Raw genomic sequence first — 72,089 nt, forward strand, 5'->3', positions numbered from 1 at the left:
TCACTAATACTCTGACTGTCTACATGCTGACACTGATCACTAATACTCTGACTGTCCCAAACTGGGGGTTGGGGTCCCCAAATTATTTTGGGGGGTCCCCAGATGATTAGCTTAATGTGCAACATTGTTTTCTCACTCAACAGTAAAAAACAGCAACAACAACAACATACAGTTTAAGTGTATACAGGGTATCTGCACATTTCTTAAGTTACAATTAAATGACATTTAAGACCTTTTTAATACCAAATTGGGCAAATATTACATAAGAAAGAAGCAAACATTGTGAAAATAGCCGATCTACAAGCTCACAATGCTCGTTTGGCTATTTTCACAACATTTATCTGTGGAACCGAGTCAAACTAAATGTAATGCCTACAATTCCAAGTGCTTATCAGGTTGGGGGGTCCCCAGTTCAAATATATTATTTTGAAGGGCCGCGGCCTGAAAAGTTAGGGAACCCTTATTGGTCTACATGAAGGTAAACCGATTATAGAAACACTTTTAAATGACAAAGCTCCTATGTCAGGGGACTTGATAAATATAACAAATCTTTTTTTAGGATGGCATTAGGATGACATCATTCTGAGACAAGCACTTTTTGTCTCGCCCGTCGCATGGCGAGACTAACTGACCATACTAGGTGTCTGTGTTGGTGGCACGTCAAATGCCAGGTTAATGTTTTTTTAAACCAATCACGTCGCTTATAAAAGGTCACATGCAGTGGGTTGGTCTTCGCTTTCTAAGTTGCAGTGATCCGTTGGGCCCATAGCGATTGCGATTGGATGCGTCACCAAATTACGTGGCTAGTACGTGGTTACGTGGATTAGTGAGTGACGTCACTGTCATGCGATACCATACACTCGACGGCATACGCTCAAAGCTGCTTAAGATACCAAGAATGTGTCAGTGTCACTGTCATGTGACAATTGTTGACGTTACGTTGGCTGCGCAGCGATGTTTCAAAGACCATCAGTGCACACTGCTTTGGTTGTGTATTGTTTCTTTGTTATTATTATAACTCAAGAAAATGTCTGGAACACAGTCAAACTTTATTATTCGCTCTGAGCTCTGAGAAGTGACTCGTCTTCTGTCACATGACATTCTCTATCTCCCAAAGCCCCATGGCCCACAGCGCTCCCTTGAGGCACCTAAGTACGATTACAGTTGAATTGAAGTGTACTGGGTTACGAAACAACTTTACTAACGTGAATGCTGGCCGGCGGGGGGAGGGCGTTTTTGGAATGTGACATTAGGTGCACACAGCATACAGTGCGATGTGTGCACACTGCATGACATATGCACAAACAAAATAACTCATACATCATACCCCCTCTCATTGAAACACATGGACTATATACATACAGACACGCATGCATATGTGCATGAAACCACCTGGATTTGAACCCCAGACTCCCCCTCGTTGGCCAAGGCAGATATTTGTCTTCTGGCCATCAGGCAGGGCTACTCTCCTACATACACACCCAGACATATTTACATATAATTACACACACACACACACACACACACACACACACACACACACACACACACACACACACACACACACACACACACACACACACACACACACGTAGTGGAACAGATAACGGATACAGCTCATCATTCTCCCATCTTTAACGGTAGCAGAAACAAGAAAGAGGCCATGATTCACCATGTTCATTCATGTAATCCTCCACGCCTCCTTGTGTGTGCCAATGCATCGCCAATGTCTCAGTACTACACGTACACCATCGCCCGTCCTTTTGACTCTTAATTGAACCGCAGTGGTCCCCAGATCTCTCCAATAAGCCTTGAGGCAGGAACTGTGAGTGAGCTGGATACACTGCGTGCATTTTGAGTGCTCTTCTCTCTCTGCCTCCATAGACTCAAAAGCACGAAATGGGATATTGCACATGTAGATAGTGTCCCTTTTTGCCACACTTGACAGCTTCACTATTTACAGATATTCACAGTGCATATGTTTGATTACAGTATGTCCACCCCCTGATAACGGCTGTCAAAAGAAAAGAAAAGAAAAAAAACCCTGGCGCTAGATCTGAATGTAGAAATAAGTACCATACATATTCATACCTTCTATCTATTCATGTGGCAGTTGCACAAACCAGTTTGGACGTTCCAAGCCAGACATCGCTACTGGAGGTCACTTGGCTTCATGTAGCAGGTTCATACTGACATAGGCCTACTGTATGAATGCATCTACAGCGCAAGAGCTTCTAACAGAGGTATTTTTTCTATTTCTCTATGTAACTTCCTCCATATACAGTATGAGGGAGATTTAACATTCACAGTTGAAGGCTATTATGATGGCCGATCTACTTTTTTTCTCGCCTGTATAGTTGATCGAACTTGTAAAGAGTAAAAACCTTATTCCCCGTAGTTGCAAGGACCAAGGCTCAGCTCAGCTGCATCTAAAGCCTTACATACGTAGCACCAGTGTCTCACACTGAAAATAGCCGATCTACAAGCTCACACGTGTCGAGGTCATCCTCGGATGAACCATTCAGCAGTGTCTCCAGTCCAGTCATCTCTATCGTCCATACATCTTTATTTAGTACGTCAGCGTAGGTAGGTGTGGGATGCCCATGTGATCGATGCTCGTGTGTTGGCTCCGATAGCACAAGTTTGCTGGCTGGGCGCTCACGTTGTGAGCTCGTAGATGCAATTTCCGGCACGAGAAATGGTGCACAACTTAGTATAAATCAGGCTTAACCCTAACCCCCCTGTCTGTCTCTCTCCAATTGGTTTTCAGACAATGGGCCTCATTCACTAAGCTGTTCGTAAATAGTGTGGGAATAAAGTGAGTAAAGGGGTTTGTATCACAGGTGTATCTAATTTTTGTCTGAAAGTCACAAGCACGCTCCCGTGTTGATCATCCATGCCCCATTTAACTCCATAAAAGGGAACCGGAAATAATAATTCGATCAGCTCTAAATGCGTCGACTGAAAATAAAAAAAAATCAGTTGAATTAACATCATATCTATAATATCCAGACATGCCCACCTCCGTAATTTGTGTAAGTGTTCTCTCTGCACTCATAGCTGATGGAGACATTAAATATGAGCTTGGACTGGTTACGCAGAATAAACACTTACTGTCCAGAGCCAGGCAGAGAGGACATAATGAGGTTTATATAGGTTTATAACTTCATGTTCAAAATATCTAGACATAAACACTGATGGCAGCGCATAATAATTTGTATTGTACAGTATAAACAATGAATGTGACTGGTCGTATAAAAGATAACAGTATTTACAGGCTTTAACAAATGTTAAATAGTCCTTCTTTCTTTCTTAATTCGTTCTTTCTCTCTCTCTCTCTCTCTCTCTCTCTCCCCACCACCTTCCCTCCTTCCTTCCTTAGTCACACATTCTTAATCTGGAGCAAACTCAAGTAATGCTAGATGGACGTTAACACTGTTCCTCTGAAATAAAATGTTTGCTCAGAGATAACGCTGCCAGCGGTTTCCATAACAACCTAGAGTGACCAGAGTGGAGTCGACATCCGAAAGATGGACGTTTTTTTCCCCCAATCGCCCGACTCGACCAATACAGTCCTCATCAGCATCAACTGATGAGGACTGTATGTGTGTGGAAGTGGAAGTGAAGTTTACAGTATGATAACCGATGACAAGAATCAGTAGGCGGTCTCCTTGATGATGTTGGTGGAGAGGGTGTGGTTGCTGGAGATGCTGAGGGAGTGGCGGGTCAGGGTGCGGCGCGGCCCCAGCGGGCGGCGGTGGCGGCAGGGCAGGCAGAAGTAGCGGAGCGTGTTGAAGAAGACCTGGCGGTACGTGGCAGAGACCAGGTTGTAGAGGACCGGGTTTATGGCCGAGCTGACGTAGAACAGGACGTTGGTCAGCATGTAGAAGTAGTGGTAGAAGTCATACATGCCACTGTTGGAGGGGGACAAAGAAGAGAGGGGCAGTTAGGAGGGCGGCCAGAATGTGTCCGTCATGTGACCTAAAAAGTAAGTACCGTAAGTAAGTAGCCTTAGGAGCTAATGGTTCCCGAGCCATGTGGCAGGAGCCCATCAACTGTTTCTGTAGCGTGAGGATACACAAGTACATCCCACAGCCATGAACGAGTACTGTACATGCCCTGGACATGATGCTAGTATAATTCATCCCTTTTGATGCCGAGTGCAATATTTTTATAGTCTTCGGTATGACCCGGCCAGGTAATTGAATCCCGATCTCCCAATCTCAAGGCGGACACTCTAACCACTGAGCTGGTGACCTAAAAGGTGCCTGATTTCAATTCCTGCCACACTGTACAATTCTGTGTTCATTTAACTGTGACCAAATTGTTAAGGTGAGTGAGGAATTGGACCCAAACACAGTATGACTCGAGGCAGCCAATTGGTTCAACTTAAATGGTTTATTCAAATAACAAAGGTTGTTCCGAAAACTGGCAAAACTTAAGCATGGACAAATATCCGGTTTCCAAAGGCTTAGAGCCCAACCACAAACTCTCATGACAAACAAGCCGGTAACAGGCTAAACAAAAGGCACCAAAATACATGCTCACACTAACAGAGAACAACTCTTTACGCACACAGGGGAGTATAAATAGACAAGGACTAACTAGACAATCAACACAGGATAGCCGCTAGGGTATTATCAGGATGCAGGTAGCTAGGTTTAACAATAATCAGGGTGGTGAAACAAGACAGGAGGACACCAGAGCAATACTACAAAATAGGAGGCACAAACACCTGGGGAATCAACAAACAACCAGAATTACAAGACTAATACAGAACATACAGAGCTAAACATGACTAAACACATAAACCAAACAGGGAACAAGAACAGGACAGGACAGAGACAAATATTTTTTCCCCGAGGCTGAAGATATAAATGTCCAGGGCTTGAAGTGCATACTTCAGGGCCAGCTCTATGATTCTGGTGGCCCTAAGCAAAATAAAATGTGTGGCCCCCCCACAAAACAATCCCAACGCAACCACCAAATTAAACGCACGCACTCTCACGCACGCACGCACGCACGCACGCACGCACGCACGCACGCACACACACACACACACACACACACACACACACACACACACACACACACACACACACACACACACACACACACACACACACACACACACACACACACACACACACACACACACACACATTGATGGACAAGGAAATTAACCACAGACTCAAGCTATATGATACTGTAATATGGATGATCCATGTGCAGCGGCTGCTCCAAAATATTTCAGTAATGCCCCTGAAAAGATTAAAGGTCAAATGTATTTTACAGGCCTATTCATTAACCACACATGTCATTGTATCCAAATATGTCCAAATAATATTATATTAGAATCTACAAAAATACAATTTATTATAGCTAGAAAGCAAAGGGTTAGCCAAAAAGTATTTGGGCAATTTGGAAATTGTTGTGTATTAAAATAGCAAATCATAACACAAATAAAGTTAAAATCAATATTACATTCATTACTTTATAACCAGCTTGTCAGTTTAAAAAAATATTGTGGCTATGTTCAGATTAACTACTGTAGTTGCAAATCAAAACTTTAATATTGTACGAAACATTGGTAGGTAGGTTAGCTGACAAACAAGCAAAGCTAGCTTTACAATGAAGGAGGTAAACATTATGCTTATAATCTGACTCTGGTTAGCTAACAAGCAATTAACTAACTACAGGCCTAATGTACTGGAGATTGGGATAGACTAGACTAGAGGGAGGGGGAGGGGTGCATTCAACTGCATGTGGCTTATTATAAAAGCATTCTGTTATGAAATCGTTTTGTTTTTATTACATATTAAAATAATGACGCCAGTTTTGGAACGGGGGATACATAACATAATTACAATTATGTAAAGAAAGAAAGAAAGCTTATATTGCCTGTAGCAGCGGCATACTGTGACACAAATGGAATATGGTTTCATTTGTAAATGACCATATTGGATGAATGAACACTGAAGGATAAATGAACGCTGATTCTATTGTGCACAGATGATGTTGCACACTGTATGCTGTTCAGGAGGCCTTGAGCGAGACACCTAATGACCTGCTCGCTCATTATAAAGCATTCTGGGTAAGAGAGTTGGCTAAATACTGTATGAGAGTGAGATGTTATTATGACTAGGCCTATTACTGTGTGTGTGTGTGTGTGTGTGTGTGTGTGTGTGTGTGTGTGTGTGTGTGTGTGTGTGTGTGTGTGTGTGTGTGTGTGTGTGTGTGTGTGTGTGTGTGTGTGTGTGTGTGTGTGTGTGTGTGTGTGTGTGTCTGGGGGGGGGGGAGAGCATAAGACAGGTCACATTGATGTCATGCAGTTGGCGGAGGTAGCTGACCGCATTCTCAAAGGACAATTCATCACACAGCCTCATGTACGAAGCAACTCTGTTTGCACGTAAATCTGCCTTGTTGACAGAGACAAAATATGGACACAAAATTTACGTTATGGGGCACTGAAGCCAAGTAGGGGTGAAAAGTTGACAGCTGACAGGGGCCCGTAAAAGATGTCCCAGTTTATTATTTTATTGTTTAATAAATATTGAGGGTCCGTTATGATGTGTTCTCACGGGGGCCCAGAATTCCAAGTGGCTGCCCTGCTTCTTGGGCTCCTTCTTTCGTTTATCACAAAGCAAACAAATAAAAGGAAAAGTCCAGGCATCTATAACCACAGAAAATATATACAGCTGACATTGCTGACATGTTGGTGTCAGTCCCCAAGGCCGAAAACTGGTAATGTTTGAAGATTGAGTTTTATATGTAAGGCCCAGTGACATGAGAGTTGAGAAGCCAACCGACTCCAGAGTTTAATTGCACATTCTCAGCTCATATAAATATAAATAAGTACAAACAGTGAGAAACTGTTTGAAAAAAGTATGAAAGGATGCTTCGTTTATCAGCAATAACCACAGATAGTACATTATGTGCAGACTAAATCTGCTTAATGTGATTACACGTTGCTCACTTGAGCCTTTCTCTGGGAACATATCATTCAACGACATTAATAAACTGATCTTCGGGGAAATGTTGCCAAGTTCATAAGCTTCTTGTTGGCTTCTCGTGCATGTTTTCAGTGCCTTCATGGCTATGAGCGAGAGAAGAAGATAAAAAATCATAGACTGGAATTACATCGAATAATCGTTATTAATAGCAGTAGAATAATCAACTTAGATTTTGGGCAGTCATGCACATCCCTAGTACCTATATCCCGACTTCCAAGAGGATAGAGAAAGGACAAAACTCTGCACCCTCGCTCCTCATCCTTGTTTTTACCTTACAACATTACATTACATTACATTACATTACAGTCATTTAGCAGACGCTTTTATCCAAAGCGACTTACAATAAGTGTATTCAACATAGGTAGGGAACGAAAACTACTAATCACCAGAAGTTTTAAGTACATTTCCTGCAAAAACAAGCAACCAAGAGTATACCTAGCGCTAAGGTAAAAGTGCAATATATCAGCTACCTACTTTCTTAAAAAGATGAGACAAAAATGGCAAAATCAAATGAGCACGAGCTAAAACAGTGTATCGACTAAACAAGATCCAATAAAACAATACAAAAATAAAACAAGAGTTCGTACAACTAGTTAACAACAAGTAGGCCAGGCAAAGAGGAAGGATAGTGTTTCCTGAAGAGGTGGGTTTTCAGCCTGCGGCGAAAGATGGGCAGTGACTCTGCTGTCCTGACATCAGTGGGAAGTTCATTCCACCACTGTGGGGCCAGAACAGAAAAAAGTTGTGACCGTGTCGATTGACCAGAAGGACCGTTGAGTGGCGAGGGAGTCAGTCGCCCCGAGGTGGCAGACCGGAGTGGTCGGGCAGGGGTGTGGGCATTGACCAAAACCCGGAGGTAAGAAGGAGCTGTTCCTTTCACTGCTCTATAGGCTAGCACCAGGGTTTTAAACTGAATGCGAGCTGCTACGGGGAGCCAGTGCAGAGAACGGAGAAGGATAGTTGTGTGGGAGAACTTGGGGCGGTTGAACACCAGACGAGCCGCAGCTTTCTGAACAAGCTCCAGAGGTCTGATGGCTGATGCCGGAGCACCAGCAAGGAGGGAGTTGCAGTAGTCCAGGCGGGAGATGACAAGAGCCTGGATGAGCACCTGGGCTGTTTTCTCCGTGAGGAAGGGGCGAATCCTCCTGATGTTGTAGAGGAGGAATCTGCAGGACCGCGTCACTGATGCGATGTTAGCCGAGAACGACAGTTGATCGTCCAGGGTCACACCCAGATTCTTCGCAGTCCGAGTTGACGTCACCACAGCAATCTCAATGGTGATGGCCATGTCTCGGTGAGGACAGCCCTTTCCCGGGATGAACATCAGCTCGGTCTTGTCCAGGTTGAGCTTCAGGTGGTTCGTCGACATCCACTCCGAGATGTCAGCCAGACAAGCAGCAATGCGTGCCTCCACTTGTGTGTCAGAGGGGGGGAATGAGAGGATCAGCTGGGTGTCATCGGCATAGCAGTGGTAGGAAAAGCCATGGGAGTGGATGACAGCACCAAGAGATGTAGTGTAGAGAGAGAAAAGAAGAGGACCCAGAACCGAGCCTTGGGGAACCCCAGTAGTGAGCCTGTGTGGTTCTGACACAGACCCTCTCAGCATCACCTGGTAGGAGCGACCCGTCAGGTAGGATGCAAACAGGGAGAGTGCAGAGCCTGAGACACCCATCCCCTCGAGGGTGGAGAGGAGGATCTGGTGGTTCACTGTGTCGAACGCTGCAGACAGGTCCAGGAGTATCAGGACGGAGGAGAGAGAATTCGCTCTAGCGGCATGGAGCGACTCCGTCACTGCCAGGAGGGCAGTCTCTGTCGAGTGACCCACTTTGAACCCCGACAACACTCCACTCACAATTTTATCATTCATGCACAAACGACTACAGCAAATAAGACTGTAAATGTACTGTTTCACTGGGAGGAAAGTTGGGTTAGTTTGTGAAATGTTACCTTTAGTCAATTTGGTGATTGGAAACAAGTCATTATTCATGATGAAGTGCTACAGTATGTGTAAAGTATAGTGCTATGTGTCCATTACATTGTCCATCAACACAGCAGAAAAATTTAAAGATTTTGAAATCCTTGGTCCCTGTTTAATTTCAATTGTTTAATCAACCTGGAAGATTTCCCAGCCAAGCAAGCAATTCTCCTTCACAACAGATGTCGCAGAGATCACATGTCGCAGTGATTAGTCCCAGTCAGGCGGGGCATTTTACAGGTTTTTGGAAGGACAACCTAGTCGGTGAAACAAATAAATGGAGGCCTGAAGGACACAGGTGTCTGGGATTATTTCTGCTCCATGCCAGATGCTGTGGCAGTAGGCTACTATTACCAAGGGTCTATGATGCAAAGATCACACCGTTATCAAGCTATTACATCAATTTATACAGCTTTTGAAGTTTGCAATTATATATTTCCCCCTGCAGTGCAAAATCCTCAGTGCTAAAGGGATATTTCACTTTCAAACATGTTTGGAGTCATTTTTATGTCTACTCAGGCTTTTGTGAGCACCCCTGACAGTTTTTAAGTTGCTTGATTCAGTATTTAGATATTTGATATTCATTTTATCAGACACGCCCCCTTCGTATACAAACCCATTGTAACTTCAAACTCCATTTTAACCATTCATTGAAAACACCCGTCCTTGGTTCTGGTGACTGATATCGTTTAAGAAAGTAGGTAGCTGATATATAGCTACCTACTTGCGACGTGTTTTTGTTGACTGTTTTTGGCGAGTTTATGTACCGTCACCTATTACAAATAGCGGGCCACTTCCGTCAAACGATACGCTTGCTTTCACATTGCAGTGTACCGTAACCGAGGACGCAAGAATCGCACCCGAGACTACCTCCCGAGGTGGTTTCGGGAACGGAACGGCGATCCGTTTCGGGGAACGATGCGCAACATTCACACTAGCGCGAAACCTGCCAAGCGGTCTCGAGTGCGCACCCGGGACCATAGTGTGAAACCGCTATAATAGAGGTGTTGGGCCAGATCTCCACTTAGAGGAAGACAAGAAGGACACAGAGGGGGGAAGCTACAGGTTTCAAGTATATATATATATATAATACACTGTATAATAATGAAACTATAGTGGAAAATACAGTATAAATAAAAAATCTGTATGTGGGTGTGAGAGGGACGGGAGAGTGGGGGACCGTGTGTGTGCGTGCGTGCGTGCGTGCGTGCGTGCGTGCGTGCGTGCGTGCGTGCGTGCGTGCGTGCGTGCGTGCGTGGGATGTGGGAGAAAGGGTTTATGAGTTCAAAATCTTTCCTGTGGACAGATGCTATCCTTGAAGCTGTTGGTTCAGTGATTGAGGTCAAACAGGTTATTGTATAGACAGCAGAGCAGACAGACTGGGTGGAATAAAGTAGATCAGCTCCAGTAATGTCCAGGTGCGAAGGACACGGTGAACAAACATTGATTTTTATGCCTGTGTGTGCATGAGCATCTCAATGTTTACGTGTGTATGTTCAAGTGTGAGCGGCAAGAATGAGAGTGCCCTGCGCATGAGGTTTAGACTTTTCATTCTGTTCAAACAGGCTCTACTGCTCCCTCTCTGTTTCACTCTCTCACACAACCAAGCACAGAAAGCATGTTATACATGCACATTTCTTTTCTGCTATCTATATAGATACAACACAACGCATGAGCGAGTGATTCAGTGTATGTCAATGTCACGGCACTGCAGTTAACAGGATGTTGCTTTGAGGGCACCTGTCTCCATCTGGAAGACGGCAAGACAGGAAGACACTAATCACTGTCTGTCTCTCCATTGCTTTATTTTAGTTTCTTTCCTGTTTACTCTCTCTCTCTCTCTCTCTGTTTGTGTACAGTTTGAGATTAGACTAGATTATTTTAAGAGGGACGGCACAGTGGAGAGAGGCAGGACTTTTCCTGGGTCACAGAGTGAAGGGATCATTATATACTCACTAGCCCCACTTGAACCTATGACGTCTAACTGTCAATTGTCACAGCGTGGCCTCTGTAGGGGCTAATCTAGCAAAAAGCTGGATGGATCGGCACGAAATGTCTTGTGCTGCCAGTAGTCCAAGGAAGTACCTCCATAAATTTCACATACTGTATATTGTATATTTGTCTTGTTTGTGTAATAACTGGCTGCATGATTTCAGGGATGTCAACAGTATTAGCTGAGAAATAATATATAAAAGATGTCAGCTGGTGGCTCTTCCAAAACAATGCAGTAAAAGGCATTTGTAAGTCACTCCAATCAATCCTTCTCGAGCCAATTCCAGTCCTTGGCTGAAGCTCATGGGAAAACATGCTGCACTCTCTTCTTTTGACCGATGTTCGTCCAATTTGAGTGATTGAGTACAAATTGAGTTTACAATTGCCCTGTTTGGCTCCTGGTTTCTGCATTTATATTGCTTCGACATCTGTCTCTTCTTTTATAGAGAACGGAAGAGAGAGGGTTTCCCGGTACTGGCATTATGTTGACTGAAATGGTCTGTCTGATCTAATCAAGGAACTGATATACAGTATAGTTACATTTAGAGGGCTTAATCGGTACAGGCGAGAGAGACTCCGAGGCACAGAGAGTAATTATACTTAGTTGCGTGCAGGTGTTATAAAAAATAGGCAGTACAAGTTTGTATCGAGCTTGTAAATTGGCTATTTTTGGTGAAGAGACATGCTGTAGATAGAAAAAAGGAGGGGGTCTAGCATAGACTCCTGGGGGAGTCCGGTCAATGAAGTATATAGGGTGCAAGTGGTTAAGAAATAGATCGAGAGTGGAGGAAAAGCGAATTAGGATGATAAATGAGGTCTATCTAATGTGTGGAGCAGCCTCTGTGTCAGGCCTGCGTAACTTATCCTTTCTGTGATGACTATATCGGCAATATTGTATGTGTGTATGTGTCTGTGTGTTGCATGTGTCTATGGTCAGGAACTAAAAGGTAGATTAAGCAAGAGACCAGAAATATCCTCCGCAACGAGAGATTGCTTTGTAAAAGGGATGGTTATACTCACTCTGACCAGTTGGAGACGTAGCAGAACATGAGGCGTCGAGCGTGATAGGGCAGCCAGCAGACCACAAAGGCTATGACCACCGCTCCTAGAACAGGTGGATGAGGAGAGAGAGACAGAGAGAGAGAGAGAGAGCGAGAGAGAGAGAGAGAGAGAGAGAGAGAGAGAGAGAGAGAGAGAGAGAGAGAAGAGAGAGAGAGAGAGAGAGAGAGAGAGAGAGAGAGAGAGAGAGAGAGAGAGGGAGAGGGGGAGAGGGGAGAGGGGTAGAGAGAGAGGAATTAGAAGAGAAAGAACAACTCTCTGGACCCATAAGGCTCCATTTTTACACTCTAGCACTTGTAGGAATTGCGAAAGAGAATATAACTGCAACTTTTTGCTTTGAGCACACAAGACAGGGGCATACAGCATACTGCAGGCAGCAGGCATAGTTATTAGATTTCTTTTTGTTCTGCCTCTAAGCCAAACGAATCGTACCTGTGACGTGTGAGTGGGATTGAAATGTTGTGTAAGCAAGCTAATCGATATTTAAAAGGGTATCCGTGCTGCGTGGAGGAGAAGGTGTTAGAACATATGGAGCCCACGAGGGAAGACAGCGGCCAATTAAATCGCAGGAAAAAAAGGTCAATATTAAGTCCGCTTGAGTGGTATGTCGACTTAATGGCGTCACACAAGTGTTCAAAGCGAGCGTACAACATTTGATTTATTAAAACCTAAGAACATCATTACAGCGATTCCCGGATGGGCCGGTTGGTATGTGGGCCGACCAAGTCAAAAAAAGGTTATATTTTCTGCCAGAATTGATGCCCTATCGAAGTCTGTGGCTGCAGTGGTCGTTTTGTGATTCCATCAGGAGCAATCAACATTTGTCATTTAATTTAACTTTGACAGGCTGGTTTTGATATTATTAGAACTGGATCAGATTAATAAAAATAATGCTAACAGGAATGAAATTGAAGATGAAAGATGTTGTGGTGCTTTATTGTCACAACTTTTGGGACAAGTTAGTCCTTGCATTGTGCACTTTAACGACATAGATTTTCCCAGTACACTACAGCTCAAATCAATGGTTCATTCTCAGCATGGTATTGTGGCTCTTTTACAACAACAATACCTGAGAAGATGAGGGCTTTGATTGCTGCATGCTGCTCTTGTCCTTCATGCCTTTCTACTTGCAATACACACACAGTCTCTCTCACACACACACACACACACACACACACACACACACACACACACACACACACACACACACACACACACACACACACACACACACACACACACACACACACACACACACACACACACACACACACACACACACACTCCTTTCTCCTCTCCTCTCCTCTCCTCTCGGGTGCTGAAATTGATCCCATCTTTGGGGTACTGATTAGGTTGACCATCTCTAAGCAACCAAAAGTCTTGAAAGGTGGGTTAAACGCCCTGGCATTTGCACTTCAATTCACATAAGACATTGGGAACCTTTTAGCTGTGCTATTGATCTAGTTTTTGTTATTTCATTTCAACATTTTATTGGGAAATTTACTTCGGTGCAGTAATTTCCCACCCATTTTTCTCCTAATAGCCTTTAAAATCTTTCCCACTGGGGAACATTTTAGAATATAGAACACTCCCTCCGCCCTTCGCCTTCCTGCAATTATCTGATTGCGAGAATTGAACCAAATGGACCGAAACTGTACAGTCGAAGATATATTGTATATACATTGTATTGTTTATCTTGTGAGAACCCGTGTAGCTATTGATCATCCTATACATGGGCGCTATTATGTAGCGCCCATGATAAGAAGATGATGTCAAGTTTCAAAGATACTAAGCAGGCTGGTCTGAAACAAAAAAAGCTAAAGCAAAACATACACCTGTATTGTACAATTTGCAAATATCCACATATTGTATTCTGTCTAACATTTTCTTTTTCACTGAATACACCTTCAATTTGTTTTTAAGAGAGCTGAACAAAACAGTCAGAAGTGAAATAAGCAATAGCTATAGCGCAGAGGGGTTGTAGTATGCACAGTTAGCAGCCACAACAAGGTCATACAGTATGTTATCTAATAACTCTAGGAATCCTTACTGCCACAGGCTAAATATAATGAATAAAATATCTTGTCTATTATCATATTATACCAAGGGATGCACAATGTTTAAATTAAGAATTGAAACTAAATCTGACTTTGGATGGGAAAGGACATAGAGGCCGCATGGGACGGCAGAGGAAGGAAGGAAATGTGGGGGTTAAGTCAAATAGAGTGCAAACTAAGGTCAATCCTCTCCGTGAATTGAAAGAGACCTCCGTAGGCTATTTTAGACAACACAATTAAAAGTTCACTTGAAGCCATTTCTACTACAGTATTCTAGACAATATCAGTGGAAAGAGACAGCGACAGAGAGCTGAGAGAGAAGTATGTACAGTACAAGTATGTGACCAGAATGGCTTGAGCCACCATGGGCACAAAATCCACTATGATTCACAAGTCGTTTATATGGATTCACACTCATACAGTAAAGTATATCTACCATGGTCAAAGGAAGCACTGGAGAGTGATGGGCAGTTCAGCTGCTGGACACTCTGTAGCTACTGGATAATACATGGCACACGCCCCTGTAAACTTATAAGGAAGTTGTATTGGCTTCATAGCCATTGCAAATTTCAGCATTTTCAAAGATCACCTTCAGACAAAGGCATAACCACTTTAAGCCTAATATCCATATACTGGTCATGTCATAATAGGCGAACATTTAGCGAAACTAGGCGAAAATAGCAAATCTACAAGCTCACAGCGGGTCATGTTTCGACTTGTTGTGAGCTTGTAGACCGGCTAGTGTTGTGAAGACATTTGGTGTAGAGGGCAAAAAGTATGGGACCAAGTATGGACCCCTGGGGGATGCCGGCCAAAGAAGTACATAGGGTTTAAGTGGTTAATTTGAACTTTGCCGCAGGGTTTTTTCTCTCAAAGAAACTGAGAAAATGTCAGTTCACTTACTTTTCCGGCTCCCCTGGGGGTGATAAAGTCAAAAGGCCGAAATTACAGGAAGTCTACAACATCGTCAGTGATCATGGCACATTAAACCTGTTGCGAAACTGTTATCTTACAATACAAGACGCTGGTATGCCAACTGGTATGTCTGTCAGGATAGATTACATCAGCCTCTAACTTCCTATATAACATCCATGTCCCCTTTATGTTGGCAGGGTTCCTTGAATTTCTGGGGTTGAAACAACTTTAGGTTGGTAATTACAGCTTAGACATTCGTCACACAACACAGCGGCTCCTTGTCAAGTACCACACTCTTGGTTCATCTTTTTGCCAGAGTCCACAGCAGTGATGATTACTATGTACCTGTCAGAACTACAGTTAACCCATTAACCCATTAAGACCCGAGGCCGATTCTACAAATGCCATCTAAATCAGTAGTTCTCAAACATTTAGTGCCAAGCACCCCCAAATTGATATGTATATGGCCTCGGACCCCCATCTGAAAAGGTTTTGTGCCAGGGACCCCCAGAAAAGAAGATTTACAAGCTCATCACTTCGTGCTGTGCTGGGAGCTTGTATGCTACGTAGTAGAAAAGTACTTTCTATGTAGTAGAAAGCTGCTATTTTTGAATATCCAACGCTAAAATCTAAAAGCTAGAATTTAGCGTTCGACAGCATACGCTGTCAAAAGGACAATGTCCTGTCTGTTTGTTGTCTCAAGTTCGGGTTGGGGATGTGAATGTCGTTTTCCTTTTTTCTGACATGAACTTAAGAACTTAAGCGGATACGCTCCGAATGCAGACAAATGTGGTGGCGGTGGTGGGGTTGTGCAGGGTGAGAAAGATACATCAGTAGCAAAGAGACAGCAGCACCATGTTAAAGGGACAAAACTGGTACCGACTCATTTGTCTCGAGGGCGGACAAAGTGAAACAGTTAACATTTCCGCTAGATACCATCAGGGGGGCCACTTACATCATGTAATGCTAAAAACAGCTCAGTGAAAAGCATGGCCCGAAGCGCCACTGAAGGACACCCCTGGGAACATATAGATTTCAAATCCCTACGTTCCTTTACATACTCAGGACAGTGCTCTAATCCAACCCAAACAAAGCATTAGGGCCCACATAAATAATGTATACCGTTGTGAAAAATCTCTCGGGGAATCTATTTCACTGACGGCTACATGGGACGGAAATACAGTTGAGCTGCATTATGGGTGAAACTGTCCTTTGGTGTTTGTGTTGAGGCAGACTGTTTGCACTGCTCTTGGGAAGTCCATCAGCAGGCCGGTGGCAGAGCGGGAGCTCATTTGTCTGGGGTCTATTCCAGCACGGCAGCCGCCGTCCCCGTCGCAATCAGTCCTTGTCAGGGGCTCCCACAATGCACTCCCACACTGACCACCCTGGTCCCCTCGCAGACATAAAGACACATACCCATAAACACAGACGGGCACATAGGCATTACACACATAAACAGACACAGACGTACACATGGGCATTCAGAAACATTCACAGCCAACACACACACACACACACACACACACACACACACACACACACACACACACACACACACACACACACACACACACACACACACACACACACACACACACACACACACACACACTACTTGACATTCCAACACCATAACGCTCTGCTCTGAGCCGTATATCACAAATGCCAAAGCACCGCAGCCCTCCGCAAGACATTCAGATTTTACACCGCCTCAGTTCAACTTTAGCTCCGAACTTCTCAGTTTCCCTATTCGGCCTGAATAGAAAACTTACGCCAGATTCATACTGTACGTGGTTGTGTGCTGGTGTCGCACATGATAGCAGATCTATAAGCTCACTCTGCATCGTGCTGCGATGATGCACAACCAATATGAATCAGGCGACAGTGTGCAGCGAGAATGCGTGGATACGGTCATTTCGGTGAGGAGCTCTCTTGCCCTTTGAAGCTACTGGGGTGATGGGATCAAAGCCTCAGCCAGACCCTTTGCTTCATGTGCTTGTCCTGCTATACGTGACTCAGAGCTCTCCATCACTCTTCATAAAGGAGAGACCATCGAGGAGAGTGGGCTGTTCACTGTCATTTTAGGAAGCTTCAAAGCTATAGCTCTGGGCAAAGTCTTATCTCTGTAAAAATAGTTAAAATTGCACTTTGAGGCTTTTCCGTCTTTTATCTGTGGGAAACGTATATTTCTCAAGGACCAATGTACGTGAAGCCAGGCGGCTTAGCTGAGACTGGAAACGGCCCTCTGGTGTTGGATTCGCCATGATGAAACTGCACACATAATTGCATAATTGATATGCTATATATGGTATTGATGGCTAAATTATTACCCTTTAAAATCAACCTTTTGCTCTTTCGCTCTCTCTCTCCCTCTCTCTTCTCTCTCTCTTTCACACACGCACGCACGCACGCACGCACGCACGCACGCACACACACTCCATAATTGAGACCTAGAGTAGAGGAAGAGCAATTGAGTGAGGGAAAGGGTAAGAGCGAGACAGAGAGAGAGAAAGAGAGAGAGAGAGAGCGAGAGAGAGCGAGAGAGAGAGAGAGAGAGAGAGAGAGAGAGAGAGAGAGAGGAGGGGAAGGGAGGGAGGGAGGGAGAGAGAGAGAGAGAGGGGAGAGAGAGAGAGAAAGAGAGAGAGAGGGAGGGAGGGAGGGAGTGGGCATAAGTCTGTGTCAATGTCGTGCGCTGCCCTGCCAGGGGAACATAATTGATGAATGGGAACCCCAAAGCACATTATGGTCAAGCCATTACGCTGATTATGCATATACTTCTGCGTAATAAGGGACCAACGTCCGAGAGTATTATTAGAAATCATTCCAAAGGCCGGCTTTGCTCGTGATTGACTGAAATTGCCTGGAATTATCGAAAGCAAACTGCCTCGTCGCCAAATGTGCAAATGCTGCTTGTCTTGCATGGGGACAGGCCTGAGCAAACGATTGCAGCAATTTGGGAGAATTGGGAGGGCTTATTCCACCAATCCGGGAGCGTCTGCTCTGCATTCATCACAATTGAAATAAACTTTCCATTCAGCACGCGATAGACATTGGTCATTATACAGGAGTTTGGGAGCTTTGGGTGAAAGCCCTGAGAACATACCAAGCATATCAGAGAGAGGGACAAGAACGATTCTATCCCAGGAGGAATGATTTGGGTCCCTGGAGATCTTATAACAATGGAAAAAAGTCTCTGGGCAGCGGCTCCCCAACGTCCAGTGACGCATATATAATTCATAGAATGTTCCAAGCAGCGACCAGTTGATATAGATGGCTGTGATGTCATGGGAAAAGAATAAGCGTCCTATGCTCTGTTACTACTGTGATTCTTCAACTTAATGGAGGATTAATTGGCGCGAACTTGTGGCGGAAACTGACGGCATCTGAAACTGTCCGACCAGTCACAGGAGGCGCCTGGAGAGAGAAGTAAAAAAAAAATGGCACAGACATGTAAGCGCACGTGTGTGTGTGTGTGTGTGTGTGTGTGTGTGTGTGTGTGTGTGTGTAGCAACTCATGTACTGTATGTACGAATTCTCACAGAAAACACACCTTCACACGGACACAGCTTTGAACACATGCACTCACATACTGTATACTCATAGGTACAACACGTACAGAATAGTCCCCAGTCCCCACTCCTTGGGGTGTTTTTTTTAGATGTTATTGATCCCACAGGTGAAATTCTGTTTTCAGCTTGACCCAGTTGATTGCTGCTGAAGTGGTCAGACTAAGACGGGGGACGGGGTCTTGTCTGTCTGTCTGTCTGTGTGCGTATGTGTTTTATATGTCATTTAGGCTCTTAAAACGAGCATTTCCCCTTGACTTGACTCCAAGCCATCAAAGACGTGCTGGCAGCATGATAGATGACGCTGCTACTGATGGAGCTAATGAACTGTAGATCTGGAAGGAGACAGAGGAGAGCCTTTCAGAAGGGTCAGCGGAACACCACTGTGAGTATGTATGGGCGTGCTGTGTGTGTGTGTGTGTGTGTGTGTGTGTGTGTGTGTGTGTGTGTGTGTGTGTGTGTGTGTGTGTGTGTGTGTGTGTGTGTGTGTGTGTGTTCGTTTGTTTGCACATTGTTTGTAAATGTATGTATGTGTGTGTTTGTGTTCATACAGTAAGTGTAGACAAACACATACACAAATGTTTACATATGTGTAAACAAAACTCCTGAACTCGTTGCCCTTCGTATGAGAATGGGCATCTTTGTGTGCATACGTGTGAATGTGTGTACGCGTAAGTAAGTCTCACATGAGCTAGCTGATTACGTAGATATCTAACATCTGGGGCAAAATGACTGAAAAGTGATTAAAGAAGACTGCCCCCCCCAAATTCAACCACCGAAGTTTTTAAACTTAAGTAAAATGATCAATACTGCAACAGAGAAATACTCTGTTACAAGTAAAAGTCTGGTATTCAGAATTTACTTGAGTAAAAGTTATAATTATGTCTAAAATGCATTAAAATCTTTTAAAAATAGCAGATCTACAAGCTCACAAGCTGTGAGTTTGTTGATCTGCAATTTTTAAATGGCCAATGTTGAAATAGGGCTGAAGTGGTTAATGTATGTTTTGTAAAAAAAAAAGACTCAAAAGTAACTACTAGTAACTAAAGTTTTCAAATAATTGTAGTGGAGTAAAAGTACACTATTTGCCTCTGAGATGTAGTCGAGTGGAAAATTGTATAGAAAATTGGAAATAAATTGGAAAATTGAACTTAAGTACAGTACTTGAGTACATGTACTTAGTTACGTTCCACCACTGCCAACTACCGACTCCCATTACATTCCAGCCAATCAGAGTCTTCCCTGGACTTCTTCTCTGGCAAAACCCAGACATGCCAACTTGTGATTCAGACCCTCAAAGGAGTTACATGAGTATTGTTTGTGTGTTTACGTAGAAAATGTTTACGTTTATGTAGGCAACAGCTTAAAACCGATATCGACAAAGACTAAAACTGAGACATTTTCTCTATGATTTTGGTTAGTTTTGTAAACACACAATAGTTTCAGTTAGTTGACGTTTTTATTTTAATTTCAGTTAACTAAAATGTTTTTTTTTTGGTTAGTTTATAATACCCCTGGTGTGTGTGTGTGCATGCATGTGCTGTATGCACTTACTGAGAACCAGCACTCCGTGGCGAAGCGACTGTGCGCGGTTGGGCTCCACGGCAACGTTTAGTGTTGTGGGGTTGCCCCCGACGATGCAGACGCGGTTGTCTTGCTCTGCCTCTCGGAACATACGCAGCAGCTGATTGGCTATGACCCCATTCAGCACCGATATGGCTGTCATGGGAACCACGAAGGACAGAAATGCGTTCACCTGTTGAAGGAGAAGAGAGAGCTGGTAGTAATAGTAATAATAATAATAATAATGATAACTGTCAGATATGTAAATACGTAATTTAAATACAATACAAATATGTAAAATCTTTCTAAGTTATAGAAATGTTCATGCTATGAACAAAGGAAAAGAAACGATTAAGATGACTGTTTGTGTTGAAATAATGTTTAAATCCAAGATGCAATTAAATACAATACACACACGCATGCAAGCACGCACGCACGCACGCACGCACGCACGCACGCACGCACACACACACACACACACACACACACACACACACACACACACACACACACACACACACACACACACACACACACACACACACACACACACACACACACACACACACACACACACACACACATGGACCCCAGATACAAGAATGAAAAGCTATAGAGAATAGCATGCAATACTACACAGCAGCCGTTTGAGAATTTTATTATGCATTGCAATTTTTTTTCTTTTATCCTCCACTTATTTCTCTTTCTCTCTGCCATTTCCCTGCCTCTCACTGTGCACATGGATAATTGCAATCAGATGCAGATTTGCAGCTGTGAAACTTTAAGGGCATGTTTGCATTGGCATCATTAGAGGCAGATAATGGGTGCAAGTGATGTGCAATGGGGCTATCAGCGACCAAATGTGAATTTGCCACTGTGTGTGTGTTCCTCTCCCTGCCGCTTGGATCCTGCACACCTGCCTTCAATCAGCTCCTCAACTCCCTCAGCCAACACGCCTACCATACATCAAGCTGGGAACCCATCGTCAAAAAAAGGAAAAATAGCGCCCTTTGCTGTGTTTTGACTCTGGGGGGGGGGGGGGGGGGGGGGGACCGGGGTTTTGGTCTGCCCTCAGCCCTTCACTTCCGGTGGTGCGCCTATGTTTTCATTCCCACTAACAATATTTCTCCACGGAACACTAACGCCATTTCTCCCAAAGAACATGGATCGTTTTTGTTATAAGGCCACTTGTTTCTATGATGAAAGAGCAAGTTAAAATGTTAATAACTTTCCGTGTTTTTGTCAGCTTCGAGGACGCTATTGTTAAATGAGTTTCGGTTTGTTTCCAGTGGGAAGCGAGCGCACTGATGTAAATCCCGCCCACTACATTTGATTGGGTAAAGCGCGCCTGCTTCCTGATCTGAAGGCCCGCCCACTTGTAGCCAATGTGCATAGGTTCTCAAAGGGGCTCCCGACAGATTCAAGCGCAGCTCTGAATCTGTTCTTCAGAGATTAACCATCCATCAGCTCATCACCTGTCCTCTCAGACAGCACTTACCATATTTCTCTTAATTATGCTAAAAGTTACTTTTAAGCTAAGCAAAAACTGTGGCTGCCTTTTAGTCTCTGAACAAAGCTGATTTTTAGGAGCAGACTGCTGATTTCCGCTCTCATGAACTTACTTCCTCTAAGAACCGGAACACCTCACTCAAAGAACACTAGCTCCAGCCTAATGGTGCCTCACTGTGGCCAGATGTGGGAGCTGAAAAATGCATCTCTGTCTCTGTCTCTCTCTCTCTCTCTCTCTCTCTCTCTCTCTCTCTCTCTCTCTCTGGGTTTCCCAGAGTCAAAGGGGGGTGAATGCAGCAGAGCGGCCATGCTTAACCCATTAAGACCTGACACCGATTCTACAAATGCCCTATAAAAAGTTTTCTGAAAATCGTATGCTGCTATACATCGTTGCTGTCGGGCAGAAACCTCTTATCTCCATTTTCTAACTCTTTGTGTTTTTTCGTAAATTAACGGCCTACTTGATCATACAGTGTTACACAAAAGCATCAAAAGTGGCAGATCCTAGAAGGTAGCTGGCCTCCCTAGGTTGGCAGAGGGAAGGAAGTGCTCAGGATTACATAGACAATTGGCACTGGGTGTAAAAAATGGGGTTACAAAATCGTGGGATAAAAATGTATAGTAAAAAAAAAAAAGTAGCAGATCCACAAGCTCGAAACGCGGTGGGAAGCAACTCGTGTGGGAAGCAAGCTTGTACATTTGCTACTTTTGCTACTTTGAATTTTAATTTCAATGGGTTAACATTGAATCCAGATGGTTACACTATTGCACCCTGGCTCAAGATGGCAGGCATGTGTCAGTCTATGGAGAGTGCTAGAGGAAAACACAAATGAAGCCGGGTTGTTTTTGTGCACTCCTCAGCACATTTTTGTAAACAAGCACAAAGCACAGTGCAATTGCTCTTCCAAAATTGTAGACTGTATTGATTGTCAAGACGTTTTCAGTCATTTTGAAAATGTCATGGAATGGAATTAAGTTTCATGAGCGTCAGCTGTGATCAAATTCGAAATGGAAAATATTGCAGTAAACGTTCCCTCCGCCCACACGCTGATACAACACCAAAGAGGGGAGAGTGAGGACTGATGATTGACGACACAGCCACGGGAGCTAAGGAGTTGGCGAGAGATGGAGAGAGAGGACGAGAACGAGAGGGGGGGGGGGGGGGGGGGCGAGTTACATTTATATGCATCTGACTACTGAATGGAACTGTCTATAGAAACAGTCCGCACTCCCAAGGTGAAGACAGTGCGGACTGTTTCTATAAACTGTGTTCACTGAGAGTCTGCACCTGTCTAACCTTCTCTGAAACTATTGACAGTAGAGAACGCTCAGCTCTGGACTCCTCTAGTGTTTGGATACTGGATGGAACTAACATATTAGTCTGTCCTTGTGTGATTAAGAAACTCATATACAGAATGTGTGTGTGTGTGTGTGTGTGTGTGTGTGTGTGTGTGTGTGTGTGTGTGTGTGTGTGTGTGTGTGTGTGTGTGTGTGTGTGTGTGTGTGTGTGTGTGTGTGTGTGTGTGTGAACGTGCATGTGTGTGTCTTTATAGGCATGTGTGCATGCATATTTACCCCCAAAAACCCCAGACCTTTCATGTTTTTCAACTTTTCCATCATCCATTTTCCCCAGCATTCTCTCTCTGCCCCTGACACACACACACACACACACACACACACACACACACACACACACACACACACACACACACACACACACACACACACACACACACACACACACACACACACACACACACAAAGAGAGAGAGAGAACCATAATTAGTGAAATCACAATAATCACACACACACACACACACACACACACACACACACACACACACACACACCGTAGGCGTATTTTACAAAAATGTGTTGGATTTGAGTCAAATTGCAACTGTTTATAAAACGTGTGAAGTAAGCAGTGCCTTTGATGAGTTAATTTCATTTCACAAAGCTAAGCTGTCCATTCATTTCAAGGCTGTTCAACAGCGCCACTTGAAGGTAGGTCACGCAGCAGTATTCAGGCGGTACTACTGTTTTTGATGTGTGGGCGCTGGTATTCAGACGGTACTACTGTATTTTATGTGTGGGTGCTGACATTCAGGCGGAACTACTCTATTCACGCTGATTAGAGCAAAGTCACCGAGTTATGGCCATTTGAAATGTTAGAAACTGCTCTAAAACTGCTGTACCCCCAGTGCCCCATGCAAATGTGTGCAATTTAGGTTAATTTAGTTACTTTTATTTATTTTTGAATGATTCATGAACTTTTAAACAGTTATACTTAAATGAATTACTTTTTACATACTTTAATTAATTTCAAGTATTTTTAATCCAAATAGTACATTTTAAATATATTCACTCAAGTTTGTTACTTTTAAAGTATTTGTCCTCAGTTTATTGACTTTTAAGTACTTTTACTTAAAGTAGTTACTTTTTTGACTTTTCTATCTAAGTATTTTTACTCATTTTAAGTACTTCTAAGTCATTTAAAAAAATGTAACAACTTATAAGTATTTGTACTAACTTTAAGTACTTTTAAGTACTTTTAAGTATTTTTACTAATTTAAACACATCAAGTGCCAGAGTTTTTTTTTTTCTTTTTTTTTTTTTTTTTGCCTTTATTGATAGGATAGTAAAATGGGGAGAGAGATGGGGGGGTGACATACAACAAAGGTCGTCGGGCTCGGGAGTCGAACACGTGACACGCTGTCAAGCTGGATTACCAGCATATATGGTATGCGCCTGGACTGTGCCCCTTGTGGAAAAAAAACGTATGTATTTGAAAACACTCAATGTGTCTAATTTGAACAACTTTTAAGTATTTTGACTAATTACTAAGTACTTTGAAATATTTTTACTCACTTTATTACTTTTAACCCACTGTAGTTACTTTTAAGTCACTTTAGTTACTTTTAAGTACTTAAAGTACTTAGAATCAGTCATTCTGAGCCAGCCTTTGTGTGTGTGTGTGTGTGTGTGTGTGTGTGTGTGTGTGTGTGTGTGTGTGTGTGTGTGTGTGTGTGTGTGTGTGTGTGTGTTCATGTCTTTAAGTGGCACATGTGTTGCACTGTCTCCTGTTTGTGTTTAATTAGTGCAACTAGTTGCAGCTTTGTGTTGCAATCAGCTGCAGCTGTTGATGCCGTGCTCATACGGACATAGAAACACACTCGGTCACTTGTTGGAGCGGCTGGCACCGCTCAAAAAGGAATCTAATTTAGGGAGCTTTGCTACCTTATCCTCCTGTTCTTTTCCCTCTTGTCTTTTCTTATAACACTTTTATATTTGAAAGGCATGAGTGATTGCTCAGCTTGCAAATGTTCACAGCTTGTTAATCGCATATTGTGTGAGTACCTCCACACTGCCTGCACTGCGCCTCTGTGACTTACAACATCTAAAGTAACTCCATTCTTCAATTCATATGGCAGGAAATTGACCTGGGCATGTGGTTTACTGAACTGCAAAATCCATATTGATCAATGCTATAATTATAAGCCCCTGAGGAGTAGCGGAGTGAAAATTAGACACCATTCAATGAATAACACTTATCTCTTGAGCAGAACCTTTGAATTAGCACACAGTTTATTGAATCCCTTGCTTGTCAGCAGAGATTAATGGCTTTACAGCTAGGTTTGTCCAGTTGTGAGAGGGTACTGAAAATAGCCAAGAGAGCTTCTGTGGAAGTCTTCCAAAACTATATGAGCAGCCCTGCATTTTAATGAGCCTATAATGAGGTTACATCTTTCATTTTCGCCCCTGGCTAAAACAACATTTATGAATGGCTGCCCTATTGTATATGGACACCACATTGTTGTTTACCCATATCTTGATAAATAACGTATTATGGTGCTATCGCCCATCACAAGGATAATGTCTCTAATACCCCCAAGCGTGAATAAATAGGCTTCAGGAAAACAGATACTGTCCTTAAAACACCACAGATATAGTGTTTGTTATTCAAGCTGACGATAACGTTGAAAATTATAAGGTGATATTATCCCTTTGAAAGCAAAAGGAGCTGTCACTGTTCCTTATTACCAATGCCATATCACTCAAATGGTTAAATTAGTACGATTTTTGATGCTGCAGTTCAACGATTAGTCCGTTGCGTCTTATAAAGTAAAGTCCCAGTCTGAAACACTTGTCACAAGTGAAGCGTCGTGTTCAATACGGCAGAACACAGAAGTGTGCATCAGCTCATTGGCTAGCAGCATTTCATTCACACCGCAACAGCGGATCAGCATCATCAGCAACACAACCAATCACTTGAGAGCTCACACTCATACTCTGCCGATCTTTCATTGTCATCATCTCTGCAAAATGTTTGTACAGTAGCTATGTTTACCATACAGGGGTTATAATGCTCCCAACCAAATCCCTTGCATGCTGCTCAGATTCATTGGGGAGCATTCCCAAGAGCCTTTCTGCCAAATTTAACTGTATAACCATTTGTTGTTTTTACGTGCATTTTAGTGTCTCTGACTGAACTTTCTGTGTTGAACAGATACGTCAATATCTGAATGGGACTAATTGTTTGTAAAACATATCAGAAGACAGGGTTATACGATTAGAAATGTCATGAAGCACCTTTCTTCTTAGTGAAATATTGGCATGGCACAAATGAACACTCTGTGTTCATTTATCCATTTGTAACTTTGATGCATTTTGGTTCCATTTGTACACTCTCTGAGTTAAATGAACACTCAGTGTTTTACAGTGTATCCACAAATCACATCAGCATCACCAAGCCTTGCAGCAGTGAGAAGTAGAAAATTACATTTCCGGGGATTGGATTCCAACACTGGCAATGTAAAACAGACCAGCTATACACCAAACAACATTGGAAGCAATTTTACTATGACAGACACATTTACAATACAGTCCCCTATAAGCTGTCACCAATGTGAGAGAGTCACAGACTTAATCCGAATGGTCATAATGCATTCTTTTCCTTTTTGGGCGTTGTTTGATATTATCATAAGTCGTTTAGCCCGGGTTCCCAGTCTTTATGAAATCTTAATGGGTGCAGCAAGGAGTAAAAAAACAGTGATTTATCAAAGACTGTTGTTGAATGTGAGAGTGTGTCAGACCTTAGGTCAATGTCTTGTTATCTATGACAGCATAAGAAAACATTTGTGTTTACACCAGTGATTGGTGGAATAGTTGCAGACACATGACAGGGTGCTCCGACAGTCTTGAAGCGCCGGTTACAGAGTGATTCCACTTTAACAGCTGAGGTAGTTGACTTGCTCAAGGGCTCCCAAACGGTAATTACTCATGGGAGAGGGAGATAAAAGCATTACTTGCTTGCACCAAGAATATTCTCTGTAAGTCTATAAAAGTAAGAAAAATCAAGCAAGCTGATAGTGTAGTTGGCATTTCACCAGCTGTTTTTGCTGCTTTTCCAAAAGCCCATAAAATTCACTTGATTAAGCCCAGCCTTAACCCCCTCTGACTAGAATCAAAGTGCGAAGTTAATTCATAATGCATTTTGTGTTTCATTGCAGTCATTGTGCGTGCGTGCGTGCGTGCGAGCGAGCGAGCGAGAGAGCGAGAGAGCGAGAGAGAGAGAGAGAGAGAGAGAGAGAGAGAGAGAGAGAGAGAGGCTTAATACTAAACCCACCCTGGCAGAACTCTATGAGGCCTAATCATTGTCACCTCCAACAGCATTATAATCTCCACCCCATAATCATCATTATCACACCATGTTCACTGCAGCCACTTACTCACCTAACATTCATTGAACTAGCCATTGAACATGCACTTTCTATTTTCGTATCCTTTGACTTACTGTATATATTTGTCAACTTACTGCATTTATATCTTTCACTTATTGGCCATTTTTCTTATATTGTCCTTTTGACTTATTTTATGCTTCATCCTCACGGTATTTTTTTGCATTCCTGAGGAGTCTGCAACTGGCTACTTGTTGTGCATCTTATGAATAAAGACTTGAACTTGAAAATGTATTAGTCATCTGAAAGCCTGTGGATTTTATGTTTGTCTGTGTGTGAATATAGGCTGTAAAATGTAAATGAGTGTGCTATGCATGTGCTCATTTCTGCATATGAATTTGCAGTTTGTTTTTAAAGTTGTGTATCAATGCGCGTGTGTGTGTGTGTGTGTGTGTGTGTGTGTGTGTGTGTGTGTGTGTGTGTGTGTGTGTGTGTGTGTGTGTGTGTGTGTGTGTGTGTGTGTGTGTGTGTGGTTGGAAGCACATTTTTCATTCTTGTCCGGTTTCTGTTTGGTTAAGGCAAAACAACTAAAGCTACTTGAATATGACCCTAGGGACAGGATGTCTAGCAGTTCATTTCTGACCATTCACTTAATTTCTGTCATGACTTTATGTCCCCGCATAACCTACTCATTGTAGTAAGCAAAAATAAGAAAATAAGAAAATGACCTGATACCCGCACTAGCATTTTTGCACAGAAACTGAATTAATTAGTGTTTGGATTGCGAACAACTTCCGAAGCGAGGAACAAGAGAGAGAAATGTGAAGTATGTCAAGATTATGAAAACTTACAGTGCTCGTTTTGGTTCACTCAACATCCTGTGTATGCACAAGGTTTCACAACAAATGCATAGATTTATTATAATTCACTTGACAACAGGGCAGGCACCCCGACAAACGAGTGCTGTTTTTCTGTCTGAGTTTAATGGGAGTGTACCTATGTTCCCTCAGCCCCTGGTCTCTCAAAACAAATACTAACCCCAACCCCAAACCATACCACAACCCACAACCCCAAGCCAAACCCTGAACTGAGAGAACAACGGGCTGAAGGAACATAGGCCTCATACATGTTATGATGACCTCCTTTCTCCAGTAACTAAGTACATTTACTTAAGTACTGTACTTAAGTCCAATTTTGAGTGATTCGTAATTTATTTGAGTATTTCCAATTTCCAATACTTTTACCTCTACCCCACTACATCTCAGAGGCAAATATTGTACTTTTACTCCACTACAATTATTTGAAAACTTTAGTTACTAGTTACTTTTCAGATATAAAGTATGATATTAGGAAACATACATTAACCACTTTAGCCCTATTTTATACATATGGCTATTTGAAAATTGCTCCCAACGCGTCGCATCGCGACGTGTTGTGAGCTTGTACTGTAGATCTGCTATTTTCAAATATTCTACTTTTGGTACAATAAGTACATTTTGATGCCAATACTTTTGTACTTTTACTCAAGTACATTTTGAATTCTGGACTTTTACTTGTAACAGAGCATTTCTATATTGCAGTATTGGTACTTTTACTTAAGTAAGAATTTGAGTACTTTTCCCACCACTGCCTTTCTCCTACTTCCCATAATGTACATTCTGTTCTCACCCACTTTTCTTTGAATTTCATAAAGACTTCCTTCTCCTCCTCCATCTCAACATTATTGCCATTCTTCTATCACTATCACATTACGCTGTCGAGTTGACCAATCAGGGAAGCCGATGCATATAATCTCCCGAACACACAGAAAAGTTGTGCGTTCTTCTCCTCAGACCCGCTGCCAGACCGACACACACACACACACACACACGCACGCACGCACGCACGCACGCACGCACAAACAAATCCCTTGGAGCTTAGAACATATAATCTCTGTGTACCTGTTTTAAAATTATTAGCGAATGAGATTTTAAATGTTGGGGCATTAGGCCCCATGACCCCATGGACTGGAAGGGTCAACAAGGCAAAGCTGGGAACAAATAATTACCAGAGACCAGGGCTAACGAGTTTTAGATGTACCGTACACCATCGTTTCCACCTCATAGCATCCACACGCCGCTGCTTTTTAAATTATTCTCTCGCCCTTTTTTTCCCCTCATTTTTGATTGGGAAAGTTTCGTCGCAAAAGGAAATTGAGAGTAAAAAGATTTCCACAGGCTTTATGTTGGCATTTAAATTTAAGTTGGCATTTCCACAACTGCATTGTCAGGTAATATGTGGCTGAGGGAGGATCATCTCATCTGCTACTTTGGACCTCTGGACACTGCTGATTATTCTGCATGCTTTTATGTGTTTGGGCTGCCATGATGAACAGCTCTCCAACTTGTACTATGGGTACGTAGTAGAGTGCAGTATAATGTGATGCTCTAGTCTAAACTGTCCCATAGCCATCTGTTTCTCTGCTGGTCAGATGTGCTTGACTTTGAATGCCTACTGAGGTACTGTGTACATAGTATTCATTCTCATATTCACTGTTGACAATGTGTACATACCGACATGGCCGATAATACTGATCCTATAAGTTTCCCCTAAAAAAAAAAGAAACCCTAAATGTTCTCTAAATTAAATGATGTATCCTTCATTCTTTATTTCACCTTGAATGGACAGAAACTTGAAAATAGTGTGGACAAAAATATTGGTACCTACCCTTAGCCTTTGGACACGATAACTAACTAATGCATGCCATCTCGTAACTTCAAGTTTCAGCTCTTTCCACAGACGTTCAAAGGGATTCAGATAAGTCCACTTCAGAATGGTCGAATGTTTTCTTCTCACCCATTCTTGGGTGCTTTTTGACGTACGTGTCAGGTCAGGTTATTTTCCTGCTGGAAGACCCATGACCTGCAGTTCAGACATAACTTGCTGACACTGGGCTGTACGTTTCGCTACAAAATGCCTTGATAGTGGCACAATACATACAAATCAGGCCTATAGTACCTAAGGCAGCAAAGCAACCCCAAAACATCACTGCTATTTCATGGTAGGCATGGTCTTTGTTTTGTGTTCTGTCATCCTAGTTGTTGGAATTGACCAAAAAGCTTTAATTTAGTTTCATCTGTCCAAAGTACTTTATCCCAGAAGGACTGTGTGTTGTGTTGTTGAATGATCGGGCCATGACACAGTTTGCCAGAGAACTTCACTTTACTTTTAGCTTTCAGGAAAACAGCAAAACGACAAACAACAACGTAAGACTGACTAATCGATCCCCGAAATCCCCACACTCACAACACAAAGCAAGGCTAAACGAGCGCAGCGCAATCGAACAGAGCAGCAGTCAGTGAGACATAACACTGTGACTTTGTCAACATGCATTTTGACAAAGTCCAGTCTGGCTTATCGCTCTTTTAAGCTTTGTTCAGATTGCAGGCAAATCTATTTGTTTCTCAAATCAGGACTTACTTGTCCACACCGTTATTTGCAAGTGATCAGATTTGTGTGTATCAGACATTCACAACATACCAGTAGTAATGCTTAATTTATACAGAATATACTTATTGTATACTGCTACTGAAAATAGCAGATTTACAAGTGTAGTCACACCGCCACAACAACCACTACAACCGTGTGAGGTTGTAGATCAGCTATTTTCGGCTAGTGACACCATCGTACAACAAAGTATAAATCAGGCTTAAAGGATCTACACCATGAAAATAAAAAATAATAATAATATTTTATATCATATTGTTTATGTCCCTCAAACGTTTTTCAAAAGGTTTGAGCCTAAATCAAGCCTCAGATATACTCATTCCAACTAACTTCTCTCTGACTTATAAAGCACTTTCACCTGCAATACCACATTGTCCTGTTTGGCACGGGGCACTATTGTGCCAGTTTGTATGCATGTTATCTCCTGGTTGGAACTGAAAAACGAGAGGTATTGTACCCTGACGTGACGTCACGTCAGGGTGCAAATCAGTTTGGCCTGTTTTGAGACCAATTTACAGAAAACCCCAGATTTGCTGTGAAAGCCTGAGTGTTCAAACTGGCGTATTTTTGGGGATAAAAGAGAGGTAGGGGAGACCAAAAACACACAAAAAAGAAGAAAAAGTTGAAATTCATGGTGTAATCCCTTTAATGTTTTGAGTGTCCAAACTCAGACACATCTTTAGAAATCAGATTTTAAACAATAGCAAAACAATCAGTTTCTGTGTTTTTTTTTTTTTTTTTTTTTTGCCGTTCATACTTGATAAAAGCTGGATAGGTAAAAAGCAGTATTGGCAAAGTAGAGAGGTCAGAGAGAACACTATCAGAATTCAGCACCATGGATAGCCCCGAGTCTCCTTGATTCTTTCTCGGCCATTCAAACAATGTTTCTGTTCAATCTTGGGCCACTGTTCCTTTTGCAACCGCGTCCAAATATGTTGGATATTGTGCCACAGGGCCTTGAACCTCTTAATAGTATTGGTAACAGCTGTCACAGGAACATCAATCTCTTTCTGGAGATAGTCTCGTAACCTTTACATCGATCATGTTTGGCTATGTCTTCAGACCACTGTCTGCTTTTCCTTCGTGTTCCATGTTCAATGTGATACACACAGTGGAACAAAATAGCAGAGTGAGACATTTTCTCCCATTCAACTGGCTGCACGAGTGATTGAAAACACCTATGATACCAATTCGGACAGAATAGGCTGCTTAAAGATCAGCTAAATTGAAACACGTTTTTCACATATCTGTTTTTAGAGCATATCTGTGGTCATAATGGGGACATAAAGTATTTAACAATAGATCCCCGAAAATGTGAAACAAACAAAAAATTATAAATAAAATAAATAATAAATGTTGTGTATTTTTATATCAATAGCCATAAAAGTCCAATCTTACTTCCTCTCAAATACAAATGTAATGCATGATTACATTGGCACATTCGAAACAATTTCAACCAATAATATGTCAAGAACCACTGTGGTACTCTGTTGAATTATATCAAAGATGGTGGACACAGATCGCTGCAACTCCAACCCCGCTTGGAGTTGCAGCAACATTCCCCTAATCCCATAGCCCGAGGGGCTGTAGTCTTTCCCAGGGGATCAATAAAGCTGTGCCTATGAAACCTATAATTGCACCAGGGACTGTAGAGTAAGCAGTTGAAACCCTGCATGCCTCCTGCTAAGGATAAGGATAATTCCTTTTAACAGGTCGTTCATGAAAGTCCTTGCGGTCTTGTTTCCAATGAGAACCTGTGAGCAATTAGGGGTTAAGAGTCTTGCTCAGGGACAAATTTCATTTCATCGACGCATATGCTGACCTGGCCTGGAATCGAACCTGGGCAACCAGGGCCTCTGGCTCCCTAGGCGGGTTCACTAACCATTCAGCTATGGCCGCCCCTGCTATGGCCGCCCCTGCTGCCTGAGTTATCCCTGTTATCCCTGAATCCCCCCCCCCCCCCCGGAATCAATGAATCTAATCTCATCTAATAAATCTTATCGCATCTCATCTTCCACACACAGCTGACTGGTCTTCTCTGATGGTATGTCATGTTTAATTATTTGAGGTCAGCTGAGATCTAGAAGGTAAAAATGACCATTGACACTATCTATTGGGGTCTCTTTTGGTCTTTATTGGCATGGACATGGCTGTACCAAAGGGCAGGTAATTACTGTTTTGGCCGTTTTGTGTAAAATACCGTAAAATATGGTTTCCTCCGGACATCGTGGCTGGATAATTATCATTATCACTGGAAATAGGACACATTTAAAATGGTCTGCTCTGCTCGGTTGTCTGTCTGTCTCTGTCTGTCTGTCTGTCAGTCTGTCTGACTCTCTCGCTCTCTCTCTCTCTTTCACACACGCACACACGTGCCCAGTCGAACCAATCAGCGGCAGCTACGGGCGGGATCTTGGCGAGACCGGGTGTGACGCCATCGAGAAGCGTTGCTGTAGTTCTTTCACTATTCATCATGGTTGAATAGTATAAAAACAACTACACAACTATACGTCATGTAGACACGTCAATACGCCCAGACAGTGATAGACAGACGGTCCCACCCAATCACCTGCCAAGTAGCTTGAAAAAAGGGACCGCCCTCTTCAGCGGTTGGGCTACCGAGATACCAGATGGTTGTGAAACAAGTGTGAACTGAAGCAAGCTTCTTCCATCTGGCGGAGTCAGGTTATATAAACATTGCATTTCAATAAACAAAGCACTTAGGAATAAGGAAGGCAGAAGGAAGTCAGAATAAACAATGAACATTTTAGATATATCATAGCCTAGCCTACACTAGAGCTCTTCACGGGTCCAAAATGATGTGAAATTGGTTCCGATATTTCAGACCCAACCCATGGATCCGGCAAACCTAAAATGCTGTTTTAACAGTAGGCTAGATGTCAGTTATATGCCATAATGCAATCTAGCCTGTATCAGCCTACAATGACATTAAATTGCATGTTTTCACCACCATCCATGATCGCGCTCGCCACAGTGCGCACCAGAGATGCGCTTTGTGCTCTCAATAAATTGACAGCAGTAAAACTTTGTTCTGCAATAATCTGATCCAAGGTAAGGCAGTCTAATCATTGCAGCACTTAATTCTTGCAGCCCGAGCCCCCGAGGGCATCTGCCCCTTGCTTTCACACATACAGTTACAGCCTGCATAGAAAGAGATTTGTGTATTAGCTTGTCTGGCACCTAGTTGATCGCAGTGAGAGAGCAATTGCACGTAGCCATTAAACAGAACAGTCATTGCGTTGAGAGGCGAGCTGCACAACACAATGGGAACGGCTAGACCAGTTGTCGCCGGAGATCGACAGGTAGATCACTAAATAGCCGGGGGACAGTCTGACCACTCTGACCCCCCCTCCAGCGCATATGACGTACATAGGTGAGATGAGATATAGGCATTGCAGTATGCTTTGGCACTACCTCTCTCTCTCTCTGCCTCGTGGTGTGTGAGGATTTGGATCGTTATTGCATTTAGATCCTTAGATCCCATAGCCGAGAGGACGGGATCGGCTGAGACTATGATTCGGTTTTACTAGGAAATATCACAATAAAGGTCACAAAAAAACTTTTGCAACTGGACTTTAAGACACACTCTCTCACAGACATATTCTTGTACACAATGCCCACCCACACACACACACACACATACACACACACACACACACACACGCGTGCGCGCGCATGGTTGACTCATTGTGCCATTCCCCTTCTCCTAAATCTCCCCTTGGCACAGAGTCTGTCTTTGTCACCCAGAGGATCAGGTTTTATGAGAAGTAACCAGTTTACTAAACTTCTCAAACAGGAAACAGGAGGCATCCACTCCACGCCGTGGGCTCAGTCCACCGAGATATATCACAACACCTCACTCCACCATCTCCACGTGCTTTAGCTCTCTACCTAAATTAATTTGACAACTCCCACAGGAGACATTGGATGTCTGGCCCAGTGCCAACAGATCTACTCTTCATGCCTGTGTGTTGTAGCTACATGCTACAGCTTGTATTGACAGCTGTGAGATAATCAACCAGTGTTTTACTGTGGTTCTTTATGAAATGAAGGGAATATGGAGTTTATGCCTTGATTACAAGACATTTATCCATTGGCAAAACATCGGACAAGACGCAGTGCACTAATTCGCAGCAATTGCACTGGATATATGCTAGATAAGAAATTGAAGACAAGTGCTTTCAAATCTGCTGATAGGAGATAATGGCGCACATGACAGTGTCTCATATTGCCGTCCTAATGGGAAAGTGTTCCTCTTGCTGTCTAATTATGTTCAAACACTTCTTGATGTCAATGTGATGCTCGCTGCCATAACAACGAAGATAATCAGCTGGTAGTGTGCTGCCAATTGTCACCTCGCCCTTGGCTATGGTAAACGTCTGTTTTGGTGGAACCGAGACAAAGATGGAGTGATACTCGACCAGAGCTTGTGTGCGCACGCACGCACGCACGCATGCACGCAGTATGCATAGCAAGGTAGCCCTCCATGAACCCAGAAGCCTAATACCACCATCGGCCAAGGGGATTCTCTTTTGGAACAGGTACATTTTAGTTTGCCAATGTGGTGGTGACCAGGTGGTTACACTGAGGGCTCACTCAAAATATTTCCCGTTTGGTTTGGTTAAAGGGGGTAAATGTAGCTAGTCCTGCCTGAAGACAAGAAGCCGAATGTCTGCTGTCACACAGATACACCAAAATTAAACACACACACACACACACACACACGCACGCATCCACGCACGTGCTCACACACAATTAATATGATTACCTTCAGCTCAGTGGCGTAACTGAGTTACGCTGGGCCTCAGTAAAGGCTATTATGACTGCCCCCCTCCCCAGTTCGGTAGTGTGCGCGCACACACACAGACGCACGCACGCACGCACGCACGCACGCACGCACGCACGCACGCACACACACACACACACACACACACACACACACACACACACACACACACACACACACACACACACACACACACACACACACACACACACACACACACACACACACACACACACACACACTCACTCACTCACTCACTCACTCACTCACTCAGTAACTCACATCTAACTATATAAATGGCGAGCAACTTCCGCACCCTCGGTGGCGACACCCCACAGCTCTGTTATCGGATAAACAACGCACCGCCAGACCACATGTCGCCTACTGACTCGCCACGGCGGCCGCACTGAATTTACGCCTCGCGTAGGGGACATCTCACTGTTCACTACACCTTTTCCACCGCGCAACATAATTAATTCTACTCACCAAATGTCGGACAAAACGGAAGGGGAGGCAGCTTCGTACCGTTTACCGTGCGCACGACCTCATCACCACAACAGCAGGCAGCCGCTGCGGGGGTTTTTTCCTTTTTTTCCAAACTTTTTTTTTGGTCACCATTTTCTCCAGGCACCATTTCTGGTGTAACGTCGGGTGTTTCTTTTCACCAGCCAATCACCTTTCACGTTGCCACGTCCGTTGCCACGTCGCGCTGACGTACGCTAAACAAGCGCTGCCGTGCGCACAATGCAAACGAGCCCAAAGGCGCGCAAAAATAAGCCGACCATTGCTTAGACACAAAGTCAGACCTGGCAACGCAGCCTACGCCAATCATGTGTGAGAGATCTACAAGCTATGGGGCAGAGACGCCACCGTATCTTAGCAACAACTACAGCGCTCACTCTCATTGGTCGTGTCACGCTAAGAGCAGTCTCCAGACAATGGCATCGCAGACAGCTTGCTGTTACTGCTGTAGCCATCACAGGCAGTTGCAGCACGACGGACAGGGCGCTGTGATAGCTGCCATGATGTCGCTAACGCTAACCTGGTTGTCATGCCTGCAGCGGCTGTGCAATCACTTTGTCAACAATGCACGTTCGTGTGGTGAATGTCTATATTGCTGCTCAGTTCGTCCATTGTAGATGGTGTATGTTTGTGTGTGTCTTCTGGAGAACTATGTAGCTCCACAGCAACTACAGTAACTAACGTAATGGCAGGACCGCCCCGTGCAACGCATGTTAGGCTGCATTATGGTCATGTAGTAATTTCAGATAATTTCGCTCCGATTACAGCAGTGTTTATCAACCCTTTCACGCCGCCCCCCCCCCCCCCCCCCCCCCCCCCGCATGTTAGGCAACGCATGTTAGGCTGCATTATGGTCATGTAGTAATTTCAGATAATTTCGCTCCGATTACAGCAGTGTTTATCAACCCTTTCACGCCGCCCCCCCCCCCCCCCCCCCAAATACACGTACTCACAACAACACCAGGCGGCCGCCATCTTGCAGAAAGGGCTGCCATTCGCCAGCTTTCAGAAAAACAAGCAACCACCTTCATATTTTTTTTTTTTTTTTTTTTTTTTTCCTTTTGGAAATTTTCATCCCACGATTTCCGCGCGGACCACCAGGGGGTCCGCGGACCCCCTGGTGGTCCGCGAAACATACAAAATATAATTTCTTCTACTTATTTTTTCATCATTTTGTAACTTTTACATTACACTTTCTTACAATTTTTTTTTTTTTTCCCTTTTTGCAAATGTTACTTAGACAATTTGTCTACCCCCATATACACACGCCCACGCGGGCCCCGTGCGCGTACATGCCTCTAACAGCCATAATCCCCATCTATACTGCCCACTCTGTGCTGCAGCTACACGGATACAGACACAGGGACACGGAGGGACCAACAAACGCAAAGCCCCGTGCGCGGCTGGGGTTGAGGGGGGCGTAGCCCCCCGAAACTCTAGTTATATATATACACACACACAGTAGGTGTATATATATTAACTAGAAAAAGTGCTCCTCGGAGCACAGGTCTCCGCCAGGTCAGGTAGGTTATTGTGGCCTCCTGGTGGCGCTATAGTAGGCCAATGTGAAAAGGGTGGCATTTCTTCTTAGGCCTTTCAATGGGATGACACTGCATTCATGATTTGAGGCATTTTGTTCCAAAAATGTGTTTTGCTAAATTAGACCTGCTGGTGGCGCTATAAAGGCCAATGTGAATGTGAAAAGGGGGGCATTTCTTCCTCGGCCAAGTGGGAATCTGCATGCAAACTTTCACGGAAATTGCACACTGCATTCATGTTTTGAGGCATTTTGTTTAAAACTAACCAATCCTGCAAACTTTGGAAGCCACTGTAAGCCAAATAGGATGAAATATGAAATATCGGACAGATCCATCAGAATCACATGACTATGGAGATGCAGTGTACCAATTTGCGTGTTTTTTGGACATAATCTGAAGGAATAATCTCCAAAAATGTATTTTACATAAATCGGCCTCCTGGTGGCGCTGTAAAAAGCAGATGTGAAAAATGCAGTCCAATGTTTTTCCTTGGCCTCTAGGGAGTGTGCGTGCAAAGTTTCACGCGGATCGGTGCAGTTATAGTTAAAAATGCAAATCGGCCAGTTATAGCGCCACCATGAGGCTGATTTGAAAATGTTCAAGTGGCATTTCTTCCTCGGCCTAGTGGGAATGTGCGTGTGCAATTTTATGGAAATGGCAAGCTGCGTTCATGATTGGAGGCAGTTTGTTCAAAACGGACCAATCCTGCAAACTTTGGAAGCCAACCTTAGCCAATGAGGATGCAATATGGGAAATCAGACAGATCCGGGTTGATCACATGACTATAGAGATACTGTGTACCGATTTGCATGACGTTTGGTTAAAAGCTGTAGGTGTAATGAGAAAAAATGGGTTTTGCACAAATCGGCCTCCTGGTGGCGCTATAACAGGCCCATGTGAAAAATGTGGGGCAGAGGTTCTGAATTGGCATCCAGGGAGTGGGTGTGCACAGTTTCGCAGCGACCGGGCCAACGGTGCCGGAGATTAGCTGTTAACACACAGACAGGACACACACACACACACACACACACACGGACGGACGGACGGACGGAGGGTAAAACATACTCTCTCGCCATGCCTTTCGGCCTGGCGGAGACAATAACATCCTGTTGAATTTTACAGTGGAACTCGAATGAATTACTTAGGATATTGTATATTGGCAAAGTAGAGAGGTCAAAGACAAAACGATCAGAATTCAGCACCATGGATAGCACTTTGACACACAAGAACAAGAATCTGAATCATTCACAAGGGTCCGTTCTCCATCCAATACGCCGCTGTAGGTCCCATGGGCCCCAGTGCGACTGCACTGTTTGTATCTACTGACAGATAAAGACACAACATGTGGGGGACAAAGCCTAGATTTGTATACAGACAATCTCTGTTCTAGATGGCTGAACATTTTGGTGCCAAGCCGTAAGAACATCCAGTACCATTTTTATAGTCTAATGCATAACTTGGCTGAGGATTGAACCCCGAACTCGCAGTCTCAGGACGGACGCTCCAACTACAAGGCCACTGAGCTGGTAATCTTGGTGGTAATCCAACAGATTTAATGGTAGTATGGTCCAGTGTGCAGACTAGACTTTTCTATTTTTGGTCTGTTTGTTTGAACCATGCATCCGACACAGTTTAACCCATTCAATCCGGGAACGTATCTGTGTCATTTTATATTTTAGCTACAGTATAACCATTATTCTATACTTTGGCTATTTTTTTTTTATTCTGACTATTTTTGAAAGATTTAGAAAATGTGTGCAAATCTATGAATATATACAATTTTTAATCAAACATTTTTAACTCAAGTCTTTGCTTCTGGGGGGTTTAATATTTTCAGATAGGAGTCCGCGACCAAATACATATCATTTTGGGGGTCCATGACATGAAAAAGTTTGAGAACCACTGATATTATAGCAACATACGGTTTTCAGAAAACTGTGCGTTCCCGGAGCTGTGCACTATAAGAACAATGCTGCTCAGCTTACAGTACAGCACTTAAAAAATATTGGTGCAACTGTGTAGCCTACATATTGTTTTGGTGTTATTTCTACATTCGTGTCTACTAATGTTTGATTTCAAATGGTTTATTAATGGAAAGGGTGCAGCCACTGGCGTATGGTGGGTTCTAACGTTGACTGGGCCAGATTCTTAAGGGGGGGGGGCGGGGGGGGGGGTTCGCACAACAACGGCTGATAAGTCTATTGAGAATTACCGAGCCATTCCGGGTGGAAAACGGAACGCTCGTCCCAAAACACACTGCCCCATTTTTTTTCGCAGACCGAGGTCGCCGGTTTAGACGCGGGGCAGTGTGTTTCAGGACGAAGGTTCTTCTATTCTTCTGTTCTTCTGTTCTTCTATTACATTTCTGAATGGAGCGGTGCTCGTCTCTGCGCAATGGAGAACCGGTTTGACGGCGAAACTGGTTTTCTAATGGCCACTCATTAACAATTCGGCCGAATGCAAATGAGCTCCATTTGAAAACAAAGGCGACTTAAAGGGTGAGGGGCTGCTAATGTTGTTATGTTGATTTTTTGATTTTTTTTCCCCCTGGGGAGCAGGGTTTTACAGACCGGGCCATGGCCTCGTTGGCCCCAATGAGCGTACGCCTCTGGGTGCAGCTATCAAAACAGCCAAATAGCATTGTATTTTATCCTCTCCTCACATCTTTCTTGTTGTCTCTGACTGTACTGTAAGTTAACACTGATGATAAAAGTAATGCTTGCTATCCTCTTCATAAAGTGAAACATTGTGTAGCTGCAGAGACTGTGACACATGAGAGAAGGCAACGTGCACATACGTTTACCAGAACCCCTCCTGTTGTTCAAACTGTATAGCCACACGTTGTCATCCTGAAACATCTCTCCGTACTCTGTAATGTCACCGCACAATAATGCCATGTCCATGACAACAACAACAATTCCTCTACAGACTCTTAACACACCGAGAGTCCTTCAGAGATTCCACGTCCTGGTGACGCATGGTCTTTTTCCTTTTTGTTCATGTTTCATTTCCATGGTTACATGATGTCAGCAATGTTTGCTCACCGCTGCTCTCTTTCTCCCCTTAAGTTCAATTCAAGTCAAGAAATGTTTTGTTGGCACATCACATCATTTTAATTGGGATAGGTATTTAAAAAGAGATTAATCATTTGACAATGTACATTCACTTTTTATATTCATGCCCCGGCATCTGTGAGGTCCAGCTACACATACACACGCACGCACGCACGCACGCGCACGCACACACACACACACACACACACACACACACACACACACACACACACACACACACACACACACACACACACACACACACACACAAAAAAAGCAAACTGTGGGCGTGGTGTAGATCCAGCATTACTAAAAACAGGAAGGCGAAATGTGTGTCAAAGTGGTGCCATTGACCCACTCCCTATCTCCTATTCTGATGACCCCTGACACCAAACCACATTACTTCCCTGTTATCTTGTCGCCTTCAGAAATACAGTACTTCACTGTCATCTTGTTTTCTCCGGACAGAAAACTACAGTACTTCACTGTCATCTTGTTTTCTCCGGACAGAAAACTACAGTACTTCACTGTCATCTTGTTTTCTTCGGACAGAAAACTACAGTACTTCACTGTCGTCTTATAGTCTTCTGACAGAACTACAGAAGCTAGATTCAATTTAAATGACCTTATTTTCATTTCGGAACAATCATACAGTGGATAGCAACAATCACAAACAAACACAGCCACGACACACAGATACTCTCATCTGGAGATTAAAATAAGGTGGCAGTTCAGGATCGGGGGTGATAACGTCTAAGCATTCAACAGTCAGATAGAGGTACATTAGGTACACTATCTGAAGTCCTTTTGGTGCAAGGCGGGGCTCTGTATCGCTCATCCTATAAGGGCATGAGGTTGTATTGAGTGTGGAGGGTTTGTGTACTTCTGACGGAAGCCTGACTGGAATTTGTCCAAAATATCATATTGATTCAATACATTGATAAGCTGACTGGCCACTGTATCTACCAACTACCTCTGAACTACTGATGGCTCCACGTTTGTCTGTTTTTTTAACCTATACTCTGACAGCTCTGACAACTGTGTTGCCAGAGTACTTGATAAGCAGCATCTCAGGGTCTGAACTCCTACAATCAGTGTACACTACAGGGTGAACAGGACTGGTGCGATGAATATCTTTATATGATTCTGCTGGAGCTGTAATGACAGTTCAATTTGTGTCTGGTGTCTATCTGTGAGGAAGGAGGAGAGAATGAGAAGTATGAGGTGGAGGTCGACATTCATCTGAAGGAGTCTATGTTCCATCAGATGACGTTACACAGTGTTAAATCAATGCACTTGAGAAATCCACAAATACCATTCCTGCCAAATGATTTGGGATTTGGGATATGTGTAGGTGCAACAGGGTTAACACTGCATCATCAACACCTCTCTGTAGCTAAGATAGAATTAGCCTTTCAAATCTTTTCATCACCAGAGATGTCAAAGCTACGGGGCAGTAGTCATTATTATTGTAGGTGGGATTACTGCTCTTGGGGACTGGGCATGTGATGGAAGATTTCCACATGGTTGCTATGGAGTGTTCAGACTGTGAGCGGTTAAACAAATGACATAAGACTTTATAGCCATCTGCTCATGACAAACCCTCTATAAACGTTTGCTGATGTTGTCAGGACTTGTCTTGTCTTGTTCTGACACAGAACAACATCACTGTTGTCACTGTCATGTGTGTGTGTGTGTGTGTGTGTGTGTGTGTGTGTGTGTGTGTGTGTGTGTGTGTGTGTGTGTGTGTGTGTGTGTGTGTGTGTGTGTGTGTGTGTGTGTGTGTGTGTGTGTGTGTGTGTGTGTGTGTGTGTGTACTGTATGTATATGTATGTACAGTATATCTATGTATCTGTCTGTCTGTCTGTCTGTCTGTCTGTCTGTCTGTCTGTCTGTCTGTCTATACTGTTTAAATTATATAGTGTAGTGTATCTTCTGAAGTTATTTTCTTTCTAACGGTCTTGTTATTTGTTACTTAGCTCAGTTAAACATTGTGTTAACATGAACATGTCATTAAGGGAAGGAGTCATTGACAACTGTGTCATAACTGTTTAAGTGTTAGTGCTCTAGGCAATTGCTTGGAGACAAGATTTGTTTGTTTGGTAACATTACAACATATCTTCGCAACACATTTTATGATAGCTATTCATTTCTGAGCTGTATAATAAAGGATCCTTCATGCGGCAGATGTACAATGCAACAACATCAATATTTATTCATAACTGAACACGCAATCACATTTTAAACGGTCCTTAAAAACAACACACAAGGACATAGCACATACAGACACACAAAACTAATTTGTGAACAGATCATGCAAGACACAGGGTTTTCTTTCCGCTGTGCTCTGGAACTATAAAGCAGAATGGTACTGATAAATGTTAAGAGACACTGATGCCAGATGCACCAAGTCTAAAAGATGCCAGAAATAGCCACACTCATCACCAAGATAAGAATGAACTTTAGTGGCACTTTCGCTATCTCGCTTGTTTGCAAATCCCCATTCGATTTCTCATACCATATGGCTCTTTTCCGAGACCCAGCCAAATTCAGACTTTCTAATCTTATTAGCAAAGGCACCATTTACTCTAGTTTCAAAAGTGCAAGGTCAGGACTGAGGCTGGAGAATGCTCAAATTAATGGGTGTCTATGGGGCGGACGCATGCTGCACGCAACGTGTGTGAGACCAACCTAGGAATCCAAGGGGGCAGTGACGAAGCAGAGACGACAGACCGCTCCCTGAGTAGAGCAACGATGGCTCCTGAGACTACGCCCCCACCCTGAGTCTTGCCCTATATTAGGCTTGTCATCCCGTTTCACATTCATCTCATTATGTTTCAATAAATTGTTAAACTTAAGTAGAGGTGGGGTCTCTTACTAGTGAAATGTGACTTTGACTGTCTTACTTTATTTTGTTTTACTTTTTTTCCGTAGAGATACGTGAACTGCAGAAACACGCGAGCACACACACACAGACAGATATTTCTCACATTTATAATAGGAATGATATCTACATGATGATATTGTACAGCACTTTGGCTTAAAAAAAAAAAAAAAAGCTCGATAAATAAACTCAGCTTGACTGATATTATCAGTCAAGCCGAGTTTATTTATAGAGCTGAATATAAACAACGATGAAGATCACTGCGGTGAACTCTTGTGGGAGGTAATGGGGGGCACTACTACTTCCCATAAGGCATAATAATAATAATTATCGTTTGACATTGTTTAGCCTAGGGGTTCTCAATCCCAGTCCAGAGGGCCCTGTGTACAGCTAGCTTTCATTCTAGCTATCTAATTGGTGGATGCAGCACCAAGCAAATGTGAGTTGAATGGAAAACTAAATTAGTAGCAATCTGTGTCCCTGGATCTGGAGCAGAAAACCACTGCTTCATCATGAGCTATGGTCCAAACCAAACCAAACACTATAGTACACCTGCTCAATAATTAGCACAAGTTTGGCCATGAGAGGGAGGGGGTAATAATTAAAGCACCTGCAGCACATTATTTCACTTTAAGGAGACTTGATGTGGTCCTTGGTTTGAATACAACCTCTGCCCTGCATGGCATGATTCATTGTACACCCCTGCATGGCAGGCTACATGATGTTTCTGTCAGGCAGTGCAGTTCAGTTCAGAAGCAATCACTCATGTTCAGGAATCTGACCTGCAGTGTAAACCCTACACAGGAAGAAACACTCAATCACAGAGACATAATGAAAACACACACACCTGCTATTAGTCATACAACGAAGTATAGGGATTAAGCGGTTAATATGGTAAATGGGCCCCTCTTTTCTCTCCTTCTCTCCTCTCATGGTCTCTTCAATCACTGGCCTGCTGCTAGAGATATTGTGCTCAAGACAGAACCCTATTTTTCACTCTGGTTCCCTATAGGGCTTCTCGCTGCTGCTGTAAAGATGCAACCAAAGCTGGGGGTTTGTTCTGCCAATTCTGCGCTGGTCTAGTTCCTTTGAGACAGAAGAGGAACATGGGAGGCTACAGGTTACAGCTATGGTCTAAAGGGGTTTTGACGATGTATTCGATGCCACTTGGCAGAGATGATACAAGTCAGTCTAGAAAAACCTTGCGTCACACACTGTCAAACCAGAGACTACTAAAACCAAGATGTATCATTGGCCAATAAGAAACTCACTTGGGACATTATGGGGAAACAAGCCTTGCTCAACCAGGGAGGGGAGATAGAGAGAGTGGACATTCAGACACAAGCCCGTTCCTTGACGTTTAGGCAAAAATCCCCTTATTGGCCACAGCTTTCCGCTAAAATAAAAAAAGCCTCTCTGTTTGCGGGGGAGAGGAGTCATGTCAGGGCAGATGCTCCTTCTGGGGAGAGCCAGCAGAGACACAACAACTGAGACAGCAGGTGAGAAAGGATTTATTGATGTGTCCAAAAGCAGCAATGCAGGGAAGCAGGTAAACATCGCTACGCAAGAAGAGAGAGAGAGAGAGAGAGAGAGGCGCAGTGAAATATAAAATAAACATGAAGACAAAAACAATATCTTCTCCCCACATATGCACGTAAGAAACATTATGCTCTCACCCATCTACATGCAGGCCATGTGCAAACACAGCTGTTCTCATGCTAGTTACACACACAAACACACACAGTGAGAGATGTGCTCTCTGTCGCTCTCTCTTACAAGAACAGACACTCACATGCTTTCTCTGTCTCTTGCACACAAAGGCACACACACACACACACACACACACACACACACACACACACACACACACACACACACACACACACACACACACACACACACACACGCACGCACGCACGCACGCGCGCGCGCCCGCGCATGCATCCACACAGATGCTCTGTCATTCTGTCTCTTGCACGCATGCACGTACATACTGTACGCACGCACATTTGTATTAATATAGTGTTCTTCTGAGAACTGTCCACTTACTGTACATCAATTTCTTTAATTCCCCAGCCCCTATAGCCCTAAACACTGCATTCCTGACCCCCACACTGCTGCACTTTTCCCTCACCCCAACCTGAACCTAAACCTAAAATGGCCCTAGAAAAGTGAGGACCAGTGCAAGGAAGGCATTCGCGCACACATACACACACACACACACGCACGCAAGCACGTATGTACGTACGACGTATACGTGCGCACAGTGTCGCACCCACCCCCCGCCCCCCTTATCTTTACATTTTTCCCACGGCCGGACACAGAGCATCACATGGTATGTTCAGGTCAGGCAGGCAGGGAGGAAGGCAGGGAGGCAGTCATCTATAATAATCATATTAGTAAAATCAATATAAAGCCACATATCTCCATTTCCTTATGAATACAATAACCACCATCCAGGAATGAAATCAAATTACTATTTGCTATCTTACACAACACAGCGGTCCAACGGTTTAATACTTATCCTTTTATTTTGTGTGTGGAACATCTTGATGATCTTGAAGGACCACTTCACACATTTTCAACTCATCTTCATATTTGCTCCTCACTAATGCTTATTAAAAGATGTTACCATTTTTTAGGTCTCTGTCTCAGAGGAGGACTGTGGACAGTTGAGTGCATTAACCTAAAAAGAAAGAAAGAAGGCGCTCGGGTGGTGCAGTGGTAAAGTGCCATGCCCACCACCGCGGAGGTTGTGGGCTCGAATCTACTGTGGTGCATCTGGCTTTGTCAAGCGTCCATATGAACACAATTAGCCTGTGTTCAGGGGAGGGACACTGTATGTATTCCTATGGGCTGGGGTGGCAACTGTGATCTACAAGCTCACAAGGTGTCTTGTAGATCTGCTATTTTTGGTGAACGTTCTTTAGAATAGGGATTTAAGTGGTTAAACTACTTTAGCAGTCAACTCAACTCCTGGGCTAGCAGGCATTGGGCTGTGACATCCATTTCACCAAGGGCCAGATGTGCATGATGAATGGCTGCATGTTGGGTGTGCTTGTGTGCAGCATCCCAATGCCAGCATGTCAAATAGTTAGAGAGTGTGTGTGTGTGTGTGTGTGTGTGTGTGTGTGTGTGTGTGTGTGTGTGTGTGTGTGTGTGTGTGTGTGTGTGTGTGTGTGTGTGTGTGTGTGTGTGTGTGTGTGTGTGTGTGTGTGTCCGTGCCGTGCCGTGTTGTGGACTGGTTCATGTAGATGGTGACATGAAATACAGGCTGCGGAGCTTGCAAAATAACAATGGCTGCCCCGAATGCAACAAGAGGTAATGTTAACGCTGGAAGAATAAATACAGCTATAAGTGCAGTTACAAAACAACAATTAAACAAAAAACAAGAGTATGCACTACCAGTTTCAGAAAATACATTTTCTGGAAAAAGCTTTATGTACAAACTGGCGCCGTTGGTGTTACACTGAATGGCACTATTCTCGCTGCCTATGGGCCGAAGTCCAGACTGATATAGCGGGGAACATGTGAGTGATCCTACGTGCACAGTCTGGCAATGCCAAGCGAGGACAGGATGTTAGTTGACACAATAACAGCAATGATGTGGTTTTATGAGTTTGATAATTGTGTCTACTGGTTTGTGTATGTGATTTAACATGGCAATCTCCCCACAAAATGACAGTCGCTATAAAAGCAGACATGATAATCTCCAATATTATGACTGTATTCACATTTGTATTCACATGTGTGTCCTGTTTGATGATCCAACTTCCCCTCGAGGACCAATGTTTGGGGAAGCTCAGTTCAATTATGCCATTATTGACACTAATGTAATATTACATGTTCCAATTTAATTGTTTTTGAGAATAATAGCACAATTTATTTTACAGCATGTAGGTAGGAATACATTATTGCTGCATTGTTTTCATGTACGCAAAGCAATCCAAAAGGGTGTAATCAGATTACATTGTACACAGATTACCAATTGTGAATATTGCACTGGATTGTGGCCACCCGGCTGAATAATTACATCATTTCTGCAGAGGCCTCTGCTGCCTATCCTAAAACTGAACTTCACCTATTTATATTAAAATGGTTTACCCCAAACCAGTACCTCAAAGGGTTGCCTGCCAGTAAAGTGAAGAAAGTGTGGACAAGTGATCTAGTGCTTCTGGGTTTGAAACAGCCTCCCAGGTGCTGAGATAAATGAGATGAACAATGAAACATTGGAAAACCAAACTTCTTCATGTTAAAGTGAGTTTTGAAAATAAAATACCTTTAGCATAGGCTTCAAAACGATTGCAAAACACCAATGTACTGCAGTATTGCACACATACAGTACCAGTACAAGCCCCCAGAACCCAGTGGTTTCATTGAAGCCAAATGGACATGCTGGCCATTCATGGTACTGCAGCATAGGGGCCTCAACATGAACGAGCGAAAACGGTTTCGACCAATGGGCTCGACTCACGAGCATGCGTACGAGCTTGCGCACGGGGCTGCGCGCTTCTGTGACGCAAAATGCGTCACAGAAGTGACGAATTGGGCCCATAATAGGCCGCGCCCACCACATTTCACAACCCGGAAGAAGGGGTGATTTAGGCCCATGCGCTGGGTGAGCAACTCAATGCAAGTGGATGGGAGGAGATTTCGGGTGCCCTCTCTATTATTTTTAACTCTATGTACCAGTACTGTAGACCTTTTACAGTTCACAAAGAAGAAGAAGAAGAAGAAGAAGAAGAAGAAGAAGAAGAAGAAGAAGAAGAAGAAGAAGAAGAAGAAGAAGAAGAAGAAGAAGAAGAAGAAGAAGAAGAAGAAGAAGAAGAAGAAGAAGAAGAAGAAGAATGGATCCTAGTCTAAAAATAAAATCTAAAAGTAATGAAAGGCAGTGTACTAGAGTTGTAGCACAAAATAGTCCTGTAAAAGGTAGGACTTCTCCCACATTTACTCCCATGCAGTATATGTCTTACGTATGTAATTACATGTTATTATGCCAAGCTCAACAATATGCTTTAAAGTGTTTATTCATACACAAAAATGTTTTATTTCATTTATTTACTTACTTAGAGTTTGTGTATGGACATTTCATTTCTTTACTATTAGCTTTTTTGGTCCAGCACCAGTTGTTTCAAGGACTGAGAGGATGTGCATCATACCTCTTTTTTGTATAGAGCACACCTTCAAAAGCACTTTAAGTTCTCTGCATACGGTGTGCCACAAATGCGACAAGTTGTACCCATACGGGGTGCCACAAATGCAACAAGCTGTACTATTTGTTGTGCAAAGACTAGCCAAATGCTTGTCAATTAAGTCAATTAATTAATTGTTTTACCCCTATTCCTGATATTGCGACATAAAATGTTTCTTACTGTACGTTAAGATATATGAAGCTTGTACCTCAGTTCATACGAGAGAAGCTTGTACCTCAGTTTTGACTTTCTAAAACTATTTTACTTCAGCATTCTACTACGTGTCCATGGCCTGTCTCTGCATTTGAATTCACTGTCTGCCTTGACAATATCAAGTAACCATGGAGAAACTGACATCCGCCAATAGAATCCTTCCCCACTTCTCCCTTTCTCTTTTCCTCTTTTCCTCTTTCTCAATGTGCGCTACCAAGATCCCTCTCTCTGACCCTGCTCACTTTCATTCTCTATTCTTGCTGTCTCCCTTAGATACACCCCATTTCTCTCTCATTATCTTTGTACACACTTGCACACTTTGAAGATTTCATTTGGAGATGAATTCCTGAACGATTGTAGCTTTTCCATTCATTACTGTCATCATGCTGCCATAGCAACAGAGACAATGAGGAAAAGCAAAACACGGAGGTTGCTCCAGTCTCATGGCAGCATGAGAGGATCAGATTTTTGCAAATCTGTTTATTGAATACATGCAGAAACCTTTGTATCAGTGGTCTTCAATCTGATATAAAGGACCCCTAGGGGATCCTCAGCGTTACTGCAAGCAGGCTGATGAATCCAACATGTTATTAGAAATGATAATGTGTAAACAAACAAAACACAAAACATTTAATTTACACCACTCAGTGCTGTCAAACGAATCGTCACTTGGAGGCAACCCATAGTCACTTAAAAGAAAAACGTGTGGAATAGTTCCAAGCTAGACTCAAATGTCTCAACAGGCAGCAGACATTGAGCTAGCTTTAAAAGTCTCTTATTGCATTCTCAGGCTTTCTCAAAAAGAGGAAATTGACAAGGCCATATCTAACGGCAAACAAATTACATCCTCTTCTCCTTTATGTGGGGAACGCTAGACTGGATGCACATACATATAATAAAATAGCAAAATAGAATGCAATAAAAGCCAGGGTTTTTGTCGAGCATTGTCCTTTTTCATAGTCCATTAGCACCAGCTGCATCAGTTCCACTGCTTTGTCAATCTTCCGAACCCATTACTTGTGCTGCCGATAAACATTAACATTTAACACTCTCAAACTACAGGCCAAAGTGTTGAACATGAGTGCATGTGTTTTTAGTTAATGTGTACCAGTGGCAATGGAACCCATAGGCAAAAGGCTGTGTCAGTGACATGCTCTACCAGCTGTGCAACACAGCAACCACAATACTTGTGACCTACACTTGTCTCCCCCTCCCACTGCAATTCAGTGTCACTCACTGTTGTGAATACCTCTAGAACCAGTCAACTTATAAACATCTTGAATGCAAAGTTTTGCGGGTGTGCTTGTAAGAAACACACATACAGTATAAGCACACTGTGCATAGACACTATGCATAGTACACTATGCATAGACTTGCACGCAGACACAAACACATGTGCTGTATGTGCATGCACCTACCTAGACACTTTTGAAACATTATTGCTAGATAGAGGGAAAACTGAGCAGCAATGAAAGATTTTTATGTATGGCAATTACACGATACCTGTTCACCTCCCAGCTTTTTATATGTGTGAAAATCACACAATGTCCTTCCGGTAGCACTTTTGTCCCCATTCAGTTCTCTAGCCATGCAGTGTTCAAGCCATAGGACGCGCTGTATGTGCCATCCACAGCCTTGTGCTGTCCTTGACTTTCCTCTATCCAGGTCAGAGGTCGCGTTAGTCCGGTAGTTGCCGGTGTTGATAGATTTTTTTATGACAAAGACCGGAAAATATAAATCTCTCCGGACATCCTGACCGGTTGACAATGACACGGCAGTTCATTATAATAATTATCACCACACATCAGGCACATTTTAAATCCTCTGATTCGCAAGCTCTCTCTCTCTCCCACGAACACAAACACACACAAGTTACACCTATTTCCTGTTAATAATAACCTGTGTAAAATGTGCTGCATTGGAGGGTAAACGGGAGACACTTTATAGTGAAGGCAAGACTGGAAGAAGAGAGTTGTTGTTGCTGCAAAGTTGTTGGCAGTTGAAATGACAGATCGCCAGCGGTCAGATTATAAAGTTGTGTATTGAACAGTCAAAACAAGTTGTATCATTACGAGTTAGAATACGCCACAGACCCTTTCAAACACGAGGGCACTTTTGAGTAAAGATGGCAAGTTGTCTTACCACAAATTAACAACAATGCACACACATGTGAAGATGAAACATTCAACATGGATGCCTAAAAACTCTTCACAACAGCTATCCGCACTGCGACGGTCGCAACCAGCCAGGTGAAACACAACACCTAAACCTAAAGGTGGACACATTAAAACGTTACCACTTGAACTGAAAATCTTTATTAGGAGACTACAAAATCCCCACAAATAATGAACTGAATTAATTAATCAATCAACTTTCCCAAAGTTGTCCCAACCAGATGCACAGACGGCACCCACTGCCTATTAGCTACAGTATAACCAGTGGGTAGCCTATAATTTATTGCCTTAACAGGTCGGCTGAGCCACGTTATGAAGGATTAATCTGAAATGCCCATTTTTGTGCAGAGCCCTTTGATTAGAAAACGTGTTCAAATGCAATTGAATATTGAGAAGAAACCATTATGCAAGCAGCATACGCTCAATGCACAAAAAATGGTAATGTAGCTTAATGTATTTGCGCAAGATGAACTTGTAAAATAAATGTGTATATTACTTATTTATGTTCAAATAGCCTAGTTCAATCCAAAATATAATGCTGTGTTAGGCTGCATTTACGCACCTGCTTGTCATTAATGCATACAAAATAATGTATGACCGTTATTTTTGTCATATTATGACTGATACATTTTAATTATTCTGGACATTACGACCGGCAGTTTAAAATCCTAACGCGACCTCTGATCCAGGTATGATAGCAATAGCAGACTAGAGACCTCAGCCCTACCATTATAGACAGTTAGACACACAGAGGTGCAAAACACAGCAGGATATCCAAGGGGCACTTTGCCAAACTTTTACATGAATCCTCTTGTTCTATTGTGACGACTTCCCAATGTGTTCTGTGCTGAGACCTTGCTATCCCAGTGATAGAAAATCACCAAGTTTTAACTGTATGCTGCTGGGGATTATGTCAGATTTTCTTGTCCTCCTCACAATAGAAGCCAAAAGAAAAGCAAAACATAAGTCTCATAGGGCTTTAGACAACATGTAAAACATGTATTCATTTTTAAGAATCAGAAGATAAGCCAGCATGACAGTATAAAGATACTGTAGCAATAGCAATAATTAATTGCACTGAGCAATTTTCAATTTTTTTGGGGCCGGTTAGATTTTCAACCGAAGAAACCCGCCTTCAACAATGTCACCAGACCCCTGAATCGCCAGAATTGTTTTTAGCAGCTGCAAAGCTGCTGCTCTACAAACAGGCTGGGTACTAGTCCGACACCTGAGTGACACCTAAGTGTCATTGGCTGTCCTGGCTGTCCTTCACTCCTTTAAGCCAATGGCGACACGAATGGGGAGACGGCCCGCCCCCCCGCAGTAACCGTGCTCCGCTGCGCTCCCCTCATTCACAGACAGTGCACGTTTTACTGCAGCCTCAGGCAGGAGGGTTAGCCTAAATGCTAGGGTGCTTCATTAGACCTAGTTTGCCTATTAAGTTATTATTTGGCCATGTTCACACTGACTTCAATCTTAGCTATTGTTGGGAATACCCGTGTGGTGTCAAAAAATGTTGCCACCACTTATATAAAAAAACATTAGAGCGTTTAGCGTCGCAGATTCTGTCACGCAATGTTGCCAGGTTTGGCGAGAGAAACAAGCAATCCGAAAAACAAGTAATCAGGTCTATGAAAACAATCACACACACACACACACACACACACACACACACACACACACACACACACACACACACACACACACACACACACACACACACACACACACACACACACACAATACAGAATGCAGCTGCTAATAATATGACTGTCAAGTCATATTTATTTCTTGTTTTTATGGGCGTAGTGATTCAGGGGCTGGAGCCAGGCTGGGGTTTTATTTGGCTTGCAACACAATCATACACAATCATGGAGTATAAATCGGGCATAACACGGTAACGTTATAAATGCAGCTGTGCACTCTATACAGTTTATATGGCAGTGAATAAATCCTCTTAGATGTTTCTGATCTGGTGAAGTGGCATGTCTAACTGCAGACTCTTTACAGTCAATTACAATTACTAGACCATACCCGGTCGACGCATCCGTGGGGGGATATGCGCACATGATCTGGCAACCCGGGAGGCAGTTCGTCCCATAGCTGGGCAGCCCCGTAACCATGGCGACAGTGTTTGACACAAAAACGCTAATAAGAAGCTGAGATTTGGTGAAATTGAAAAACGGGCTTCACAGTTAAGTTCAGATGGTAATGGTCAATGGCTGTGTGCAAAATCAGAGCAATTGCTCCAGCCACTGAGGAGAACCGGGTAGCTTCACCTACTCACCACTACGCCCTTCACTACGCCCTTCACTACGCCCTTACTAGAATTATAGTATGATAACACTTCGCTGTAATGGACAGATAGCTACCACAAAAATGTACGTTAGACAGTATGACCTGACAAGCCAGAAAATAGCAGATCTACAAGCTCCCATTATATTGCACATTGTGAAAGAAAATCGTATCGTGAGCCCAGTAGCATGAATGGTACCGAATCGTGAGTTGAGTGAATCGTTACATCACTAGAAGAGAGTATAGGAACAGATAGAACAGACAGTGAAAATGAGGACTGGTGATGCAGACAATAACAGTGGTGACCAAAAAAGTCATACACTCAGTACACAGGGTGTGACATAGCCATTCTTTGTGGTGTTGACTGAGGATCAATACAAAAAGCTCATATTGGTATCAGTGGAAATGAGCGTGAACGAGAGCAGGTACTGCACTGTACCGCCAAACCAACGAGCAAAAAAGGGCACAAACCAATATTGCTGAGGTGTTGACCACGGTGCAGAAGACTTTAAAAAAAGAAAGTGGCCACACTGCTCGTAGCCATGATGCAAAACATATTTTAATATGCCGCCTTACCCCTTATACCTAAAGCCATATTTTATATTTCTAAAAACATTTTAAAATAGTTCAACTAGCCGATCTACATCGACACGCTGTGCGCTTGTAGATCAGCTATTTGAGGATTACGCAAGATAGGGCCTTACATTACAGTCATTTAGCAGACGCTTTTATCCAAAGCGACTTACAATAAGTGCATTCAACATAGGTAGGGAACGAAACTACTAATCACCAGACGTCTTAAGTGCATTTCCTGTAAAAACAAGCAGACGTTTCACAGATTTTAGAACCACAACCCCTCTTCTCTCTATACCCACTCTCACCACTGATAAGAGGCAATCACTTGCACTCAACATACAATACACTGGCAGTGCAGACCCTATGGATAGATTTTTACGCTTCAAGAGTTAAACTGACACTCTGGATTTTACAATGTAAAAAAATCTCATTTAATAACTGTCCGTGTGTCCGTGTCATTGTCTGCCGAGTGCAGGCTTCTGATTCTTCTAAGTGCACAAACTTGAGTAATAACGTATCAACAACCCTGAAATTCAACCACAGAAACCCAAGAGAGGGGAACAGATTGCTGTTTGTATGATCTGTAGAGAAGCACCATTGGAGAGTAATAGCCTGTTGCTGTTGGAGACCCGAGAGAGGCTGTTTAATATAACTGAGCACCCAAAGCTCTTTGTGTAAAGCGTGTGTATGTGGACGTGTGGACGTGTGTGCGTGCGTGTGTGCGTGCGTGCGTGCGTGCGTGCGTGCGTGTGTATGTGTGAAAACTTCTGGGAACTCAGATTAATATGCAAGTATTCACATAATATATACAGAGGCACACGGTTTTAAACGCATAGTGTCTGGGGTGAACATTCTGCGAAAATAGCAGATCTACAAGCTCAGAATTCTTTCATGCTGCTACTCGCTGTGAGCTTGTAAATTGGCTATTTTCAGTGAAGAGATTTAGAGTAGGGGGGAAAGGAGGGGGGCTGGTATAGACCCCTGTGGGACTCATCAATTAACTATATAGGGTTTAAGTGCTTAACAGTGTGCATGTGTACAGCATGTGTGCAGATTCCCAAATTCCCTTTTCACTCAGCTTTTACACACACCCTAAACATAGACATGAAATGTGGAGAGATGGTGGAGTAGTAGTTAGGTGTTCAGTGCCTTGCTCATAAGTCATAACTAAGGGCACATCAGCAGTGGTCAGGGGAGAGGTGAACCTCTTCAGCTACTAGGCCACACTACATACAATCCGGCCACCCTCCGGTTTCCTGGCCAAATCATATATGCCTAAGGACTGAGTTTTTGCACATATCTCTGTGGTATTTCTCACAAATCCCTTAGCTAACCCCCCACCCCACCCCACCCCACCCAACACACACACGCGCTCGTGCGCACACACACACACACACACACACACACACACACACACACACACACACAGCTTTTGGATCAATATGACAGCCTTGTATCAAGGCTAACACACACACGCACGCACGCACGCACACACACACACACACACACACACACACACACACACACACACACACACACACACACACACACACACACACACACACACAGGCACACACACACACACACACACACACACACACACACGCACACACCGACCAGATTTCATAATAACTCTGAGAGCACCTGTCTCCTACAGTAAGTGGTTTGTAGGCTAGTGCCGAAGTTAGCGCTCTACTCTACATGAAGAATTAGATTTAAAATCATATAATGCAAATTGTCAGTGAAATTCAACAGGTACAAGAGCTATGCTGAGCAAAAACCACAGCACAGGCATGACACAATAAAAAGGCATGAACCCATGCGTTAAATAAAGCTCATTTTACGCACTAATAATAAACACTCACCTGGAGCACCGTCTTCATGGTGACAGGGGAGACGGTGGGGGTGCAGATGATCTCCCCGTTCTTGACTTTCTGGCCCATGGTGAAGAGCATGGGGCTGGCCAGGCTGAAGGACGCCAGCCACATGGCGCTGATCAGCTTCTTGGTGCGGCTGCGGGACATGATGCTCTTCGCCTTGAACGGGTGGCAGATGGCCATGTAGCGCTCCACGCTCAGGCTTGTGATGTTGAGCGCCGTGGCGTACGAGCAGCCGTCGCGGAGGAAGTAGTAGCCTCGGCACACGGCGTCCCCGAACACCCAGGGGTGGTGGAACCAGATGAAGTTGTAGAGCTCGATGGGCATGGAGAGCACCAGGATCAGCAGGTCGGAGATGGCGAGGCTCGCCAGGTGGTAGTGGACGGTGCTCTGGAGGTTCTGGAGGGACTTCTTGGTGAGAAGAGTGTACAGGGTGATGGAGTTGCCCAGACTGCCGATGGAGAACAGGACGATGTAGATGAGGGTGACCACTACTTTGGAGTAAACGTCCGTGTTCACGTCCAGGTCCTCCTCCTCCGATAACGACCGGGCCGTTCCGTTGTTGTCAAAGGACGAGAGAGAGTCGTTTCCATGGCCAAAGAGTCTCTGCGTCAGGGCGCTCAAACCCGCCAAGTCGCTCTCGGAGAAAGTGAAGTTTATATCCATAGTGTTTTGCGTGGATATAAAACCATGAATGGAAACAACAGCATATACGCTTGTTTAAGTTCTGTGCACATTGATCAGATTTCACTTGCGTGAATGGATGGAGACGAGGAAAGCCCGTGCGTAAAGGGGTGAGTGGTGGTGGGAGGAATTAAGCCGCTCTGAATCGCACGGATCAAGCCGTGGCGCTTTTATATTTGGCACGGCAGTCGGCAGGAGGCGTGCTTGGCTTTGAACCTTGAACGGTGATGCACAGACATTCATTAGACTGTTCTAATGCTTGCAATATAGTCCATTGATATTGACCATGGAAACATAAAACCTAACCAGAAGGATTATATGTAACGTTTGTCAAAGTTGCATAGTACACATTTTTCAATTTGATGCAATGTTAATCTGAACAATTTATAACTTTTAAATCAGACTCTTTTCGTGTCATGCATGTATGTATTTCCCTAAAACTAGTAGCTATACACGTACATAAAGTACACGTTCTCAAAGACTTTCATGCCAAGGACCCCAAATTGATGAATTTGGCCACAGACCCCCATCTGAATATATGTTGTGCCAGGGACCATAATAGAAGATTTTGTTAATTATTTTCAAAATCATTCAAAAATGTCCAAGATGTTTCAAAGATTTTATAGGGTTAGAGTGGGAAACTAATTATTAAACTAGCCTAAATATTAACTCATTTTGCAGGGGAGTGGGACCCCCTGGAACCCCCTCAAGGACCCTTGGGGGTCCCCGGACCCCACTCTGAGAACCACTGACGTAAAGTAGCCAATGCCATTTCTGACTCAACATCAGACCCATGTGTGTCACCCACACAGTCACACATATAGGCTATAATGCACCCTGCCATGCCGTCTGATGATGTTTGGCGGGTGCCTTGGCCCTACATCAGATTGCATTCAGGATAGCAGAGAAGATTGTGTTTCCCAGTGTTAATGACCCAGTGTAGAAGTACAGACTATATTATCAGGGGGACACAAACTGAAAGGAAATGTGATTCTAATGGTTAAATCACTGCTGCTGCTGAGGATGCTGCTGCTATACTGCTGCTGTGATCAATGTAGCAGAGCATGCTATGTTTCTGCCTCTCTCTCTCTCTCTCTCTCTCTCTCTCTCTCTCTCTCTCTCTCTCTCTCTCTCTCTCTCTCTCTCTCTCTCTCTCTCTCTCTCTCTCTCTCTCTCTCTCTCTAGCCCATGGCACCAAGCTTGGGGGCTGACGGGGGACTCCAAACGCTGATCATTAAAATAAACATGCTCTAAAAATGCACATGTCAAGAACGCTTTCATGATTTTCAAGTGGGCCCTGATCCAGAAAAGTTGAGAACCACTGAACTAGAGTTTGATAATCAAAGTGTCTAAAAACAACACTGCACTGATGGGAAATGTCCATATGAAAGGGGCTTTTTTTATTATGAATATCAAAATGAACAATATTTCATTTTGATATTCATTATAACAAGCCCCTTTCGTAACTACTGATGGGAAATATAAATTATTTAAGGAGAACAGCTAACAACGCCTGAAACACAGATTTTATTAGGTTACACAATCCAGAAAGAAAAGCATTTCTTTGGACTTGTCAAACTATTAAAAACATAGAGGTGAAAACATACTTGCAGCCATATCGTAAATAATAATAAATACATAAATACAAACATAATAATAATAATTATATATTTTATAATTATAATTATATATATATATATATATATATATATATATATATATATATATATATATATATATATATATATATATATATATATGTATGTATGTATGTATGTATGTATGTATGTATGTATGTACACCTACTGTATATATTATATATTATTAGTCAACTGGATGATAACACCACATTTCCTGATAAACACCTTTCCATTCATTCTTTTACCATTCTAACCTCTACTGTACACATACAGTACACATACAGTACAATAATGTGTGAAATCAGAAGTCTAATATTTCAAAAGAGCACACAGTTCTAATGAACACACAGCTTGAAGCGCCACTTTCTCCGGAGCAGTCAGAAACTGCGTTTCACAGAGGACTGTGTTTGTTTAGTTAAAAAAGGACATTTCACAAGAGCACATCTTGACAAGTTCTAATTAACACAGAGCCCGAGGGCCACTTTCTCTGGAACTTGTGAAGACAAAGTGCTGCAGGTTCACTTTGACATTGTATTTGAGCCCTCTAGGCTTGCTGTAGACGAACAATGAATAGTGTGAACAGAAAGTGGACAGAGGCCTCATCAGAGCTGAAGTTGACCAGAAAGAGAACTTCTGAGTCTCAATGAAATGAATGTGAACACAAAAATAACTCAGTTCCTTTTCTGTTCTTTCACTTCTTGATCCACTTTGAGGACTGTGTTTGTTTTGTTAAAAAAGGACATTTCACAAGAGCACATCTTGACAAGTTCTAATTAACACAGAGCCCGAGGGCCACTTTCTCTGGAACAGTAAGAAGTTGGGCCAAAGCAGGCAGTTGCGCAAGTGGTTTCTTAGAATAATTGTAAACACGCAACAAGTGCAACTAGAAAGGAGCACTCCGCATACCTCCGCCAAGCTGGGTGGCCTACCCAGGGCAGTGTAAGTCTTGGGCTGCAGCGATTAGGAGCCAAGGATGCTGTGGGGGATATAGTGTTTCTATGGCTATATGGTTAAACTTTTAAAACTTTATCTGCGATGTCCCTTTGGCAGAAGTGAAAGTGCTTTTGAAGAAAACTATGCTAAGAAATATATATATATATTATACTGCATCACAACTTTATGCCTCCACCAACCTTCAGCAGTGCCGGTCCAGACTGATATTTTAGTAGTGAAGACTTTGAAAGAAGTTATGGTACTGATGATTTATGACTCTCTTGACAGTAACTTTGACCTTCTTTGGCCACCTACTTCCAATCAGTTCATTCTTGAGTCCAAGTGGACATTTGTGCTAAATGTCATGAAATTCCCTCAAGGCTTTCCGGGGATATCACATCGGGACGGACGGACGGACGGACGGACGGACGGACGGACGGACGGACGGACAGACGGATGGATATATGGACAATCTGAAAACATAATGCCACTGGGCACCAGATGTCCGCGGTGGAGGCAGATCAGTTTATCTATCCCTGTATTATCTATCTATCTATATCAACCAAAGCAGTATTACACGTTACAGTACAATGGCATGTGTAACATGTATATAATATGCTTTAAAAAATCTGTAGTAGCCTATCTTTAAGATAAGATAAGATGGTAATTTAGATATCACCGGTTTAATATTCAATTTATACAGTGACAGTCACAATTAAGTCGAGGTTCGCCTCAAACTCGAGTTCCCATCTCTAGGCTACGTCACAGTGATGTTGTTGTATGGGTTGGACTCACAGACTAGATCAAGACTAGAGAAAGTAACGTGAACGAAAACCTCTGTGAAGGGCTGTGAAATACATTGTGTGAAGTCAACGGAAAAAAAGTCAAAGCAAACGTGCCAAACGGTTTTATTAATATGGACAGTCCTATAGTTTCCAGTGTAATGGCATAACACTGAGGTGGCACTATCTGACAACGGTTGAATGCAAGTGATTAACTGTGAAATATGTGCTAGCAGCTAGTCACAGCTAGCTGCTAGTGTACAGCCCATAAAGTTACAGCCCCAGGGGGGGAGGGGGGATGTTTCAGTTTTTTACACATTTAAAAACAACAATTTTGTAACAACAGCATAATATTGTGTTGGGATGTGCAGGTGAGATTTAGAAAACCCTGTGGGGTTTATAAAGTTAATCTCACCTCACTGAACAAAAAAAAATACAAAGTAATACATTATTTAGCAACACAAATAATGCAACAATAGATACACAGTATGAATGATAGAGAAAAAGAAATATTAGTTGAAAAGGGTTTAAGTGTGTGTGGGTGTAAGAGTGGAAGTCTATGTGAATTGTTCAATTTGATTCATCAAATGGGTTCTAAGCTTATAAAAGGATTTAGTAAAGCAGACTTTGATGAGATCTCAATTTAGCTGTTCCATTGAACAATTGAAAATTGACACAGACCAGTGCAGAACTTTGGGAGATGTAAAGGATTTGCCTGTCTTGTATTGAAATGGTGCACATCACTGCAAAGAAAATGAAACTGGCTGAAGCAGCACTTTTGAAAATAGGTGCAGAGAATAGTAATAATACTGATTCTGAAATAAAAGTTTTCCAATTAACCACACACTTTAAGCTTGGCAAAAATAGATTTCTATTCATTTAACACCATAGCCTACTGTACTTTGTCAGTCCAAACCCTAAACCCCAAAACGGCATTGTAATTAATTGTACTGGAAATACAAGCATGAACAAGCTCTTCAGAATCTGACCTTGAGTCCCTGAGTGGGAGTGCAGCTCGGCACAAAGTCAGAGAAAAAAACAATGAAATAAATGTCATAAATGGACCAGTAGGCATTGCAGAAAAAAGAAAGATTTCTTATTGGATCCATGGGCCTGGACAAAAAAAAAGTGAAAAAAACAACTTAAGAAAATGCAACTAAAAACAAATGACGCAAATTAACAGTGTCAACCTATCCCCATGGCAGCCTACCCTTCTACTGCTACTGAGCTGTTCCCCATATACTCTGCAGACTCCACCCTGGGATTTCTAATCAACCAACCACAGCATTATCAATCCACCAAAGATGCTCCCCATTTTTAATCAATCAGCTAGGCACCCCTCAATCAGCTCTTCGGGCACCAATCACCCAACTACACAGCTAGGCTTCTACTGGACACTTCCCCATAACAGCATCTGTGCAGAGAAACAAAAAGGTATTCGCGATCCCAGTCACAACAGAATGTCCACCTTCAGTGTGAGTGAGAATACATGTTTCAAGCATAATACGTTTCAACATGCATGTATAGGCCTACTGCTGAACGGAGAGAAAATGTGTCTGTAAGAGGCTGCTCTGACTGTCACTGACAGGAAGCTTTAGATATTTTACATGTTCTTGTAGATAATTAATATATGTGCTTCTGGAAGCTAAGATCAGCATTCAAAGTCCATATAGGCCTACTGTATGTAGGCCTACAGTATATGCTTCCAGATGTCTTTCTTTACTTGTGGGATTTACATGTACTGTAGGCTACACATAAGGAATCACATCCCATAGTCTGGAATTGAAAATTCTTATTATCAGAAATATAAGACCAGACTAGTAACCATAATACAGTCATCAAACGACTGCTGTCGGGCTATGGAATGGAAAGTACTCACGCTGTTTTGGACTTCAAAGATCTGACAAAAATTGTATCGCAGTGATTGCAGTAAGTGCGTGTGTGTGCAATGCACTATACATGTCTGAATAACAGTGATCAACTGTACTGAAGCAGTTCTGTTGAAAGTTTCAGTCCTACGGACTACTTTGTTGTACACTGGTCATATTTTTATTCGGAGAATGCATGTCAAACAGCTGAATTCCTAAGCAATGCATATTAGAGGGAGATGCAGCATCGAATAACAACATGATAGCCTATCTGGAGGACACTTGTCCTGTGAGCATTGGAATTTGGCTATTCGAGGCAGTTAAGTTTCAGTTGATGAACTCGCCTACTGCGCATGTGACGGCCCCTACTCAAACAGAACAATTGCGGACTAAAAGGCCAGAACCATGATCGATTTTTGTGCAAAGTTTGGAAGCAAAAGTGGTGTTCTACGAAAAGTGTTTCTAAACACACACACAAAATCCACCCCTTCCAAATTATATAGAAAGATTTGTCAGCAGTTCTTCCCATATGAACAATGACACAAAAATGATACCATGATGGAACTCATATTTTCTCTTCATGTTCTGTAAACTTCATTAACATGTTATACAAGTCTTATTTGTTTTGTTTTTATATATGAGACTGGAAGTATTATCTCTCTTCCCCACAGGAGGAACCACACTAGTCAGCTTGGGTAGTGCAGTACAATATAATATACTGTACTCGGACGTCTTCAACACTAAATATGTCACAGGCCATTTAGTCCAAAAGTCCCCAGAAAATAAAACAGTGTGGTTTTCCAGAGTAAAACGACATCAAGCAAACAGAAGTCTCAAAAATATAAAGTTCTCAGTCCACTTCTCATGGCAATATCCATGATAGTTCCCCAACAGACATCCAGCAGATCCACTCAAAATCCCAACAATAAACAATTATGAAGATACCCAAATGAAGAAAATTACAAAACTAAATGCTATACATACTGTAAACACACAGTATACAAACACATACCAGTATACATACATACTCATATATGCATACCATTTACACAATATCCACCATCTCAATATGTATTGTATTGTATTTGTATTATAGGCCCTATGTATTATGTATCACTGAAGAATTGAGTACAATGGAAACAACTTTTTGTGTAACCTTTGACTGTGCTGCCTGTACTGTTAACAATCTTGTTAATACAGTAATCAATCAATCAATCAATCAATCAATCATATGTAATAACCAATACTTCCATCATCCACCGTCTTATATACCCCAAAAAAGAGAAACTGAAAATCTGTGCTTGGTCAATTTATGTCTTTCTCACATACAATTTTCTCTTAGGGGCGGTCCTTAACCAATTTTCAATAATTGTACCCCAGACATTAGATATCTATCTAATCATCTGGCTGCTGCGAGACGAGAACGGAGATGAGGCACTATCAGATAATTACATCTTTCTCTGCTGTGTTCTTGGGTCATCAAAAGTCTTTTGCACACCTGCATCTTTGTGACAGTTACGTTGTTGGCTACATACAGTAACTCACATGGCCACATAAGGTCTGAAACGTTGCCTATTAAATCTCCACTGAGCAAGGGAAGACAGTATGTGGGTGCCATTGTTTCCTCAACGTATTTCAATCTTATTAATAATATATTGTACATTAATATTCATCATAAAATGAAGAACTCTATACTGGCTAGTGCTGTTTATCGGCGTGCCTGAATTGATTGCAAGTGTCAACAGAGACTGTTTATATGAGGCATCTCCAAGTCTGGAGTCATATAGCCTAAACACGATAGCTTGCTGTAGTGTAGAGCCAGTCACATACTAGCCATCCACATGTCCTCATGTCTGTTGCTCTGCTGGCCCCAGGCTCCAGTCTGCATGCACGCTGTTTTGTCAACATGCGCGAATGTGTCTGTGTGATTGGCCGTTTGGCAGTGTGCCTGATTCATGTGCATGTCACTGCCAACAGACAACAATTGCTTATCACGGAGTATGTATTTTAATGAGTGACAAAGATTGTTTCCTTATTGAGGCCTGTGTGTTTTTTTGAAAAGCAGCATTTGTTTTTTAATTGTTTTGAAGAGGGGCAGCATGACATTGACAGCATGATTCATCCTGTTAAGTTTAATTTCATGCAAGAGGAAGAGGGGAAAGACAATGAAGACAAACAATGGAATTGAACTGAAGAGACGTGGCACAGATAATTGTATTTATTTTCTGCTTGGTAGTTACAGTGTAACCTGCAGCACTGTTTGTCCAATCAGAATTCTATGCATCAATGACTCTGGAGAGTCGATGTTTGAGAGTGATTCAATGAATGTATAACAAGTAAGCCCAACTTACAACAGTGGTTCTCAAACATTTTCATCCAAATTGATGTGGCCATGGACCACCATCTGAAAGGATTTTGTGCCAGGGACCCCCAGAAGAGTGTTTCAGTGTTTTGTGTTCAGCAATTATTCCAAATCTTTCACTTTTTATTTATATTTTTCAATAACAGCAGATCACACATTTTTCTGGGGACCCACTGGAACCTCTTCAAAAACTGCACTTTGTTATTTTTGTTTTTGTATTGGCAATTCTCTAGTAGCTCTATGTAGCTCTACTATGCTGAATAACTGATGAGAACTAGATAGTATGGATCCATTTTATTATTTAAATAAATAAATAAATAAATAAATAAATGTAGCCTATCAGTCACAAATGTACAGGTGTATCTAGGATGGAAACCTTTCTTCCTGTTATGTATTTGTTAGTTTTGAACGTTGCTTTGTTAAAGAAGATAGTGAGCTGTTCCGGTCTTTCTGAGAAGCACTATTCTTATTTCTTCTACTAGAGAAGGTCGGGGTAAAAAAAACTGGGGAAAGTGTTACACATTGTAACAAGCTGAAGAACTCATCAAGAAACCCCCAAAAAATAAATAAATAATGTAGCATTTATCTAGACTAAAGCAGGTCCTACCTACGACCTAAAGCAGAACTTACATAACCTTTAGGTGTGCCAGCTGCTTTGTGAGAAAGAGGGCCAGCATTTCTACTGATGCCATTTAGATAAGATAACAGCTGCTAACTAAACAGAACATGTCATCTTCAACTAGCTTAACTGGTTTGGTTGGACATTGAATAATTGTTCTGACTGACCTTTAAGATGAATGCTAAAACAACTTCAGATAACATAGGCTGAAAGGCCCCATATACCGTATCTCAGCGCTGGGTGGCCATCTTTGTCCATTTGTAGACTCTGATATAGCCTCACATGTAAGGCCATACTGGGAAATACTCCCCACTGTAAAATGCTGAGTGTTCATTTATAACTGTGAGTAAAGGAATGGCTCCTTTCAGGCACATTTTTAGACATTAAGAAGCTAAATTAACACTCAGGATTTTGCTGTGTAGCATTTATGATTGTATATCACACAACTGTGGAGGACAGCATACTACAGCACAGCTACTACATCACTGCATCACTTCCCAAGAGTCTCAGGTTTGACCTTCTCTTTTTTTGCCTGCGCTTACTTTGTCTTGCTCTCTTTTCTTTCCTCTTCATCTTTTATTTGTGTGATTTCTTTTCTATTACACTATAAAAGCCTAAGTTTTTCTCATTACGTTTTTTTCACTGAGCTTGTTTTCACTGATTATTTTACTAAACTAAACTTACTAAACTTTAGTTACTAAACTTTCCAAGATTTATTTCACGGAAAATAGCCACTTAATTTCAGTGAAACTATCCTGATCAAATAAAGCTGATTAAAACATATTTGTGAGTTTAATCCCATGAAGCACTTGGATTGAAGTCAATTGTGATATGATAAATGTTACATACAGAAGTAAACTAATTGAGAATGTACACAATTCTAAATAACTGGAGGTTCAAGTGAAACAGAGACAATAAACATAAATTAGAAAAATAGAAAATGAATACTGTACCCTGGTTTCCAAATGTATAATTACCATATGTTTTAGTTGTGACAGGAAGACATTTCAATAATTCTCCATTCTCTGTGATAAGGCCCGTTTCCATTTACGTACAAAAATAAAAGTCATTTTCAAACTATGTAACCGTCTCTACTCATAATACCTCCGTACTTCCTTTACATTCACATGGATGTTAAGCAATACATCCACTAGAGGGCAGTTCAGAGTCCAACGTTTTCTGACAACACGACGGTCAAGGAGGTCGTAATACCTACTCGTTAAGAAAAATCATTTTATAATAACTGCCAGTGACATAATTTATATGTGTAAAAGTTCTAACCAACTCGCACGTCATCTCCTCAAAGAAGTCCACCACAAGGCTTTGTTATTTCTTGAACTACTATGTAGTTCAAGCGTGATATGATAAACTACTATGTAGTTCAAGCAAACCGTGAGGGCTACACTGCCCACATGATTTCCAGTAGTACTGCTTCGCTTTGTCCATATCTGTAAGCTTTCAGAAAACATACACATCATAGACGGATGAAATTCATGCAGAAACTGGACAGATGGCTCCGTCTGTACCTACGTATTTAATGTTCAGTATAATGGAGCTAAAGAGTGGAATAACATCGGAAGTGTTTCTTTGTTCTGAACATGACCACTATGTTGCAGCTGCAGTTTTTCCTCTTCCCGTGTCATTTTATGTGTTCGGGGCGAGGAGCACATTTCCTGCCATACCAGTTTTCAAAAGACCTGGCACGGCACCTGTTAATCAGGTCAAAGTCAAGTTAAATTCGGACTTTCCATTGCATCATATAGATATTTAAGATTGGTTCTTGATGTTATTGGGTTGATTCACTGTTGGGGTTAGACTGAGGTTTCATTTCCTCAGGAATCACAGCTCACTGGGTCCCAATGGATAAACACATACTTACGGACACATACTGTAGCATCTAGAGAGGATAAGTGCACTCAAGGCACTGAGAGAGAGCGACATGATTCCCTTTGATGTGATTTTCTTTTTGAAGAATATAGTTCAGTAGTAAGTACAGAAACAACAATAACATTTCCACAATGTCTTTATATGAAATAGTACCTTAATATAAAAGCTCAACGTATTGCTTACTATAAGCTCCTGACATATTATGTCAAGAGCTTTCAGTATTACAGCCATAAAAAGGATGTACTGTACTTCAGTAGTGCCACTGCCAACCAGGGTTATCCTCAACGCTACCACTTGCCCATTAATTTAACCTGTGTCACCAGCTAGTGACAATCACATGATGTTCCATGTTGCATAACACTACACACCATATCTGGCAGTGGCGAGGAAAAGGAAAAAAATCTAAGACGGAAGGAAACTATTTGTATCTAACTTGCTCAGCCTATATCAAAAAGACAATATGTCCATAAAAAGGCCAGAGGGCCATGTGTGACACTAAGGGAAGTATAAGATAAGTAATGTGCTGCCTATAGCTCGACCTGAGTGCTGTTTTTTTATTACTTGTATGGAAGTTGTTGCTAGGCTTCCAGAGAAACAGGGAAATTATCTCGAAAGAGTTCATGCCATGCTATTTCCCTCATGAGCCCAGTCCAGCCAGTTTCCTGCCTTCTAATAATTAGCACTGTATCTTTTTCAAACATCGCGTTGGCTGACATTTGCTGTGACACATACTGTACAGTAAGAGTCCATTGCTAGCACCCCACACCACCACAGTGCCAGCATTTACATTTCTATGTCGTGGTGTAATTTATATGGCCAGATGTAACACTTTCAGCAATGTAAGAACATACAAGATAGAGACAGTCTGAATTTGGCTGGGGCGGTATGACACACAGCTGACAGTATTATCATGTACTTATTTATTTAAAGGAGGGTGGTCCACTCTCCTCTTTATTTGCTGTTCCCTATTTCGACAGTGGGAGCGTTAAGAAGGGAGACATTGGAAGGCCCCAGCAGGATTCAATCTCAGGCCAGGAAAAGGTACATACAGCACCAGGGAGGGGGAGGGGGCAACCACTCCACTATCTCTCTCTGGTGAAGCTGATAGCCTATCAGTGCAGAGGGAAGAGGATTTCCTTGTCAAAGACGTCCTGTGTGCCTCAGGCTAAAAAAGGAATCCATCTCATTTCAGGAAAAATGTGAGAAAACTCTCTTTGTCCCACTGTGTGAGACCAAGCATGTGCGAGCACACACACACGTGTGAGCGCGTGCGAGTGCACACGCACGCGTGCACACGCACGCGTGCACCCATACGAACATATTACGCACAATACAAGGAGAGTGAGTGCACTGTGTGCAGTACCTTCTGGTCTACACAACGCTTTTGGACAACGAGAGTTGTTTTTAAATGTGCTCTATAAATACGTTTGACTTGAAATAACTGTTCTTAAATGCATGCACACTCACACACATGCAGACACATATACATAATGTGAACACATGCACATACACACACACAGCGACACAATGACAATGATCATTAACCCCCAAGAACACACACTGTAAACACATCATTGCATCTGTTCAACCAAATGAAACATATTTCCTTGAGGATGTCCTCACGTGACAACCTCGGCAGACCTCCCCACCCCCCTGCTTAAACAAAGTCAGAACCGGAAAGACTCACTTAAGAAGCAGCAGTTCACCGTAAATGTGGACTCGACTCCAAAGTTCATCAAGGCCTCCCGCTCTATGACTATTTGGTATGCACAGGTCAAACTGTTTAGATCGGCAAAGATTATATCTCACTGTGATTTATTACGTATGCATGCAGCCATCCCAGCGTATATGCTGTGATAGCATAAACAACTACTACTTCTACTTTGCCAGAAGCCAGTGACCTCCGCTCCCTCTAAAATGCCAGGAAGCAAGCATAATAATAACCTATTCATCAAATGGCTTCTGTCCACTAGGAGTCTTTGGCATTGACACAGCAGCATGTCCATACTCTGCTCCGCTCTATTCATCACCTCATGGGTGTGGCTGATAATGGCTAGGGTTTTTATTTTGGTGAAAATCGGCATGCTGCAGAGGGATATTGCAACACACGGCAGCTCAGAGCATTGATTCTCAAGTTAACCTCATTTCATTTCAAGAACCCCCAGTTTGATATGCATTTGGCCACTGACCGCCAATTGATACGTTTTGCTTTATTTACTCTTTATTTAGAGACCCATATACACTATAAAAATTGTTAATTGGATCCATTTGGTTCCATTTGTATACCCTCACTGTCTCTTTTTGCTGCCTGCTACTACAGACCCTGTCCGTTCATGTGCCCGTCCGTCCGTCCGTCCGTGTGTGTGTGTGTGTCCGTCTGTGGACAGCTAATCTCTGGCACAGCTGGGCCGATCGCAGCGAAACTGTGCACACGCACTCCCTGGATGCCGAAGCAGAACCTTTGCCCTGAATTATTCAGATTGGCCTGTTATAGCGCCACTAGGAGGTAGATTTTTGCAAGACATTTTTGATTGATATCATACTCCAACAGATTTCCAAACATCACGCAAATCGGTACACAGTATCTCTAGTCATTAAACCAAAAGGGTCTTTCTGAATTTTCATATTCCATCCTTTTTGGCTGAGGTTGGCTTCCAAAGTTTGCGGGAGTACTCCGTTTTGAACAAAATGCCCAAATAATGAACGCAGCGTGCAATTTCCGTGAAACTTTGCACGCACATTCCCACTAGGAAAGAAGAAAATGCCACTTGAAATGTTTCAAATGAGCCTCATGGTGGTGCTATAAGGCCGATTCGTGTTTTTACCTATAACTGCACTGATCTGAGTAAAACTTTGTACAGTATGTGAACTTCCTAGAGGCCAAGGAAAAACATTTTTTTTACTTGCTCAGATTTTATCCAAATTTCATGCAAATCGCTACGCATGATCTCTATAGTCTATTGATCAAGACGGATCTATTTGATCTTTCATATTCCATCCTGATTGGCTAAGATTGACAGTTTGCAGGAGTGGCCCGTTTTGAACAAAATGCCTCAAATCATGAACGCAGCGTCCGATTGCGGTGAAACTTTGCACGCACATTCACACTATAGCTATGTTGAGGAACAAATGCCACCCTTTTAACATTGCCCTGCCCAATCAGGAGGCAGATTTTTTCAAAAAAGGTATATTACTGCTACAGATTTTGTCCAAACATCATTGCAAATTGGTACATATTATCTCTATAGTCATCTGATCAAGACGGATCTGTCCGATTTTTCATAGTTTACCACTGTTTTTATGTTTCTGCAATGTCCAAGAAGGGAACAAAAGTACATTTTACACTTATGTACTTGTACACAAGATATAAACAACAACAATAAAAAAAACTTGAACATCGAGTATCGCCGTCTCATCGCTCATTGAAAGGCAATGTACATCTTAGACTGTTTCTTAGGGAGGAATTGTGGCTGAGGAACATCATTGTGTGCCTGCATGGTCTCCTCACACGGAGCGATGAGATGACTGCCGATACAGCGCTCCTTTGTACAAGTGTCTCTAAAAGCATGCACCTGACATTTCGGGCCTCTCAAAAGGTTTCATTGTGCAACATGAATGACTCAGCAGACCTTGGGCGGACAGGGTCCTCTGAGAAAATCAGGGGTGCCACGTGCTGACGGAGCTCCAAATGAGCCTTCTTCTTTTTTTACCCCCTTTATGCCAATTAATTCCTCACCACACACATTTCTGTGTGTTGCCACTGCTGTTTTACCATCCTGTAGGAGTACGTACAGTGACAAATATTACCCTCCCTGCCCAGTTTCCCTCGCCTGAACACGGGCCAATTGTGTTTGAGCGGTGCAACCGCTCCTATAAGAGGGTTTAGGACCCATCCGTGGTGAAAGTTTTTCTTTCCGTCGTGAACATTTCTCTTTCGCTGTGACGCCATGCTGTGGAAAACACGCCCATAGGCGTGTCTTCCCAGCCGTAGAGCTGGGAAGGGTGTGATTATTTTTTAGCAGGACGTGCTGTGATTGGCTAGCGAGACACATGATGAAATTAACTTCAAACTTCGCAGACGCGCTGTGATTGGCTAGCGAGACGCATGATGAAATTAATAATAATGTAAAAAATGTAAGCACGTCACTTCGGAGGACGTGCTGTGATTGGCTACCGAGATGCATGATGAAATTAATAACTCATAAATATCACCGCTCACTTCACACTGGGTGTGATTTTTAGCGGCGCTAGCCGCTCTATACCTGACTTTGTCCGTGTGCGTCAACGTTCTGATTGGTCAGGTGCGTCAACAAAGTGATTGGTCAAGCTTCACATGACACATGGCTATAAACACATTATAAACACATATCGATGACAAAATGTATCAAAGGCGCCGCTACCTTCACACAGGGTGTGATTTTTTTATATAGACGATTGACAAAGCCGGATGCACTGTGGTGGATTCAAACCCATATTACTTATTGATTGAATACTTTATTAACAGTTTGCAAAAAAGGTACGTTGGCACAGATTTATACAAAAGAATACTAAAAGGATAACCCAATAGGATACCCCAGGGTTTATTTCCATTCAGATCTTGTGTATTCAATTCATTGAGACATTTAATCATAATATATATATTATACAATATATTTAATACAATAATATGCAAAACATCATATATACAAGTAGTGATACAAAAGAAAAATATGTACAGTAAACAGTTGGGTTCATTTCCGGTGATAAGCTTAGACTTTTTACAAGGGCCCGTTACAAATTACAGCCACCTGTAGGTTCTCTTTTAGAGCGGTTCTGAAGGAGGGTAAGGAGTCACACTTTTTTATGACTGCTGGTAGGGCATTCCACATTCCACAAATTTGACCCCATTTTTGTGCCGAAACTGGGTTCAGTGAGGTCAGTGGAGCTCCTTCTGGTGTTGGGCCTGTGTCTTTTACGCTATTGAAGTAGTCTGATTGGTACTTGGGTATCCCTGTTTTCTTGCATAGACATGGTAATGGTGGGCACTGGGCAGATTCTTTACTACTGCATCACCCGAGCGCCCTAAAGTGAGCATTGTAAGAAATAACTCCAACTAGAAAAAGTGCTCCTCAGAGCACAGGTCTCCGCCAGGTCAGGTAGGTTATTGTGGCCTCCTGGTGGCTTATAATAGGCCAATGTGAAAAGGGTGGCATTTCTTCTTAGGCCTTTCAATGGGACACTGCATTCATGATTTGAGGCATTTTGTTCCAAAAATGTGTTTTGCTAAATTAGACCTGCTGGTGGCGCTATAAAGGCCAATGTGAATGTGAAAAGGGGGGCATTTCTTCCTCGGCCTAGTGGGAATCTGCATGCAAACTTTCACGGAAATTG

General features: G+C 42.7%; 1 protein-coding gene across 1 annotated transcript; it reads right to left on the reverse strand.

Annotated features, from left to right (window-relative positions):
• Window positions 1-3,047: 3,047 nt before the first annotated feature.
• ntsr1 (neurotensin receptor 1 (high affinity)) lies at window positions 3,048-56,687 on the reverse strand. Its single transcript, XM_084068435.1, has 4 exons — window positions 55,933-56,687; window positions 20,132-20,333; window positions 12,001-12,085; window positions 3,048-3,914 (listed from the first exon to the last, which is right to left on the reverse strand). Exons 1-4 carry the CDS (start codon window positions 56,608-56,610, stop codon window positions 3,656-3,658), a joined length of 1,224 nt encoding a protein of 407 aa, XP_083924561.1. The 5' UTR covers window positions 56,611-56,687; the 3' UTR covers window positions 3,048-3,655.
• Window positions 56,688-72,089: the final 15,402 nt, after the last annotated feature.

This window comes from Gymnoscopelus microlampas (assembly GCF_963454915.1).
Source record: "Gymnoscopelus microlampas genome assembly, chromosome: 10".
In the NCBI taxonomy this organism is placed as follows: Eukaryota; Metazoa; Chordata; class Actinopteri; order Myctophiformes; family Myctophidae; genus Gymnoscopelus; species Gymnoscopelus microlampas.

Bases quoted from the DNA above. Each gene is read 5' to 3' on its own strand.
- ntsr1 (XM_084068435.1), bottom strand. From the start codon at position 56,610: ATGGATATAAACTTCACTTTCTCCGAGAGCGACTTGGCGGGTTTGAGC. The intron at 20,334-55,932 runs GTGAGTGTTTAT...CTCCTTCAACAG, and splicing joins CCATGAAGACGGTGCTCCAG to GTGAACGCATTTCTGTCCTT. The intron at 12,086-20,131 runs GTAAGTGCATAC...CACCTGTTCTAG, and splicing joins CCACGGAGTGCTGGTTCTCA to GAGCGGTGGTCATAGCCTTT.